The sequence below is a fragment of the Mastigoproctus giganteus genome, chromosome 11, assembly GCF_048544385.1.
Source record: "Mastigoproctus giganteus isolate SK-2022 chromosome 11, ASM4854438v1, whole genome shotgun sequence".
Taxonomy (NCBI): domain Eukaryota; kingdom Metazoa; phylum Arthropoda; class Arachnida; order Uropygi; family Thelyphonidae; genus Mastigoproctus; species Mastigoproctus giganteus.
Window position 1 is genome coordinate 31042562 of NC_143585.1, and position 59550 is coordinate 31102111.

At 35.5% G+C, this 59550-nt stretch overlaps 1 protein-coding gene and 9 non-coding genes across 10 annotated transcripts; all 10 read left to right on the top strand.

Annotated features, from left to right (window-relative positions):
* Positions 1–3133: 3133 nt before the first annotated feature.
* Positions 3134–57244, top strand: LOC150077851 (large ribosomal subunit protein uL10-like). Its single transcript, XM_090385562.1, has 9 exons — positions 3134–3209; positions 30623–30719; positions 34620–34795; positions 37054–37141; positions 41471–41617; positions 44525–44633; positions 48188–48264; positions 54148–54288; positions 57031–57244. The coding sequence occupies exons 2-9, from the start codon at positions 30666–30668 to the stop codon at positions 57187–57189; spliced, it is 951 nt and encodes a 316-aa protein (XP_090241688.1). The 5' UTR covers positions 3134–3209; positions 30623–30665; the 3' UTR covers positions 57190–57244.
* LOC150077852 (small nucleolar RNA SNORA73 family) lies at positions 12200–12422 on the top strand. Its single transcript, XR_016547661.1, has one exon. It is a non-coding gene; the product is annotated as a small nucleolar RNA SNORA73 family (small nucleolar RNA).
* On the top strand, positions 14155–14377 carry LOC150077853 (small nucleolar RNA SNORA73 family). The gene has a single exon (XR_016547662.1). It is a non-coding gene; the product is annotated as a small nucleolar RNA SNORA73 family (small nucleolar RNA).
* Positions 17085–17308, top strand: LOC150077854 (small nucleolar RNA SNORA73 family). The gene has a single exon (XR_016547666.1). It is a non-coding gene; the product is annotated as a small nucleolar RNA SNORA73 family (small nucleolar RNA).
* Positions 17661–17884, top strand: LOC150077855 (small nucleolar RNA SNORA73 family). The gene has a single exon (XR_016547664.1). It is a non-coding gene; the product is annotated as a small nucleolar RNA SNORA73 family (small nucleolar RNA).
* Positions 18400–18623, top strand: LOC150077856 (small nucleolar RNA SNORA73 family). The gene has a single exon (XR_016547668.1). It is a non-coding gene; the product is annotated as a small nucleolar RNA SNORA73 family (small nucleolar RNA).
* LOC150077857 (small nucleolar RNA SNORA73 family) lies at positions 18973–19196 on the top strand. The gene has a single exon (XR_016547667.1). It is a non-coding gene; the product is annotated as a small nucleolar RNA SNORA73 family (small nucleolar RNA).
* On the top strand, positions 19546–19769 carry LOC150077858 (small nucleolar RNA SNORA73 family). Its single transcript, XR_016547665.1, has one exon. It is a non-coding gene; the product is annotated as a small nucleolar RNA SNORA73 family (small nucleolar RNA).
* Positions 21330–21552, top strand: LOC150077859 (small nucleolar RNA SNORA73 family). The gene has a single exon (XR_016547663.1). It is a non-coding gene; the product is annotated as a small nucleolar RNA SNORA73 family (small nucleolar RNA).
* LOC150077860 (small nucleolar RNA SNORA73 family) lies at positions 21826–22041 on the top strand. The gene has a single exon (XR_016547669.1). It is a non-coding gene; the product is annotated as a small nucleolar RNA SNORA73 family (small nucleolar RNA).
* Positions 57245–59550: the final 2306 nt, after the last annotated feature.

Below are 59550 nucleotides of genomic sequence, written 5' to 3' on the forward strand. Positions count from 1 at the left end.
CTCAACTTGAAGATTTAAGAGTTTGTATAGTAATAAATAGGAACATTGACGTTGTAATTGTGTATGGCTTATGCAAAAAAAGATGTATGCAATGACCTTTTACTTGTTTTCGGTGTATACTGTTCAACTTCCGTTTCCTTTAATCATTTATTAAATTATTTGGACATGGTCTTTATGTACTGGGTCTCTCCAAGATAATAATAACTTCTGATATGAATGCTAAATCCAGTTTTAGTACAGCAACGCAACTGATTTCAGGTGGATTTTACTTGAAGAATTTATTGATACTCAAAATTTGTGTAGTTTCCCTAACTTTTATAGCAGTACAATGCAATATATTATAGATGTGACAATTATTACTGCAAGTCTTCGTAGCAGTGTGAGTGATTGAAAGGTCAATATTGAAAACCTTGATAAATATTAAAAACAACAATGGACCTAGCACTGAATCCTGGGGAACTGCTCTATAACATTAGTCCATGAAGAACAGCGTCCATTCATAAGTAATTTATCTTCTTCCACATAACCATCCTTTTATCCATAGTAGTAACTCGCCCTTAATGCCACATTCCTCTAGTTGTACAGCAGTCTTTTATATGCAACAGAATAAAAGCCGTCCTGAAATCCAAGTAATAGTAATAGAGGCATGTGATGCAAGAAAGCAAGCGTGTGACCTTATGTAGCATCAGCCAAAAAAAAAAAAAAAAAAAAGAAATTCGCACAACCATTCCCTCTAAACGTTTGTCCAGTTACTCCTTGAATTTATTTAAGCTGTCAACTTCCACAATGACAGATGAAAGTTGGTTCCAGCAATCAACTACCCGCTGGCTAAAGGCAAATTTCCGCACATCTATTCTACAACTGTCTTTCCTCAAGTTGAATTAATGCCCCCTTAGGTTCGTAATTTGAGCAAGTGGAAGAATCTCATCAAAATTCAGTGTGCTCAACCAATTCAAGGCCTTATACACCTCAATCAGATCACTTGGCATTTGCCTAGTCTCCAGCCGCTGCAATTTGCAGACTTAAGCCTCTCTTGGTATGAGGATCCCTTCATTCCCCTCACCAACCTTGATGGCCTTCTCTGTACACGCTCAAGCAAACCTGCAAACCTTCTTAAAACGAGGCCTCCAGACCTGTACGCAGTACTCAAGATTTTTTTTTACCTGCAGGTAAAAAGAAAAAAAAATTTTTTTCTTTTTTGGCTGGTGCAGCATAAGCTTTCTTGCACCATGCGGCCATTACTCATAATCTTAAAAAGACCAGGATATTATAATATTCCACCTTTAGAAGAACTAGCTGATTTGGTTGATGATGATGGCAACTGTTTTGTAGAAAACTTTATTATTGGTCGTGAGGGTTTTGGAAATGTCTTTTTTCCAGGAATTACCGATGTAACTGGCTTGAATGGGGATGAAGTAATTCATTTCCGAAGAAAAGATATAAATATTTATATATCGTGATGATGACAACAAGCCATCTGTAGGAGAGGGTCTAAATCGTAAAGCCCAAGTGACATTGGATTGTGTTTGGCCTAATGATAAAACCACTCATTCATCTATTAAGGATCCAGAAAGATTAAAATTAATGGGTTATCAAGAGAAAATTGAGCGTGCAACTGCTAAACTGGGAGAAAAATTTATAGACCACTGGACAGAAACAGGATCCTGGGTGTTCCAAGTTCAACATTTTTCTAAATATGGATTAGAGGACAGATGAAATTGAAATTTTATTGAAAATAAATTGAAATCATGACTCGGACCAGAGCAGCAAAGCAAAAGCCTCAAGCCAATGGGAGTGCTGTGGCTCAGGGGACAACTGAGGGGGGAAGTTGCTCTCTGAATCACAGCCTTTTAAAATGCACTGCTTGCTTGATGTTTGTGGACAATCGGGTACGGGACATGCTATTGCCATGGGGGATGTCTTTGTGTGTGTGCCTTTGTCGATGTAAGGAGTGTAAGGAAATCAGGCCACAATTCAGCGTTGTTATGGGCCTATATGAGAGCTTGAAGCACAGGGTAGATGCCCTCGAAGGATCGAAATTGAGGGACTCATCAAGCTCTCAGCTGCCCACATCAATGCTCTGGCATTAATGTGGGCAGCTGAGTTTTTCTTGATTATATAAACATTAGTCAGACTATTGATAAAGTGGTGAAGGGAGATATAAGTGCCTATGATTTGGAAAAATTGCAACCTGAAGTAGTGTCAGTCTGTTATAGTATCTCAAGTCTCAGCTGCCCAACAGCTAAGGATAGTTGTGCTAGTCAGAAATGGCAAAGAAGGTAGCAACTTTATTAAGAGCAGTTCTAACTCTCCAAAAAGCCTGCCAAGGTGGTGTATATGAAACTTCCTATCTTTTGGCAACTCATATCACTTCGCTTCCAATGCCTGAAGACTATTGCAGTCTTCAGGTATGCAATTCAAGAGTTGCAGACAATGATTAGTAGTTACATGTTGGCTCTTACATCTTAATGACAGCTTAAAAAGTTTTAATAGGAGGAAAAAGTTACTACTTTAAAGGGATCACCATCTATTCCAGTGCCTGACAGGCTGTGGTGATAACACATAGGTCTCAAACATAAGGTCATTATAACTGCAAAATGTTTCTTATAATTCCTTTGTCAGTGACATGAAACAAATCTTGATGAATTCACTAATGTGTACAAGGTTAAAAAATGATTTTGGGCAAAATATAACAAATTCACTTGTTTCACCACTTTTTACATCTGTTTTACTCAGATCTCAAATGACGTTAAGCATGATATTTTTATGGGTGCTTTGCCAGCTAGAGACCTTCTATAGAAGTTAGTTGGGGGGGGACTAATTTAATCAAAAAGAATTAAAATGAATATACCAAAAATTTTCTTTGCCCAGACTGGACCTTTATGTGCATAATGTGAAAACATTAATTTTTTATGATTAAACATGACACAATAATGTGAGCTATTTTGTATATTCTGTAAATTTTCAATATATTTCAATATTATAATATTTTATTTTTTTCTCTACCCCCCTGTAAACGTTATTCATATTAATTATACTTTTATATTTGAAAACTAGATAAAGTTATCTTTTCTGATTAAATGAACATTAGAGATTACTCATTAATAATATTATCCTTTTATCCTATAGGTGGCGGTATAATAGTGTAGAAGTCGGATCGAGATTATTCTTCAAAGTTCTCATATTTTCCAAGTGGTGACGTTTGTAAGGTATGGTGCGAATATTTTTTGTAAATCTTTGTAATCATTTCTTATTGTCATATAATGACTGCGTTTATAATATAAGCAATTTCTGGGATGCATGTAAAACTTATATTTATTTATTTATGTGTGTATATTTTGAAATTATAGATATTGGCATTGTGATAGGTAAACGTGAGTGCCTTTTATTCCAAAACTAGGCCTATCGCTGTGGTATCAGAAAACGTTAAAATTAAATTTACTGACGCTGTTTTCCTTTCTGTTTTAAGTTAATTTTATGAAATTAAATTTTTAGAATACTTTATTCATAAACATTCTTAAATAATTATTTGATCATCAAAATTTCCCAGAAAAGATTATTAAAAATGTTTCAGTATATTTATTTTATACTTTTTTTTTTGTTCTTTTTTTTCTTAATAGTAATTAAAAAAAAAATTAAATGCTTTACTTTTCTCCCTCTTTAGTTTTAATGATATAAAAAGTTTATTCATTTTTATTAATTAAGCTTAAAATTTTAAAACGTGATGTACTGTAAATTAGAAGCATGAAGCTATTAATCACTGCAAAATTAATCTACAAGCATTTATTGCATGAAATATTAGCATTATACTTACGTTATAAAGTATATACATATTATTATTAGCCATATGGTGCAAGAAAGCCTGAGGCTTATGCTGCACCAGCTAAAAAAATTTTTGAGTTACCCAGAGAGAGAGAGAGAGAGAGAGAGAGAGAGAGAGAAGTAGAAGGAAATCACCAAGAAAGAGAAGAATGGTGATATCCAGCTCAGGACCCTGAGTGTGCCAAGCCCATACTCACCAGATTTGAGCCCCTGGGGTTATCTGCATTAATATTTAATTAATTCACATATGTAAATATGACATTAATAAATATAAAATTAAATTAATGAGAGAAGTAAAATAAAAATAATGAATGTAAAAAATACATGGGAATGTAATATTAGAAAAAATAATATTTTTCTTTATGTATTGCCTTCAAGCATGGCATGGCATACATGAAAATTTGCATGGCTCAGACACAGGAATTTAGGCAATTAAGCGGTGAACTTTTGATGTAGTAATTCAAACATAAAAGCAAAAATATGTAACTTCATTTTGAGTTAAAAAGTGTTCTGTGTAGATTAAAGTGACCAGATCCTTAGCATTCCAATGTGTTACATCTAGGGGGTTATTTTTCAACCCTCCTATAAACATTGTTTTAAATTTTTTATATATAAAAAATATATTCTCTTTCTTGGAGATTGCTTTCTACTTTGTTAAGGGAAAGTCTTTTCTGACAAATTTGATTGGGTATTATGATGTGGTTACAAAGGAACTGGATGCAAAAAAATAATTTTGATATAATCTATTTGGATTTCAGGAAAGCTTTTGACACTGTTGCGCATTGAAGACTATTGTACAAATTGGAGCAGAATGGTATTAAGGGTAAGTTGCTACAATGGATAAAAGGATGGTTGAGTGGGAGAAGACAGAGGGTGGTAATCAATGGATGCTGCTCTTCGTGGACTAATGTTATTAGTGGAGTCCCACAGGGTTCAGTTTTGGGTCCACTGTTGTTTTGTATATTTATCAATGGTATTGATGAAGGTATATCAGGTCTAGTGTCAAAGTTTGCAGATGATACAAAGGTTGTTGTTAATGGCAGTGTGCTACTGCAACAGGATCTAGAAAATTTGGGCAGATGGGCTGAGAAGTGGCAACTGAAGTTTAACATTGACAAATGCAAAGTACTGCATATTGGTAGAAGTAACCCCAGAGAAACGTATCAATTGTGTGGTACTACACTTAGTGTTTTTTTTTTTTTTTTTTTTTTTTGTTGTTGGTGCATCGGCTTCTGTGGCCATAATGCACCTCCCAAGGTTTTTGCACTACTCTGATCCAAGCCCGAGGTGGAATTTGAACCCGCGACCTTTAGGTTGCCAGGCAGGCACTTTAGTCACCCGGCTAGCCCGGTTGGCACTTAAAGTGGTAGAAAATTAAGACCTGGGAGTAATTGTGCAGTCAGATATGAAGTTTTCTGAGCAATGCAGACAGGCTGCCAGGGCGGGTCATGGGGTTTTGTCAATGATATACAGGAATTTTGCTAGCAGGGAAAAGGAAGTGATTGTCCCTCTGTATAAGGCAGTGGTCAGGCCATGCCTTGAGTACTGTGCACAGGTCTGGAGGCCTCATTTTAGGAAGGATGTAGATTTGCTTGAGCATGTACAGAGAAGGGCAACAAGATTGGTTAGGGGAATGAAGGGATCCTCTTACCAAGAGAGGCCTAAGTTCTACAAATTGCAGCGGCTGGAGACTTAGACACCTGCGAGGTGATCTGATTAAGGTGTATAAGGTCTTGAATCGATTGAGCATGCTGAATTCTGATGGGATCCTTCCACTTGTTCAGATTACGAACCTAAGGGGGCATAAATTGAAATTGAGGAAAGACAGATGTAGAATAGGTGTGTGGAAGTTTGCCTTTAGCCAGTGGGTGATTGATTGCTGGAACAGACTTCCATCTGGTGTTGTGGAAGTTGATTGCTTAAATAAATTTTAGGCTGAGGGATGGGTGAAACGAGAAGGATTTTTTTTTTTTTTTTAGCTGATGCTGTATAAGCTTGCTTTCTTGCATTGTGTGTCTCAGCTAATGCTATAAGTCTCAGGCTTCTTTGCATCGTATGGCTAATAATAATAATAGTCACATACAAAATACATTGATTCCTTTTAACTAAACTTATAAAATAAAAAATCAAACTTCTTAAAAACAAAAAATAGTGCACACATATATATTCATTTTTTTTTTTTTTTTTTTTTCACAGAAAGGCTGAAATTCAGTATATGGTACCCCTCGTGTACATAACGAACAGAAGGTTGTATGTGATATGAACTGAGAAAAATAATTGTAATTAGAAGAGAAAAAAACTTATTAAAGGGGTCATGTTTTTAATCAATTTTCATTTTTGCTTGGTGCCTCTGTAGCCAGGTGGGCAGGAGCAGCAGTGCGTAGTACATGCTTCTTGATTAGACCGGGGTTCGAGCCCGTGAGCCATGAAATATGGAGGATGTGGAAAGGTCAGGGAATGACCACCGCATATCCCCAGAGCAATATGGCCTTAGTTGCTAATGCTCCTAAATAATAACAATCATTTTTGCTTAGTGAAAAAAGGTTATGATTTTTCTGTGAAATAATAATACTTCTTTTAACAATAAAAACAAGAGAAATTAAATGATATAATTAAATGTATTTTTCCATTGAGTGTATTTTGCTTAATAATTCTTCATTATTTGCTATTTCTTCATAAGAATTAGCAAAATTGCATTTAACAACTTGTAGTATTGCTTTCTGCGTTTCTACGGTAAGCTGTGTTTTTGTTGGCATCCAAGCTTTTTTACTATCGAAAAAACTCTCCGTTGTACCATTGGTTCCTGACAATCATAATGCTAATTATTTGCATTATGTTTGCCATTAAGTATGGAGGCTACATGTCCAATCCAGGACAGTTTGCAATGCAGGGCAAATAACTGAAATCCGAGACTGTTCCGTATAATCCTTGATGCCTGATCAAGGATTATGCAGGAACTTTTATCTTATTAAGCTTTATCTGCCGATCCACAATATGAATGTGTGCCATCACAGGACAATTCAGTTTATAGAAAATGAACAGCAAAAAAAAAACAAACTTAATTTAAAAAGCAGATCATATGTGAATAGTTACTATTTAGAAGGTACTAAAAGCAGCAATGGAAAATTGCCAACCAGTGACGCAGTCAGATTAAGTAAATTTTGTAAGGCTGTCAGGGCATACATTAACTGCTGGGTTAAAACTAAAATTAGGTGAGAAAAGTGTAGTACATTACTCCAGATCTTGTACAGTATTTTTCTAGTGTTTTTCACTGTGGGCAAAATGAAGCAAGGAAGCAGTGCTAATACAGCATCAGCAAGGAGAAAAACATCAGTCGCCTATTTCTTCAAGTAATTTTTTCAAAGTTATTCAGACTACTCTAACGTCAACACTAGGCAGAAGTTTATATAAACAAGCCCTCTGCTCGAATACAGATTTATCTACATTGTCTCCATCCTTTTCCAATTTGTGCATCTTTGAAATAATAAATGGTTAATTTTTAGTATACAGTACTATCTCCAACTGATCGTTCCAAAGCATGATGTGAATCACCAATTGACAAGCATAGTGTCTCCTATGGGTTGCTTTCCTTGCAGTGATTGGGAGTTTGACTAGCTTGCTTTTGGAAAATACTTATCCAATTTAAAACAGTAGCCAAGGGAGGAAAGTCTAGTAATCCAGCAGCAAAGGTGGGGGGGTTTGGAGGTGAATTTCTGTAGATTGTAATTTTTGGAAAATAAGTGTGAAAGGAGCTTATTTTAGAAAGAAGTCTAAGGAATAAATGAGGAAAAAAGGTTACTTTAGTGAGTTTGAAGTTGGAACATTAAAAAGATTCAGGGTCAAGATTCAGAAACAGTAACCCCTTCCAGACTGCTAGCGATACGGCCGTGCTTGACGGGTGCTGACTCTGCCCAGTGTCACGTGATCTCCTTAACAGACGGAAACAGCTGGCATAGGTGACACGCACTGTGTGCCAGCCGTGTCACCTGTGCCATATACCTACCGGCACTGGAAACACGAGGCACGCTGAGGTTCGGCCTCGGGTTTTTCTGGGTTACGAAGCCAAAAAAATTAAAAAAAAAAAAGGTTATTCGTATTTTTCTCGGCTGAATAATTTCAGTGGCTGGACCCCCCACAGAGACTGGGGGGGGGTAGCCCCCAGGAAAAAAAATCAAAAAAAATAATAAATTAATTTTTTTTAAAAATAAAGTAACTTAACTCTGTGACTGTATGATTACGATTGCATAATCACATTTTGGTCAGTTCTTGATTTGTGTGGGTGCCTGTTGCTTGCTGCTGTGAAATCTCCTTTGTCACAGGTATTTTTCACAGGAAACAGGGCAAACACTAACAAAATCAGGGAAACATGGAGTGCCATTAAACGGCAACTCTCATCAAGCAAAGTCAATGATCAGTTCGACTCCTACCTCGGAGAGTATATGTGGCGAAGGAAACATTCCAGCAGTAGCGATTTAACTAGGGAATTTTTTTAAAAAGCTGTGAGCTTAGTTTATGAACGAGGACACCCGTCCGATCAGGTTAGTGGTTTTTCTTTGTCTCAGTTCAATCTGGTTGTTTTTCATAGAAATAGCATAAAAAACGTACATTTCTGTTTTGTAAAATTTCCCCTAAAATTACCTTTTCTTTTTCTTCTTTCTCATGGTTGATGCTCGTAAAATAGCATAGAAAAATGTCCTTTTATGTTTTTCATAGAATAGCATAAAAAAACGTGCATTTTTGTATGTTTCGTAAAATTTCCCCTAAAATTACGTTTCATTTTCCTTCTCTTCATTCTCATTGTTAATGCTCGTAAAATAGCATAGAAAAACTTGCATTTCTGTTTTTTTTTTTTTTTCCTCCAAATGTTAATTTGCTGTTCCTTTTCGTTCATTCTATTCACCCTTAAATTCCCCCCCCCCCAGCTCCAATTGGGGGGGGGGCAACAGGGATTGGGGGGCAGTCCCACCAAAAATTTAGAAAAAGAAAACATTTCTGTGTTCACTCGCATCAGAAATTATCGTTATTGCTCGCGAAATGGTCTAGTTACGTATGGGCGAGAAGAATCAATGGTTGCATTTCATGTAAATTTTTGTTTCTTGGTTTTTTAAAAATTGCCTTTCCTTTTTCTTCATTTCAGCTACGCTTTTGTGATGTCTCATGACATACTGCGATCCACGAATATTTTTCCTTTTCAGCTTTTGTTTGTTTTATTTTTAAAAATTGTTGATATGCTGTTCCTTTTCTTTCGCGAAATTTCCTTTTAAATTACCTACTCCCCTGTGCCAAGTGCCATCTGTGTGTCACTTGACATCCACCTGGCGAGGAGAGGAGGGGGAACGCAGTGAGTGGGCGGAGTTTTAGAAATCAATTAAGTTATCTTTGCCCCACTGGGTGCTTCCGTAGCCAGGTGGAAAGGAGCAGCAGCGCATAGCACAGGCTTCTTGATTAGACCTGGGTTCGAGCCAGTCACCACTAAATACGGAGGATGTGGCAAGGTCAGGGAATGACCACTGCATATCCCGGAGCAATATGGCCTTAGTTGCTAATGCTCCTAAAAAACCAAATAACATTTGCTCCACTGGAGAATCAGCATTTAAGGAATTGATATTCAATAATTCGAAGCTGTTTGTGTAGGCCAAGGTTTCTCAAACTGGAAGTTGAAATCCAGTGCTGTCCAGCAAAATTGTGGATAGGTTTTTTTGGTTAATGAAGGTCATGAATATACAAGAGGGAAAAGAGTGGGAGAAAGAACTGAACTTTTGGGTACACCAGCATTAGTGAAGAAGTTAGAAGACAGTGCAATCTACCATTACCTGCAGTGGGTCAGCGAAAACTGACTATCCAATTACAAAAAACAGTTGGCAAACCATAAGATGGAAACTTAATTAGAAGACCTTTATGCCAAACATGATCAAAAGCCTTTGAAATCTCAAGAGTAACTGCTTGAGTTTCACCAAACTTTGCCATTGAATTTGTCCATAGTTGGGTAACATAACCCCAGGGGCTCACATCTGGCACACCCCAGGGTCTTGAGCTGGATATCATCATTCTTCTCTTTCTTGGTGATTCCCTTCTACTTCTCTCTCTCTCAGGATTATTTTTTTTTTGCTCCTCCAGCAAAAGCCTCGGGCTTCCTTGCACCATATAGCTAATGATAATAATAAGCCAGAATATCACCAGTGGATCAACGCTGACTGAATGCATACAGGTGATCATTGATCAGCCTTCTAGACAGGAAGGTTTCTAGATAGTTTGAGTTGGCAGTTAATTCTCTCTCTCTCTTTCTTGCTTGTGCACTATGGCCACACATACTGATACACCTAATAAATCCCCAAACAATCTCTCTCTCTTGCCTTAGAAAGAGTAGAAATGCAATGGGACAATAATTGGATGAGAGGGATTTGTCACCCTTTTTAGGAATTGGCTGGATATGAGCAAATTTCTGGGCAGAAGGGGAAACACTTGAATAAGAAAGTAAAAAAGGCAACACAGAATTCGAGTAAGCTCAGGAGCTGAGGTTTTGAGAAAAAGTGGAGAAATACCATCAGGCCTGCAGCTTTCTTAGTATCAGTATTGCTCAAAATCCTTCTGACATCCTTTTGAGGGAAGACCAAAGGAGGCATTGAATGCATGACACTGGGAATTGTAGGAGGTGGTTTACCAACATCATCAATACATGAGTTAGAAGAAAAGTCAGATGCTAGCAGGTCAGCTATATCTTTGGCTTAAGTGGTAATAGAACCATCTGGTTTTGATGGAGGCGGGAATATAGATGAGCAAAAGTTGAGGCCAATAGGCTTTGGCAAGAGACCAGAATGCTTGACCACCATTTGGACAAGAAACAAGTTTTCTACTCTTAGCCCGTTCTAAATCTAGTTTGGACTGATTAATAACTGCTTTACAATTGTTACGAGCTTTGGTGTAGGCAGAAAATGAAACTGGAAGTTTGGATACAAGCCAGTTGTGATATGCAACATTCTATCTTGAACAGTCTTGGCACATTTATTGGAAAATCAAGGGTGAGATTTTAAAGTGGAGTGTGGAATGAAGGATTTCATCCCTACAAGAATAATTTCACTGACACAAGCTGAGCAGATGTTGACATCAGATTTGAAACAGTAATTCGACCAAGGAAAAGAAGAATAGAAATGTAGCGGAACATCCCACTGTGCATTCTTGTAATGCCAAACAATACAAAGTTGGAAATGGCCAGTGGAGAAGAGACCATAGAGTTGTGGTCTGAGGTACCTAGAGGATCACTCACCTTGACCGTGTACTTAGAATGGTTGTTTATGATAAAATATCAAGCATGTTGACTGTGAGTTAGGATATTCTGGTAGGTAAATGAACAATCTGTGGTCATTAGTAATTGCAAAAGCCCCAGCATCTCAACCAGCAGGGTTTGTTTGTCTAGAAAATGGAAATTTGTTTGTCTAGAAAATGGAAATCACCAAGGAAAATTACCTCATTGTTATGTTGGACTAGAGAAAGGCAGAGTTCCAAGCCAACTATCATCACCTGTATTGTATGGCCAGAGAGAAAATTGGACAGCCAGTTACAAAAACCATAAGATGGAAGCTTATTAAGACCTTTATGCCAAACACAATTAAAAGCCTTTGAAATGTCAAGAGCAACTGCTTGAGTTTCACCAAACCTTTTCCATTGAAGGTAACATAAGCAAGTATATCACCATAGGATCAGCCTTGGAATCATTGGTAATCACTAATAAGATGCAAGGCTTGAGTAGCCAGTTAATGGATTTCTCCATTACTTTAGAAAGAGTAGAAGTGCAATGGGAACAGTATTGGATGGAAGGAAGTTCCTGAAAAGAGTGATCCTCCCTTTTTAGGAACTGGCTGGATTTATGCAAATTTCCATGCAGAAGGAAAAACAGCAGTGCAGTAAGAAGCCATAAAAAGGTGACATAGAACAGGATTCAGCTCAGCACAGCTTTTGAGAACAAGTGGAGAAATACCATGAGGACCTGGCACTTTCTTCTCATCAAGACTTCAAAATTTTTCTGACTTTTTTTTTATGAGAAACCAGGAATGGTAGGAAGTGGTTTACAATGATCAGTACCAGAGTTAGAAGAAAAGTAGGATGCTAACAAGTCTGCTTTATCTTTAGCTGATGTGGCAATAGAGCCATCAGGTTTTAACCAAGGTGGGTGTAGTGACTGGCAAAAGTTAAGAAGTGGTATGTTTTTTCAAGAATGAATTTTTTTTTTTTTTTTTTAGGGCAGAAATGGTTTTTCTCTGAGAAATAGTATGCAGTACTTAGAATATGTGATATTCATTTCTAATGCATTTATGATCTTCTGTTTTACTGACTTGTTAAATTTATAATTTGATTTATTTTAGCATGTTTCTAATTTTACCCAACATTGACATTTGCTGGGCTGAGATTGTTCTTGGCTTTCCAATGTCTGAGTGGTGCTGAAGCTGCTTGAGTTGTGTGCAGTTTATTTCTAGCCACAGTGTTGGACATCAAACATGTCTCCAGTCATTTGACTGATGCTGGCAGAAACTTTGTATATTCCATTAGCTTTTCAGAGCCACTTGTGGCAATGACTGAGAAGAAAAACCATACAGAGTACATAATTCTCTTCTCTTTGTACATTTGAATAATTTTTCAATATATATATATTTTTTTCCTTAATTTTGGGATAGTTTTGTTTTAACTACTTTTAGACAGTTTTTAAATTCTGTACAGTGGGACCAACTGATGTTTCCAACTGCAAATTCTAAGTGGGAAGCATTCAAGGAATTAATTGTGGAAGCTATTGGGCTTTTCGTACCAATTAGAAATATTGTTCATGGTTTAGGCCTAAATGGATGTCAGATGAACTAATGACTCGTGGCAGAGAAGAAAAATGCATGGGATGCATATAAATTATCAGGCGACATAGAAGCCTATAGCAGATATAAGCTAGTCTAATGAAGTCATAAAGAAGATTAGGCAAGCGAAGGTAGATTACGAGAAATCTTTGGCAAAGGCTGCAGAGAAAAACAGCAAGGACTTCTTTACTTATATAAACTCTAAAAGGAAGGGGATGAAGTTTATCAAACTGTAACAGGATGCTTAATGATTTTGTAATAACTGAGAGCTAAGTGGAGGAGAAATTATTGAAGTTAAACATAAGAAAGGCAGCAAAGGAATTAAGCAAACCTGTAGCCATAATTATGAGAGCATCCTTGGACTCAGGGGAAGTCCCCATGGACTGGAGATGTGCAAATGTATCCCCAATTCACAAAGTCGTATCTAAGCGTGGCACGAGTAATTAGTTATAACTTCTGTTCCGGGTAAAATATAATGGATTCGCTGATTAAAGATGCATTGCAGGATCATCTAGACAAGACTGCAGAAATAATTCAGGCACTGCATGGGTTTGTTTAGGGAAAGTCTTGTCTGACAAATTTGACTGGATACTATGATGTGGTTACAAAGGAACTAGATGAAAAAAATAATTTTGATATATACTTGGATTTCAGGAAACCTTTTGACACTGTTGTGCATGTAAGATTACTGTACAAATTGGAGCAGTATGGTATTAAGGGTAAGTTGCTACAATGAATAAAAGGGTGGTTGAGTGAGAGAAGACAGTGGTAATCAATGGATGCTGCTCTTCGTGGATTAATGTTATTAGTGGAGTCCCACAGGGTTCAGTGTTGGGTCCACTGTTTTGTATATTTATCAATGATATTGATGAGGGTACATCAGTCTTAGTGTCAAAGTTTGCAGATGATACAAAGGTTGGCAGGGTTGTTAATGGCAGTGTGATACTGCAACAGGATCTAGAAAATTTGGGCAGATGGGCTGAGAAGTGGCAATTGAAGTTTAACATTGACAAATGCAAAGTACTGCATATGGGTAGAAGTAACCCCAGAGGAACATACCAACTGCATATGGGTAGAAGTAACCCCAGAGGAAATTTGCCTTTAGCCAGTGGGTGATTGTTTGCTTGAGCAAAATTCCATCTTTCAATGTGGAATTCGACAGCTTGAAATGAATGGATGTGTAAAACGGGAAGGTTTTTGTTCCTTTTTTTTTTTTTTTTTTTTTTTGGCTGATGCTATATAACCTTGCTTTCTTGCATCATATGTCTCTACTTATGCTAAGTCTTGTGTTCCTAAATTTTAACAATAAACAATTAGAAAATTTACATGCTTTTATGTTAAGTCTTTTTTATTGCATAAGGTGAAAATTTATTTGTTTATTAGATTATAATTCTTGAAGGATGTTTAAGCTAATCCAAATTTACCTTGATTAATTTGACACTTAAACTGTTCTTAATTTTTTAGAAAGTGCAGAACATACCTGAAGGATTTTTGTCCAACACTGATATTGGTTTGGCTGAGATTGTTCTTGGCTTTCCAATGTCTGAGTGGTGCTGAAGCTGCTTGAGTTGTGTGCAGTTTATTTCTAGTCACAGTGTTGGATATCAAACATGTCTCCAGTTGTTAGACTGATGCTGGCAGAAACTTTGTATATTCCATTAGCTTTTCAGAGCCACTTGTGGCAATGACTGAGAAGAAAAACCATACAAAGTACATAATTCTTTTCTTTTTGTAAATTTGAATAATTTTTCAAATTTATTGTTTTTATTTTTTTCATTTCCTTTAAAATTTGGAATAGTTCTTTCTGTCTTGCTGCTTTTACACTGGTGTGCAAGGACCAACACTGTTTCTAAAGGTTACAACCACAAATTCAAACGTGGCTGTGGCTGTTCAGTAGAAAGCTGGTGCACATACAAAAATTTGAATCGTGTTGAGACGGCTCACATAAACAGATAAAAGCAGCAGTTTAGCAGTTATGTGCAAATTACCGAATGGTGAGCACGATCGTTACAGACGTTCGATTGGTTTCATAGAGTGCTACAGAAAACGTAATTGCCAGTGTACAACATCTGATGATTACCCATGGTCGAATAATTCTGAAGGTCGAAGAGTGTGGCTACAGAGTTCGATATTGCCATAGCATTGTCTCACGTGCTTGGTCGGCCTTCAGAACAACAGGTACAGCTGTTCAAAGGCCTAGTGGTTGTTGTCCATGAAAAACAACGTCCATTGTCGACTGCTACATACTGCTACAGGCCAAGAGGGACCAACACCATACAGCAGGATCCATTGCAAACCAGCTGCACAGGATATAACGGTTTACTGTGGCCAGGTGACTCCACAACGGTCGACTGTTTGTCCGACGGCCAGTATGCTGTGTCCCTTTAACACCTGCACCTCCGGAGCCAGGTGGGCAGGAGCAGCAGTGCGTAGCACACGCTTCTTGATTAGATGGGGTTCGAGCCCATGCCCACCAAATACGGAGGATGCGGAAAGGTCAGGGAATGATCACCGCATATCCCCGGAGCAATATGGCCTTAGTTGCTAATGCTCCTAAAAACCAAATAACAAACAAACAAACAAACCCTTTAACACCTACCCATTGGAGACACTACCCATCGAACACAAGGACTGGACAGCAGCACAATGGGGTATTTATTTATTTGTTATTTGGTTTTTTTTTTTAAGGAGCATTAGCAACTAGGGCCATATTGCTCCGGGGATATGCGGTGGTTATTCCCTGACCTTTCCGCTTCCTCCATATTTGGTGGTCACGGGCTCGAACCCTGGTCGGCAGTACTGTAACTGGTGCGCGCTACTGTACTGAAGTAATCATTCCCCGTGTGCATCTGTTGCGAGGTGCCATTGGCCCCGAGTTCGTGTTTATGGATGATAACACCACACCCCATCGCACTGCAGCTGTTGATATGCTTTTGGAAAGTGAGGACATTGTTCGTATGGATTGGCCTGCCTGTTCCACCAATCCCATTGAACTTATATGGGACGCTCTGGGGACATGCCTGGCGGCACATCCACACCCACCAGAAAATGTTCACCTGCTGAAGATGGCGCCGACAGAGGAATGGATGATGTTACTGTAAGAACTTATCAACAACATTGTTCTAAGTATGGACAGGCGGTGCAAAGCCTGCATTGACATTAGGAGGTGGCCATATCTCCTACTGAGGACCACCTCTTCTCTTTGTTCCATCTTTGGCAGTGATGCATCTGTATCATGGCAGCCAGTGCTGTGTTGCCATTTTTGAATAAAGTCCCTCTCTACCATTTTGTTTCTACTGCTGTGTCAGTGTTGTTTCCTTCGTTTCAGTACCTCACGAGGTTCCTTTGGTATGCTATTCCCATATCCAGGCCACTCCTATGAGAAGCTACAGTTGAATCCTGACTGCTCCTTAATTACTAAAATGGAGGATTACTACACTGGTTTTGCAAACCAGTGTAGTAATCCTCCATTTTAGTAATTTGAGATTAATTGTAATAATTTTAGTAATTACTAAATTTTAGGAGCAGCTTGCATTACTATATTTTATAAGTGGCCAAAAACCATAACTTAGTAAGTAAATGATCTGTCTTGTGTTCCTAAATTTTAAGAATAAATAGAAAACCTACATGCTTTTATGTTAAGAATTGTTTATTGCATAAGGTGAAAAGTTTTGTTTATTGTTAAGATTATAATCCTTGAAGGATTTTTAATCTAATCCAAATTTATCTTCATTAATTTGACATTTGAACTATTCATAATTTTTTTTTTTTTTTTTTTTTTTTTTGAGAAAGTGCAGAACATACCTGAAGGATTTTTGTCCAACATTGATATTGATTTGGCCGAGTATGTTCTTGGCTTGCCAATGTTCTGAGTGGTGCTGAAGCTGCTTGAGTTGTGTGCAGTTTATTTCTAGTCAGTGTTGGATATCAAACGTGTCTCCAGTTGCCAGACTGATGCTGGTAGAAACTTTGCATATTCCATTAGCTTTTCAGAGCCACTTGTAGCTATAACTGCAAAGAAAAACCATACAAAGTACATAATTATTTCCTTTTGTACATTTAAATTTTTCAAATTTATTTTTTTTTGTTTCCTTTAAAATTTGGAATAGTTCTTTGTCTTACTGCTTTTAGTAATCCAGCTTGCATTACTAAATTTTGTAAGTAGCCAAAAAACTAGCATACATTTTTAGTAGTTCTTTAGGAACACAAGATCTGTCTTGTGTTCCTAAATTTTAAGAATAAATAACTAGAAAACTACATAAATAATTAGAAAACCTGAATTTTTTATTACATAAGGTGAAAAGTTATTTTTTATTAGATTATAATCCTTGAAGGATGTTTAAGCTAATCCAAATTTACCTTGATTAATTTCTAACTATTCTTAATTTTTTTACAAAGTGCAGAACTTACCTGAAGGATTTTTGTCCAACATTTGATATTGGTTTGGCTGAGATTGTTCTTGGCTTTCCAATGTCTGATTGGCGCTGAAGCTGCTTGAGTTGTGTGCAGTTTATTTCTAGCCATGGTGTTGGACATCAAACATGTCTCCAGTCATTTGACTGATGCTGGCAGAAACTTTGTATATTCCATTAGCTTTTCAGAGCCACTTAAGTCAGTGACTGAGAAGAAAAACCATGCAAAGTACATAATTTTCTTTTTGTTTCCTTTAAAATTTGGAATAGTTCTTTGTCTTACTGCTTTTAGTAATCCAGCTTGCATTACTAAATTTTGTAAGTAGCCAAAAAACTAGCATACATTTTTAGTAGTTCTTTAGGAACACAAGATCTGTCTTGTGTTCCTAAATTTTAAGAATAAATAACTAGAAAACTACATAAATAATTAGAAAACCTGAATTTTTTATTACATAAGGTGAAAAGTTATTTTTTATTAGATTATAATCCTTGAAGGATGTTTAAGCTAATCCAAATTTACCTTGATTAATTTGACACTAACTATTCTTAATTTTTTACAAAGTGCAGAACTTACCTGAAGGATTTTTGTCCAACATTTGATATTGGTTTGGCTGAGATTGTTCTGGGCTTTCCAATGTCTGATTGGTGCTGAAGCTGCTTGAGTTGTGTGCAGTTTATTTCTAGCCATGGTGTTGGACATCAAACATGTCTCCAGTCATTTGACTGATGCTGGCAGAAACTTTGTATATTCCATTAGCTTTTCAGAGCCACTTATGGCAGTGACTGAGAAGAAAAACCATACAAAGTACATAATTATTTTCTTTTTGTTTCCTTTAAAATTTGGAATAGTTCTTTGTCTTGCTGCTTTTAGTAATCCAGCTTGCATTACTAAATTTTGTAAGTAGCCAAAAAACTAGCATAAATTTTTAGTAGGTCTTTCTTGTAGATCTGTCTTTAGGAACACCTAAATTTTAAGAATAAATAACTAGAAAACTACATAAATAATTAGAAAACCTGAATTTTTTATTACCTAAGGTGAAAAGTTATTTTTTTATTAGATTATAATGCTTGAAGGATGTTTAAGCTAATCCAAATTTACCTTGATTAATTTGACACTTGAGCTATTCTTAATTTTTTAGAAAGTGCAGGCTAGCCGGGTTTGGTAAAGTGCTTGCCTGGCAACCCAATGGTCGGGGGTTCGAATCCTGCCTCAGGCTTGGATCAGAGTAGTGCAAAAACCGTGGGAGGTGCATTATGGCCAAAGAAGCCGATGCACCAACAACTAACAAAAAAAAAAAAAGTGCAGAACATGCCTGAAGGATTTTTGTCCAACATTTGATATTGGTTTGGCTGAGATTGTTCTTGGCTTTCCAATGTTTGAGTGGTGCTGAAGCTGCTTGAGTTGTGTGCAGTTTATTTCTAGCCATGGTGTTGGACATCAAACATGTCTCCAGTCATTTGACTGATGCTGGCAGAAACTTTGTATATTCCATTAGCTTTTCAGAGCCACTTAAGTCAGTGACTGAGAAGAAAAACCATACAAAGTACATAATTTTCTTTTTGTTTCCTTTAAAATTTGGAATAGTTCTTTGTCTTACTGCTTTTAGTAATCCAGCTTGCATTACTAAATTTTGTAAGTAGCCAAAAAACTAGCATACATTTTTAGTAGTTCTTTAGGAACACAAGATCTGTCTTGTGTTCCTAAATTTTAAGAATAAATAACTAGAAAACTACATAAATAATTAGAAAACCTGAATTTTTTATTACATAAGGTGAAAAGTTATTTTTTATTAGATTATAATCCTTGAAGGATGTTTAAGCTAATCCAAATTTACCTTGATTAATTTCTAACTATTCTTAATTTTTTTACAAAGTGCAGAACTTACCTGAAGGATTTTTGTCCAACATTTGATATTGGTTTGGCTGAGATTGTTCTTGGCTTTCCAATGTCTGATTGGCGCTGAAGCTGCTTGAGTTGTGTGCAGTTTATTTCTAGCCATGGTGTTGGACATCAAACATGTCTCCAGTCATTTGACTGATGCTGGCAGAAACTTTGTATATTCCATTAGCTTTTCAGAGCCACTTAAGTCAGTGACTGAGAAGAAAAACCATGCAAAGTACATAATTTTCTTTTTGTTTCCTTTAAAATTTGGAATAGTTCTTTGTCTTACTGCTTTTAGTAATCCAGCTTGCATTACTAAATTTTGTAAGTAGCCAAAAAACTAGCATACATTTTTAGTAGTTCTTTAGGAACACAAGATCTGTCTTGTGTTCCTAAATTTTAAGAATAAATAACTAGAAAACTACATAAATAATTAGAAAACCTGAATTTTTTATTACATAAGGTGAAAAGTTATTTTTTATTAGATTATAATCCTTGAAGGATGTTTAAGCTAATCCAAATTTACCTTGATTAATTTCTAACTATTCTTAATTTTTTTACAAAGTGCAGAACTTACCTGAAGGATTTTTGTCCAACATTTGATATTGGTTTGGCTGAGATTGTTCTTGGCTTTCCAATGTCTGATTGGTGCTGAAGCTGCTTGAGTTGTGTGCAGTTTATTTCTAGCCACGGTGTTGGACATCAAACATGTCTCCAGTCATTTGACTGATGCTGGCAGAAACTTTGTATATTCCATTAGCTTTTCAGAGCCACTTATGGCAGTGACTGAGAAGAAAAACCATATAAAGTACATAATTCTTTTCTTTTTGTACATTTGAATAATCTTTCAAATTTATTTTTGTTTCCTTAATTTTGGAATACTTTTCTGTCTTACTGCTTTTAGTGATCCAACTTTGCGTCAATCCTACAGAAGGTCCTGAATCCTACCATAGAAGCAGTATCAAATAAGTCCAAATTGGTATATTTTAGTAATTTTGCAAGTAATTGCAATAATTTAGTGATTACTAAATTTTAGGAGCAGAGCAGCTTGCATTACTAAATTTTATAAGTAGCCAAAAAAAAAAAAGCATAACTTTTTAGTTGGTAAATGATTTTCCTACTAAAGTCTTCTGTTCCTAAATTTTAAGAATAAATAATTAGTTAATCTACATGCTTTCATGTTAAGAATTTATTGCATTAGGTGAAAAGTTATTTGTTTATTAGATTATAATCCTTGAAGGATGTTTAAACTAATCCAAATTTACCTTGATTAATTTGACAAGAATTACAGGCAGCTCCCGACTTTACGAGTTAACTAGTTCCTAGCGTGTGCCCGTAAAGCGGGAATATTTTCCCCATAGACGTAATGTTAAAACGGGTTACGTTCTTAACAATGAACTTTGATCATAGTAATGTTAAATAAAGGTTTATGCTTAAACACTGATTTATTTATTCAAAGAAATGAAAACATATCCTTTAAAATCAAGCAAATTATAATAATAAATCAATTATTTATGTAATACGAATGTTAAAGAATGTTTATTCTTCATCATCATTGACTAAATGCACACATGTTGATGGTTCTTCACTTATTGTTGGCTCGGCTCATTTGTTTGTTGCAAGGTGGAGTCTTCTTCGGAAATGCTTTGTGGATCGTTTGTTTCCAAGACGGTCTTCTCTTTTCTTTATAAATTTCACGATAGCATGCATAAGCATTTTTTAAATCTGTAGCAATTTTTCTAGTGTGCTCAAAATTTCAGTCTTGTGACCTGAAAATCTCAATTGCTTTGTCTGTGTTGAAAAGCTTCTTGAAGCCACTGAGTGAAGGAATGAACGGGAGTTTCAGCTGTTAAACCTTCCTCAGCTTCTTCACATTTTGCCATTTCAAGGTCTTCATTTGTTAGCTCTTCATTGTGCGTTTGTAGCAGATCAACGACATCAGTTGTAGAAACCTCAAGCTACAATTGGTTAGCAATATTAATGACCGCTGCTGTTTCATTTTGTATGATGTCTGCTGGTGTTCTTGAAATCCTTAAATTATCAATAAACTGAGGACACAGTTTATTCCAAATGCCCTTCATGGTCTCCTGTAATTTTGTCCCACAGTTGTTTTATTTTGATTGCATCTAAATGGAATTATTTAAGATTTGGACTTTACTCCTCTCTACCTGAACAAATAAATGCACTCACAGTAATGTATCTTATAGCTGTGCTTGTAGTTTGAAATGCCATATTTATGACTGTTTATTGCAATTAATGTTCATATTTTCAGTTCTGTCGATACTTAATCTTTGAAAAAAAAGGACCCTGTAAAGTAGGAACTGCCTGCATTCTTAATTTTTTAGAAAGTGCAGCACATACCTGAAGGATTTTTGTCCAACACTGATATTGGTTTGGCTGAGATTGTTCTTGGCTTTCCAATGTCTGAGTGGTGCTGAAGTTGCTTGAGTTGTGTGCAATTTATTTCTAGCCACAGTGTTGGATATCAAACATGTCTCCAGTTGTTAGACTGATGCTGGCAGAAACTTTGTATATTCCATTAGCTTTTCAGAGCCACTTGTGGCAGTGACTAAGAAGAAAAACCATACAAAGTACATAATTTGTTTTATAGATTAGGTAGTTTTTTAGATTTAATCTTGCAGTGGTATCATATTTTTGTCATACAGGCATTTATAGTTCACCTGCATATAAACCAAAGAAGAGTTCAGCTTTCAGAATGCAGAAAAACAGTTATTATTGATGATATTGTGAATTTAATGGTTCAGTTGTTTGACTGATATTAATAGTCCATGTGGCCTGGTTTCTTTTGGATACTCTTAATGCAGTTTTTTTATACAAACACAAAGATAGACCTTAAAGAGCACTGAGTTACCCAGCATTGACATTTGTTTGGCTGAGATTGTTCATGGCCTTCTAATGTCTGAGTGGTGCTGAAGCCGCCTGAGTTGTGTGCAGTTTTTCTTGCCACAGTGTTGGATATAAAGCATGTCTCCAGTCATTCGACTGCTGGCTGAAAATTTGTATATTCCGTTAGCTTTCCAGAGCCCTTGTGGCTATGACTGAGAAGTAAAACAGTACAAGTACATTACCAGAATTTATTCTAGTAATTTTTCAGATTTAACCTTAGAGTAGCATTATGTTTTAGTCATTCAGACCTCTACTTGCAACTTAACCTGGCAGTAGTATTGTATGGTCTGACTGACCCTGTGTGGTAACATATTGTTAACAGGAGAGACTGCTTCTACAGGGATGGGATACACTTAAATAGAAAGGGTGCAAGAATATTTGCTGATGCTATCGAGGCAGTGTTAGGTGGGTCGGAAAACTGCTAGCTTGGGGGGATACAAGGACTAATAGATTAACAGTAGCCACTGGCAGAGGTGAAAATGATTCTTGCACTGCTTCTATTAGAATGAGCAGAAGCCTGGAAAACAAGATGCAGGATATTTCAGAGACTGCTGGGAGTCATTGCAGTACAAGTACACCAATGCCTAGGTGTTTGGTAAATAAATTTGATGAATTTGAGGTATTGCTCAAAGCATCAAAGGCGGATATTGTTGGGACATCAGAGATGTGGTCACAGAGATAAGAAATGCAGAACTGGAATTTGGGGAGTACAATGTGTACAGATAGGAAGGGAGGAGGGGTTATGCTATTAGTTAAGAAACATAAAATCCAAGGAAGTGAAGCCAGTCGACATCGCTGGACAGTGCAGTGTTGAGTCAGTTTGGTGTGACATAAGTATTGGAAGATCAAAATTGAGAGTAGGAGTGTAGTGTAGGCCTAATGACTCTGATGAGTATAATAAGAAACTGTACAGGGAAATAGAGTGGGCCAGTAAATCAGTGAGTCTTATAATGGGGGAATTTTAATTTCCCAGATAGACTGGAATTTGTGGGTTGGTCACTCACACACTAGCAAGGCTTTTGTGGATTTATTGGATGATTGTTTTCTACATCAGCATGTTCGGGAGGCAACTAGAGGGAGTAATACTCTTGATTTGATTATCAGTAGTGATTCTTCATGCATTAAGAATCTGCAGATAAAGGAACTGCTAGGTGGCAGGGATCACAGTGTGCTGAAGTGGGATTTACTCAAAGAGGTAACTACTATCGGGTAAAGGGAAGGGTTTTTGCTTTTGTAAAGGCGACTACGATGGTCTGAGACTGTATTTAAATTCTATACAGTGGGACCAACTGATGATTCTTCATGCATTAAGAATCTGCAGATAAAGGAACCACTAGGTGGCAGGGATCACAGTGTGCTGAAGTGGGATTTACTCAAAGAGGTAACTACCATCAGGGGTAAAGGGAAGGGTTTTTGCTTTCGTAAAGATGACTACGATGGTCTGAGACTGTATTTAAATTCTATACAGTGGGACCAACTGATGATGTTACCAACAGCAAATTCAAAATGGGAAGCATTCAAAGAACTTATCTTGGAAGCTACTAGGCTTTACATACTGACTAAGGAATATTGTTCAAGGTTTAGGCCTAAATGGAGTCAGATGAACTAATCAGACATGGCAGAGAAGAAAAATGCATGGGATATATATGAATTAACATGTGACACACAAGCTGTACAAAGAAAAGGTGAATACAAGACACTAATTGCTTGCTCGCATTTTGGATACTGCTGCTTTCATAAAGGAATGCAAAGATGAGTTCAGAAGAACAACACGTCGTATTACTACAAGAGTTGCAAAGTGCATTGAAGTTGGTGGTGAGATTTCATGCTGTGACTGAGGTATTACTGTATGTACTCTTATGTAACTGGTCTTGCATTGTCTTTAAACAGTGACTCCATTATGTTCTGTGGAACAGAAGTTAAGGTAACAGGTCTGTAATTACTTGTCATCCTTTGATTCCCTTTGTGAAGGGGGATGCATTTGCACATCTCCAGTCCACTGGTACTGCCTGAATCCAAAGATGCTCTCATAAGGGTTTATTTGCTACCTCTCTTAATATAATTGGATAGGTCCCATCCACCCCAGGTGCCTTTCTTATGTTTTTCTTCCACTTTCCTCAGTTATTAAAAAATCATTTAGTTCTGTTGGATAAACTTCTGTCGTCCCTTTCCCTATAGAATTCCTCATACTTATTCGTTTTGTCAACAATCTAAGCAGAATCATCTACAGTTGAACCATTGATATCAAGTGGGGTAATTTAATTTTTCCCCTTCCTTCTAGTGTTTACACAAGTTAAAAAGTCTCGTTTTTATTTGCATCATTTGCCATAGATTTCTTATCTGCTTTTGCTTGCCAATCCTGCTTTGTGACTTGATTATGGACTAGTTTATGTCTACCGTAGGCTTCTGTATCATGTAATAATTTATGCACCTGATGCATTTTTTTTCTCTGCCATGAGGCTCATTAGCTCATCTGACATCTATTTAGGTCTCAGCTTTGAATTGTATTTCTTAGTAAGTATGAAAAGCCTAGTAGCTTTTATGATTAATTATTTTCTTGAATGCTTCCCATTTAGAAGTCGGTGATTGTAACATTGCAGTTAGTCCTACTGTAAAGTTTTAAAAGCTGTCTGTGAGCACTATACTCATCTTTATGAAAGCAAATGGTCTTGTATATGGTGATGTAAATTTATATTGCTTATTCATTTTTGTATAAACTGTCTGAGAAAGTGTGTGATATATCATATTGTTTACATTAACTTTGATCTGGCTAACCATGGCCATTTGATCTTGCAAAATGAACACTTTAATCACAGTGGTTTTATATTTCAGTTTTATGTTATGTTAGTCTGAATTATGTTAAAATGGGTTGTCTCATTATTAGTGAATGGAATATTATAATAGAAATATTGAAATTGCTAGTAATATTGTATTTTATCACAAATTAAAGTTTGCAGTAATGACACAAGTACTAACATGTCTTTAAGACATGTTAGTACAAAACTTTAAACTTTTTACTTTAAACTGTCATTACTGCAAGAATATATAATCTGCTGGCTGGAAATTAGCCTATGTGTTGGTATGCAGGGTGGGCCTTATGTCACTTTGCCAAGAAGTGATTTTCTCAAAGAAACAATTTAAATCTTGAAGTCACTTGGTCTGTAATGTTGTTTATGACATTTAATTATTCAAAGGTAATGTATTTCTTGGCAAATTGCATCTCCTCTTGGTCAATTTACAGTGTGCCATAAATTGACAAGTATGTGTGTATATTTTATTTTGTAATGAAGGTTTAACTTTTAGTTAAATAAGTTTATTTAAGTCACATTACTGATACTGGAAGAGATAATGCATTGGTGTTCTGGTTACAGGTAGTTTGTTCTGTGTTGCATATTGTAGTTTGATGCTAAAAGGTTAGATTAATTTAAATATTTCATTTCATAAACTAACTTGTGATAGAAGGTTAAGTTACTTTAAATTTGTTGAATGATGTAACTGTGTTTACTGTTAAATTCTGCCAGGTCCTGGAATATATATATATATATTTTTATTTTTTATTTTTTTTTATTTCTAAAAGTTGCCAAGCATGAATTATGAGTTGAATTTGCAGTGGAGTTGGTATGATTATGAAACAGATAGTAGAATGAACATGTAGGCTTAATTTATATATTTTTGGGGATGGTGTGGGGAAGGGGCATTTCTAGAAGAACCATATTCTGAGATACCCACAGCATTTATAGTTTCAAAATACACTTTACCTAGTTTTTAGTTGTACTTTTTATAAATTAGGAATGAGGATATCAGCAGTTAACAATGATGAAAGCATATGTAATGAATGATGTGCCATTACATGCCAATGCCAGCAATGGTAGAACCCCTGGCATGGGCATTGAATTCTGAATGAACTTGCCATGGAAGCTGTCTGAGTTAAAACTTGCTGATTTATTTCTAGGTTAGCATTTTCTTGATGGTGTTTATGAGTGGGAGGGGAAGATGTCAGCAATTAACAATGATGAAAGCATATGTAATGAATGATGTGCCATTACATGCCAGTGCCAGCAATGGTAGAACCCCCTGGCATGGGCACTGAATTCTGAATGAACTTGCCATGGAAGCTGTCTGAGTTACAGAACTTGCTGATTTATTTTTAGATTAGGATTTTGTTTGTGAGTTGGGGGAGATGGAGATGTCAACAATTAACAACGATGAAAGTATATTTAATGAATGATGTGCCATTACATGCCAGTACCAGCAATGGCAGAAACCCCATTTAATTATTCAAAGGTAATGTATTTCTTGGCAAATTGCATCTCCTCTTGGTCAATTTACAGTGTGCCATAAATTGACAAGTATGTGTGTATATTTTATTTTGTAATGAAGGTTTAACTTTTAGTTAAATAAGTTTATTTAAGTCACATTACTGATACTGGCAGAGATAATGCATTGGTGTTCTGGTTACAGGTAGTTTGTTCTGTGTTGCATATTGTAGTTTGATGCTAAAAGGTTAGATTGCATGGGCACTGAATTCTGAATGGAATTCAGTGCCCATGCCAGGGGGGGGTTCAAAGCCTAAGGACCAGGTCCAGGCCTGTGCTGTCTAATAAGAGGTCTGCACAGGCCTGGGCCTGGTCCTTAGGCTTTGGCCCGGGCCGGCCAACACACAAGATGTTTGGGCTCAGCTCGGGTACAAATGATCAAAATGAATTATTTCAAAGGTTTTTAAAAAGTTTTTTGTATTTAAATTCTTAAAGGTTTTTTAGAAAAAATTGTGTGATCTATTTGTTGACACTTTTAATTGACTAACAAGGCACACTTCACCAACATCTCCAAAATTTACCAAAATATTAACTCTTTTGTGGAAATAACCTGGTCTATATTTTTTCTGAGTAAAGTAGCCATTACCCTTAAGTGGGTTTAAGTTGTAATTTACCTTACACGAAAAGTATGATATGAGTCATTGTCCCTGACACTGGGTCCCTCTTTAGTTGTATGCGTACAGTAATTCTTAAGTCTGATACTGTTAATCTAATTCTACTACATCTGAGATTTTGGGTTGACTTACCTGCAATTCTAAGAACATTCACTTGTAATATTATCTAACTGCTTTGCTATATCCAATACTGACCAATTTACAGGTGAGTTTGAATGCTTACACTCAATCATACAGTGAGATTGCCAGTGAGTCAGTTCTATTTTTTAATTTACGCTAATTATGAATAGTACTAGGTGTAGCCTAGTATTAATATTGAATTTTGAACCTGAAAGTTTTTATTTTTTTTATTATGAAACTTCAGAAGCTAAGGCTATCAATTTTATATAAAATGTTTTAGTCCTGCTGGAATAAAAATTGCTTTGGGTCAGGTATTGATAATGAATTTGACAAACAAATTTGGCTCAGGTTGGCTAGGCCAGTAAAAATAAAAAAATATAGGCCCATGCAGACCTCTACTGGCTGAATTATAAAACTTGCTGGGTTGTTTTTAGGTTAGCATTTTCTTGATGGTGTTTGTTAGTGGGAAGGGAGGAGATGTCAGCAATTAACAATGATGAAGGCATATGTAATGAATGATGTGCCATTACATGCCAGTGCCAGCAATGGTAGAACCTCTGGCATGGGCACTGAATTCTGAATGAACTTGCCATGGAGGCTGTCTGAGTTATAAAACTTGCTGATTCATTTTTGGGTTAGCATTTTCTTGATGGTGTTTGTGAGTGGGAGGGGGATATCAGCTATAGGGAGGTGTCCACTTTGCTTAGGTCAGAAGAATACCACTGGGGCAGAAGAAAGTATCTGCTATAGGGAGGTGTCCACTTTGCTTAGGTCAGTGTATGTGTACCATAACAAACATTTCGTGGAGATCACACTTTGAGAAGCATTGCTTTAGAGTATTTCATTTTAATTGTGGATAATTAGATTGTAATCTAATGCATCGCATATTTTTTTAAATTTGAGGTTGTGTTATTGTTCATCCTTTTCATTCGGGTTCTTCTTTTTTTTTTTTTTTTTTTTTTTTTTTGATAAATTCACTTGCAATGTCCTTTACTTCATTATGTATGCCTTCCACCACTTATAGTTTACAGACATGTCAGCTGCATCTGCAAAGTCACTATCACTCTGACTAACACCCAAATCAAATCCTGCTTTGTTGAAGCAGTTTTTAATTGTAGATGGACTCACTGCATTTCATGCTGCACTAATCCAGATTATAGCTTTTAGTACATCTATATTTTTGCAAAGTTTTGAGCAACTTTTTTATTCATTAAGTTTTGAAATCGGGTGTTTAAGAATCATTTGTTGATATTTCACCTTAAAGTTTGCAATTATTCCTTGATCTAGTGGTTGAGAAGCAGGTATGACATTAGGAGCTGATTAATGGTGAAACACTCAGCATTATTCTGGTTAATGTGTGGGTGTGGAATTGCCAAGAAATAAAATGACTTTTCTATTCTGGCAAATCATTCTTTTATCCAAACTGGATCGGCCATTCTGTCATCCAAGCCTTATTGTTTTATTTCCGATGTACACTGAGTTTGCTTAAATTCAATCCTTTAAAATCTTGGTTTCATAGATTTGCATATAACAAAAGGGATTCCACATGTGCCCACCATATTTGTATGCAAAAGTAAAGTTAGAATTCCTTTTCCACTTTATCTGGAACTGTGCGGGGGGGGGGACATGTTTCATCAGCATTCAGAATGTTTTTTGGTGAGTATGCAAAGTATTGGTGGCTGCCTTTTATTTCACTCAGTAATGGTTTCTGAATTAACATCAGTAGACTCCTCACAAATTGCCTAACCAGTCATTAGCCATTTTAAAATCAATGGTGCCAATTTGTTTAACCAGTTTAAATCATAGGCTCAGAGATGGGAATGTTTTGACTGTGTATCTGGCTAAGCAACTGAAATGTAAATTTATCCACCAAAGCACCTTTGCCATGAGAAAATGTATGGTACTGTTTTCCCTTTTTCTGCCACCGTGTTTTTTTTTTTTTTTTTTTAAACAAATTACTTGATTTTTAATAATTGCTGCTGCTGAATTTTTTGTAGTTTTGTTGAAATTATAAACTAACAAACTCCACACTTTTTTAAATATTCTATCACGTCTGCTTTTTCTTTCAAAGTCAACTGTTTTTGAGACACACTAGTACAGTATGTAAATGTAAATTCATACCTGGGCCTGGAACTCTGCACACTACTTTACAATTGCTCAGAATCTTTCCACTTGGAAATTTACGAGAGTATGCAGTTGTTACAGTACTGTAACAACTGCATACTCTGACAAAACAAAACTGGTCCTTAAAGAATAGATAGGTGTTCAGCACCAGATATGCAAGTCAGTTTCATTACATCTTGAAGATCTAGACATACTGCGAGACTACAGCGAGGTTTCCAAGTCCAGTTAAGTTTGACTGACAGTTATCAATGTAGCATGCATTTGTAGAGGACTCTAATGCAGATGCATTAGTCTGCTTATTGGGTATTAATTTTTTTAAAGAAATTTATTGTGCAGTACAACAATACAACTGTATTCTCACATTCACACTAAAACTGTCAGTTTCAGCAAGTCTCTCAGATGTACCATTCTTGTTGCCTTGCTAAGTGATGCACACACCTGTAAACCTTTTTAGTCAAACAAAGTTTGTAAATTCTTATGTCAGCAGTGGTGAGCATATTAACATATTCTACTATATACTCCATAAGTAATTGGTGGCTATCAGAAGATTAATCAAAAGATCAAGTGCTGTGCATTAGATTTAGCAGTTGCTAATCCTTTTAACAGGAGAGTCACAGTAATAATCCTTGTGGCTTTTGTATTATCGATTAATAACCAATGTACTGTTTGCTTGAAAACCATTATCACCAGACATTAATAGAAATGAGGATACTAGGAACTACATGTAAAGTATATTGTCTGCTGCTAGAAGTAACATGTTGAGAAGTGGGACTATTTTGTGTGCGGTATCCACATGTAGGAGTTTACATTATCCTCTGATGAACCAGTTATGTTCTTGCTGAATTTTTGTTTTGAGAAATTTGGTTAAAGGTGGCATTTGCTGCTAAAAGCTGCCTAGTCCATTGTTTATGCATTGTGATTTTAGTGCTTTTTATTTTTTCATCTATTGCTTTTTTATATTTATTGGGTTTATACAAAAAGTCATATCTTGAAAAATTATGCAAGTCCGAAATGAAAAGTGTCATTTGCATTCACGGTTAACCATTCTTGTTTTAGGAGAAAGTGACACGTTGCTCTGCATTGGCAAGTACTGTATACTTTGTTGATTTTTAAGGTAAAAGCTTTATCTTTTAGCATTAATTAAAGAAAGCCTTTTTTTTTTACTTTGCATTTTTCTTAAATGTGTGATATGCAAGGTCAAAATGTGCAGAAATTGAGTAAATGCAGTTTACACTGCATTGAAATTTGGTGGAGAAAAATGCTCTTGTGAAAATATATTAGTTGCCAATGCAGCGTTGTCTCCTCTCCATATCTAATACTTTAAAAAATTGCTAGATTTCTGAAGTAAAATAAAAATACAAGAGATAAAGATTAGAACAAGTAGAATAATGGATCTTTATTTTGGAAAAGATGTTAGGGATTGTAACATATTGCTCATATTAGTTAGGCTCAACTTTTGTTCTCTTGTATGTATATCAGCATGATAATTTTAGAGATAATGGTATTTTGGTACCTTACATTGTCTGGAAGGCAGTAATTTTCTGCAGATAAAATATGCATTATGGTTTTTTTTTTCCCTCATTCCTAGGAAGTCCTTAAACTCAATATAAGAGAAATCCTTGAACCACAAGATGGGCAGGGAGGACCGTTCTACCTGGAAAAGCAAATATTTTATGAAGCTAATCGTAAGTAATATTTTTACTTGGAAGACATCTTATTGTAATGCTTTTAGTAATATACCTTAAAAGTATTGAACATTTAATTTTATTTTTCAATGTTTCATTTATGTTGCACACAAGCCGAGTAATCAAATATAAGGGTACAGTAATGTGCATGTTTGAGGTTACCATTGTTCTAGCCTCTCTGACTGCTAAATACAGTGCTGTTCTTGTATTCTCTATCTTGTACACCCCTCTGACTTTTGCCATCCAGAATATAATCAGAATATTTATTTAGCAGTTAACTAGTCATGCCAAATTTCTAATAAATCCACATGACCAATAAAGGAGTGGACCTTTAATTAGTAGAAGGAATGCTTCAAAGCAAAATAAATTTTACCCATTGTTATTGAACATCTTTCTAATAATTTTTGTATACCTCTAAAAAGACTTGCAGTCTCTTAGATCTTGTGCAGCTGGCTGAGGGTTAATGTCAACTCTGTATTTAACCTGCCAGCAGTGATAAGGAACCTGATGGATGCCTTTCCAAAATAATGGTCTAATAGCTTTAATAGCTAAACAAAGATTAAAAATATGAACATTTTTTCCTATCTTCTCAAATATAACCAAACTTTTATTGCAATAGTTGCTGAAGTTATTTTTTATGGTTTTCACAGAGTGATTGTGTGTGAACTTGTCAAGTTCCCCACTACCAGCTTTGCAATTTGTGCAAACAGTAGCAGGTGATGTGAAACACTGATACTGCTGTAAAGTTTCAAATTATTGTTGAAAATTGCTTGCTTTCCTCTTCCACTAGTTACAAGGGGTTGGAAAAAAACATGATTACCTATTTTAAAAGTGTCATTTTGTAGTGGTGCAGTGCAGTTTGTGTCCTGGAGTAGACTAAACTAAAGCATGCAGCAAAAGTGGAGTGGTGGTCAAACATTGTGCATTTGCTGTCCTCATTTTTAAATTAGATGAATGTTAAGTACGCAACATGAATTTAGATGCCACTTAAACATGAAGAAATGATAGTTTCAAGTCAAATGACAATAACATTTGACAATAGCATCTGTAATAGATGCAAAACTTCCAGGTCAGATATATGGCATGTACTCCAGACAACACTGAAAGAATCAGAGCAATGTTAAAATGCAGTCCTTGAATATTTTTTAGTCATCAAACAAGAGGATTGAACTTATCAGAACATGGTGGATTTAATTTAAAGCCCCATCCATATAAAATGCAAATAGCTCAAATTAACTGACTTAACATTCATGATGAAATGAAAGAATACCACCAGAAACATTACAGAGCATTGGATAATGTGAGTATGAGTATTGTGTTCACCATTTTTTTCACAGTAGTGGTGGTGGTGGTGGTGGTGGCTGTTTAAGCAACATCACTTTCAAATACTGAGTGTGTAACAAATGCTTTGATGATATTATTAAACTGTAATAATGTCTTTTCCAGTTTGCATAGTCATTTCATTTTTGAAATGGGTAGTTGTTTTTCCTGACCATGATAAACATCTGCAGTATTACAGGAGTTTTGTGTAAGTGCAACAAAGTTGAAATAAAATCTGAACCAAATATATGAATGCTACCACTGCTGGGTTAAGTAGGTATTTAATTTTTAAATATGAAATTTCTAAAAAAAAAACCTGGCAGTGTTTAACCATTGATATGACCAAAAAATAAATGGGGAAAAAAGTGCTGCATTATCTTTCCAAGGTGACACATCTGGGGTGACAGATGTTTTCCTGCAGTGTGCCATGCACCTACTGGAGCATATACCTATCTGTCTGCACATGGCAACACCAGTTTTTTCTGTTTGTAATAAAAAAAAATAAACTATTTTATGTACTTTCCAAAATTTTGATTCTGAAACAATACGTTATAAAAATAATTCGACACCCTACCCAAATTTTTGTAATTATTTGAAAACACCCATCCTTTTTTTTCCTCTCCTTATTTTTAAGTTGATGGTAAATAGAATGGTAGGCATCACCAAAAACATGTAAAAAAAAAAAAAAAAAAAAAAAAGTATGCAAGAGGGAAGATGTATGTTGCCAAGCATAGCTTAAGAAAGGATATTTTGAAGTTAAGTTGGTTATTTATTATTATTTATTTTTTTTTATTATTTTTTTTTTTTTCTGGACACTCTTTCAAAGAGAGAATGTATAGCTTGCCAATCTTCAAGTATGAAGCACATAAAGAAATAAATATAATTTTTTTGTATTAATCGGCAAATGAATTTTAATCAGTTATCAATATATGTGGTGAAAGGGAAATCAAGGTAAAAAAGTTATGATGCCAGAATTTGGTAAAACCTGTGGGACATGCAAAACCCAAAGGAAAGCTCTTCTGTGTGTAACTTCATTTCTGATTTTTCAAATTTTTTTTTATTTAACGTAATTGTTTTCACATAGGGAAGCATACTAGGTGGTAGATGACTTTCATCAACCGGTGAAATACCACCACTTTGCTTATTGGAGGCTTGAAGTGGTTAAACCCATGTTTAGTCTCTAGAGCAAAGTTTCCGGCATCCCCTCCCCCCATACTTCTCCTTCAACCCGTGCACGGTACTAAGTACTATAGGTTTTGATACCTTTCGTGTTTGGGGTTTTCATAAAAAAAAAAAAAAAAAAGACTAAGTAAAATATCTGTGTGAGCCACAAGTAGCATATGTTTTTAAATGTTTTATGATATAGGTAAGGGGTGGGTAGCCACTCCTGATCCATATCATAAAACAATTTTAAAAAAATAAATCTTGCCAAGAAAGGGAGGGGGGCAGAAAGTATTGTTAGCTTCAAACATTGGTAGCCTCTGGGATCTTCATAAAGACTGCTAAAATTTATCTTATGTAAATTAAAGTGTATGAATTGGCTAAAGCCTTATTTTTGTATGTAGTATTAGTCATATGGTGCAAGGAAGCCCAAGCTTTTTGCTGCAGTAAAAAGTATGAAAAATAAAATAAACTACATGTGATTCCCTCTTCATGTAGGTACCTGTCCAGCCGACCTTTAAATTTCTCCAGGCTGTCTGTCAGCCTCAACCACCCATGGAGACAACTTATTCCAGTAGTTAACTCACTGCCTAAAAGGAAACTAGATTCGTGCAAATCTTGTTCACAAAATATTGATTTATCAATTTCTGGTTGATCAGAAAAGCACACATAAAAAATTGGTAAGTTGATTGATTTGACAACTTAGTAAAAACTAGTAGCAGTAATGGCAAATGATGCAAGAAAGCAATCTTATACACAATCAGCTGGGGGGGAAAAAATCCTGCACAGTTCATCTATCTGTACCCTCCAAGAATGTCTAGTTCTTCCTTGAATTTGTTCAACCCATCCACTTTCACAACAGATTGGAAGCCTGTTCCAACTTGTAATATTCTATAAATTCTAAAGTGTAAAAACTATAAAAATAAAGTAAATGCTTACGAAAATTCCATATTACATTTTTTAAATGAACCACTCTTTCACCATGTGGATAATGCAAAATTAGTTTTAATTAATGCTAAATCATTAGTGCTTTGACCTAATTCCTAAGCTTATTACAAAGGTGATGTTTTAGGATCCTTGCTGGATCCCATCATCAAACCATACAGGAATGTTGACAGCTCCTCATGCTGGCTTGTCTAAGACTATTCTGGTTAGACAAGCCAGGATGAGGAGCTGTTCAGAGTCCTGTGTGGTCTGGGACTCATCAAGGATCCTGAAATGTCGTCATCATCATCATTATAATAAGTAAAAATTATATCAAAAGCATTTAAACTAATTTGTATTATCCATGTGCTAAAAGAGTGATTAATCTCAATTAAACCATGGATAATCACCATGCAGTATCATTTCATTATATTTGAGTGAATTTTTATTCAAAATATACTTAAAGGATGCTTATTTATAACTTCTTATTTTTAGCAACTTTTGGATGAGTATCCAAAATGCTTCATTGTTGGTGTGGACAATGTAGGATCCCGTCAGATGCAGCAGATACGGCTTTCCCTAAGGAAATATGCCATATTGCTTATGGGCAAAAACACCATGATACGTAAAGCTATTAGGGGACATCTGGAAAACAATCCAGCCCTAGAAAAGTAAGTAGATATAAAATGAAAAGTTTTCTTTGACTAAGGGCTAGCATATGTGCCACAGAGTAAATATTACCAGAGATTACCTCACATTTTGTGGAATTAACACAATCATTGGGACTGGATACTGAAGTGCCTGTCTTTGCATGTCTGGAAATATATGTAGAGGAGCATCAACTTATATTGCATGTATACATTGTTTTAACTAAGTTCTCGTTTTTTTTTTTTTTTTTTAATTATCTGTTTTCACTGATAAAATTAGTTGCACTTGTTTAAATGAAACTGATAAATGCTACCTCTACTCACTACAGCATAGTGTAAATGTCACTATAATCATTACATTATCTTATACTTTAGAATGTGACAAAATTATTTATACACGTTTTCACTCTGCACCTGCAGAGTGAAAACAGGTATGAATTTAATCTGTCTTATTTCACATAATTTTGTGTTACTTTGATAGAAGAAATGTTATTAAATGTTTGTGCAAGACAAGCCAAATAGTAATTCCTCTTATTTGCATAACTTTTGAATGAATAGTAGTAAAATAAAAAAGGGTCAAAAATGCTTCTATAGATAAAAAGCTCTTCAATTGATATTTTTTAAAATTGCTGCTAATAGTGTTGGTCAATCATTGTGCCAATATAGAGCAGTTAATTTGAATGTGCTTTTATAGCACTCATTTATTGACTTCATATGTGTGCCACAGCACATTACTTGGAGACCATTTGATGTGTATGCATATTAGTGGTAGTGAATGTGCTAAGCTTTGGGAACTAAAGTTTGCTTGGATCTAAATCTGAACTACATGGAGAATGTAAAAGAACTACAGATCCCAGCAACAAATGTTTGTCGGTATTTCATGGTTTAACCAATTCCACTTAATGATAAATAATTATGTAAAATAGTTATACTGACATTAGGCAGAAGGTATATGCTGTATCCTATTTTAATTATGTTGCATTTTACTTTCATATTAATCTGATAGCACAAGTTTTTAGCACAGACCACTGTATGCTTTTGAATCTAAACAAATGTCAACTATTCAGTACAAATGTTGATGTTGGTTTATTAGGTGGGTTTGTGTGTGTGTTCATTCATGCAGTTTGAATTGGAACTAGGAAATGCTAAATTATTATTGAATTAGAATTAGGAAATCGTAAATTATATGCACTACATTATTTTTATTCTCTGAGATGTAATCTTGGTGTATTATATAATGTCTCCAATCTTCTTTTATGCTCTACAATATGCATAATCTTGTTTATTTGTCTTTATCTTATAGTGACTGTTCATTCATTTTATGCATTTAAACATTTTGTCATGTACCATGTAGAAGATTAGCAGGTTATCATATTTAAATAAATATTTTATTTATATAGTGAGATAGCATAGTATTTTGTGATATCATTAAATTTCAACATGTGATTTAATTCTGTGCTTTTATCTAACCACTTTGTTACAGTGTTTCCACCATTTATTTGAAGAAGCAGGGTTTGTTTATAAACCTAATTACAGTTTTTTTATATATAAGGTTTTTTATTAAATTGCATCTGGGGCCTACCTATTTTTAGGTGTAGGCCATTTATCATATTTGGGCAGAAATTTTTGGAATTGCCAAAATTGGACTAAGTGTACATATAGCTTGATTTCCAAATTAATTTGCCTAATCTCTATTTTTCCTTTCCCAGTGGGAAAGTTGTTGCCTTGATTTTGATTGCATCGATATACTTTTTTAAAAGGAATGTAAATTGATTTTTATCCAAAGAACAAAATAAAAATAATACAATGCTTATGGCATGAGTAGTTGCAGCATAACTGCAGTTATACAGCTAGTGCAGCTAATCATGCATACTGAACAAACATTACAACTGTTTGATATTTTTTCCTTTCCAGATAAAATTGGTTTGTTTCAGAAGTATGTTGAGGACCTCTGACTAAACCCATAATGGGAAACAACTTTCTCACTGAGAAAAAAAGCAGATGATTAGAGAACATTTGAATTTGGTTATCATAAAATCTAACAGCATCACTAAAAAAATTTAACATTAAGTTCAAAAATGTCAGCTCAAATACAGCAGAAAATGCTCAGACAACAAATGGCTTAAACCTGAAAATAAGCAAGATAGATCCTAGTGCTATTTAATTGAAACACCCTGTATAAGCAATAAAAGTGGAAACATGGAGAAGTTTTTATATTTTTTGCATGAATAAATGGGTATGTTCTTTTTTTTATGTTGAATACTTTTTTTTTTTTTTTTAAGGCTATTACCCCACATTAGAGGGAATGTAGGATTTGTCTTCACAAAAGAAGATCTTGTAGAGATCAGAGATAAAATTATGGATAACAAGGCAAGTATTTTGTGTGATCACATCTATTTTGAAATCTTGCTTTGAATTACTTGAAATAATTGTTGATTTAGCTTTTTCTTCGGGTTCTTGTCCTGCATTATGTATTTATTTATTATGTGCTTATTTATCTTATAGCATCTTAATATTTCTGCCTTAAGTTTTCAGTCTATTTAATCTTCAGCCAAATTTTCAAATACAGATGCATTTTCAGAGTGCTATACATTATACTTGAGTGATGTGCTCTGTTATTTTTTACTGCAGTAATATCCCTTATATCTATTTATCACATAATTCAATTTCTAAATCTGAAGTCCAAAGAATTCTTACATTTTTATACCCAAATCTGACGCTGCCCAACAGGAACAATCTCCTCTGATTTTCAAAGCTATTTTTTTGTTACCACCTTATAATACTGTATCAAAACAAAAATAAGAGATAGCAGTATGTTTGTAAATTTTAAAGGATTAAAAGATAGGTGTTTTATTTGAATCATACATGAAATGACCATGGGAAAGGTAAATTTATATGGGTACTTCCCACACCCCATGCACAAAACAAATTTCTAAACATACTACTAAAAGAGTTAAACTCTGTAAAATTTTTATTATTCCTATCATACCCAAGCAAAATTGTGAATACTACATTCCATTTTGCATTTTTTTTAATCGTGCTCTAAAAACCACCAAATCATCAGTTACCATTATTGGTTTCTCCACAAGAATAATATACTCTTTAGAGCTCTGAAAAACTGTTATTGCAGAATTTTAGCTGTTTCCACTACAATAGTTGCCAATAAAACTACATTCTTTTTAACCTGTGTAGTCTGCAAACGACAGGATATTCTCACTACAGCAGGCCCCCCGTTATAGCGTGGTTTGCTTTACGCTGATTCGCTATAACGCTGTTCTTATATTATAACCCGTATCTGACTATAACGCTCTTTTACAGATTGCATTTTTGGCATATTTAATGAAATCGTTTCATTTGATGGAGTCGATAGCTTGAAAATGAATAGCAAAACAGCATTAAAACGTTTCCCAAGCCGACTTGAGAAATTTTCCCACACTCAGTGAAATTTTCTCGCACACTAATTTAATTGCAGTACAGTGACTTGTTATGTAGTTCCGAGATCAGCATTTTAAAAAATGATCAAGTATATATTGCTTGTAATATTTGTGTTATATGCATTTATCCGAAGTCTAGTCATCACTCAGTACAGTATTAGACATCGTGCGTAATGGACAGTTTACTTGAACATTGTATTGTAATTAATGCAACCAACGCAGTTACATTTTCAAAGAGTTAATAATGGCGGATAAGAATGAAAAAGCAACGACGTCTGGGCGCAGTACGAAGACTATAAATATAAGAAAAAGACTGAATTTTAAAATTGAAGTGAATCGATTCCAGTCAACGACAAGCGGATGTGTGCCATAATTTATTACCACATAATTATATACGTATGTAATGCAGAATATTTTATAAGTACAAATATTTGAATATTAGATATTTGACCGACATTTGTGCATCTTTTCACTGCCGTTTATTATTGATTAGGAAATATCCTATGGCACCGACCGCAGCTTACAAATACATATGTTACCTTATAGGAATGTGGTGCTCACTTACCGCTCCTTTTTTTTTTTTCCGGAACGAATTATCAGCGTTAAGCGGAGGTCACCTGTATTTGAATCACCTGGTAAGTTACTGTATATTTGATCCTTGCTTGCTCACTGTAGAGCATCGACACACTTCAGTGGTTCAATCCCATCCAGTAATGGACTAAGTTTTAATTTAGGCTGGGACATAGAGGAGAGTTATTGGTTTAAATAGGATTATCTACAAGGGTAACCTTGAAAGGCATGTTGCAGACTATACAAGCATTTGAACTTGCAGTTCAAGGAGAACTTTCTTCCATCATTGATATTTGGGGCATGTGACTCAGTGTGTTGTAGTTTATGGCTTGTTATATTAATTGTTATTAATCTAAAAATTACAAACTCAATACAGGTAACCCTCGTATAACACGGTAGTTAGGTTCCTATAAAATGTTGTGTTGTGCGAAACCGTGTTATACGGGACCAAGAAAAAGTACAAAAGGGGGGGGGTTACATTCCAAAAGCTAACAAAATACACTATTTTGTTAACAAAATGTTGACAGAACTAACAAAAATACACCATTTTAGGTTTCGTGTATCTTCTGCTCTCTCTTTAAAAAATAATCAGTAATCTGAGTTTGTTTGCTTTTGCTTGATAAATATCTCACTCTCTCTGTCTCTTTGTGTGGTATGGAACTAAGCATTTTTGAAGCACCCTTTTGAACTTTGGCTTCCTTTCATTCAAGAATCTGCATTCGAAAATAAGATTCTAATCGCTCGGCTAACTTTATGCCTTCCCCATGCTTTTTAGTGTAAAATTTGGAAATTTAGAATTTTCATCTGTGCTATCATCCTATGAATTGATTTTACCTCCGGTGCCATTTCCACCAAATCTGCTTCACCAGCCTCTTTCTACCAGTAATTCTTGAACGTCTTCAGTATTCATATCTTTTTATATTTTTTTAGGAGCATCGGCGACTAAGGCTGTGCATATTGTCAATAAATTGCATGTGTCCTGCGGTTGTTTTGCTGGATGAAAAACCCGAGTTTCCGGCAAGGAAAAATCATGCTACCCTTGCCTAACTCAGCCAAGTTGTGACAGAGATCCATAAAAATTTATCCTGTCATTGACGGGATTCAAACTCTGGTCTTTTCCACCTAGTGTGGGGGAGGAGGCTGATTCTATCAACTGTGCTACCCATGGGGGCTTCAGTAGTGATATCATCAAAACCTTCCCCTGCTACCGACGTAGAAAGTTCTACTATCGCACAGATTCATTTTCTGCTGGTTGGACCACTTTTCTGAATGAACCGACTCTGGCCATACATTTTTTCAACATGCATCTGTTGGCAGTTTTTACTTCTTTCAGAGATAAAACTGATTCTGATACAGTCCACAATTTAGAAATGTTTTCATGCCTCCATTACTACAATAGATTTGGAATCAATATTTCCAAAATCCACTGTAACGATTTTCTGACGTAATGAGTTTCAAATGTGGATATAATGCCTTGATCTAATGGCTGATTGAAAGAAGTTGCATTAACCTGGTACAACTGTGGTGGTAGGAACATAACTTCAACGTTTGGATGACTTGGATCATTTGGATGGCCTGGTGCACACTATCCAATAGTAATCGAACTTTGAAATCTAGATCTTTCCACAAGTTCAATAGCTCAGAACATAACACTGGGAGTTCCTAACAAAATAAAATACAGGGATTTCCCAATTTTTTACTGGCGAGTCAACAGAGAGGATTCAAAAAGAGTGGAAATGTTGAAAAATTACATCCAACATAATAGCAGGGTTCCCCCTGCACAAAACTCTAAATTACCTTGTTATGTGCGGTTTACCGAAATTCTCTAACCGTGTTGTTGAAGTACTGTGTTATACAGAGGTTGCCTGTATATTCAGTACAACACTAATTTCAGTACAGTAATGTACTTTGAAAAATATACTGAACTACAATTTGTAAATATAGAATTGTCCATTTAATTTTCATCAGTAGATTTTTTTTCCTGCAGATTGATTTGCAGTAGGTGAAATCTTTGTACATGTTGTGTAATGAAACATGGCTGTAGATATGAGGAGTCACTCACTCTTTTGCATTCCTGGTGTCTGCTATCTTATAAATTGTAATAGGTATTTTCTAGGCTCTTGGAATGCATATCTCATTTTCAGTATAAAGGTTTGATTTAAAATATATGCTCCATCCCTCTCCCCCAAATTTTATCTTGAGTAATGCCCCCTGTGCTCTGTGGTTGTCCATTTCCTGGATATTTTCCACCTATTGGGATAATTCCTGCTACATCCATGCTAACTGTGGGGTATTCTTCAGGCTTCGCCACCCTTTCTTTGATGATCCTGCCAGTAATTATTACTGCTGGGACAACTCTTGCCTTAATTAGAACATGTACCATGTCCTCCAACATTGAGAGTTGGCATCCTGAAGTGACAATAAAGCAAGTAGAGAAACTAAATTGCCATTTTTATTGCTTAATTTGTCTGCCCTCGGTGCAGGTCATTTTGGTAATTTTAATTTAGCTGTGCTATGGTTGGAGAAAAGCTAAACTTACAGCTTAGCTACCGAGACTCAATTTTAAGGGTAAGTTTTTAATTATTTTTTAGTAAGTTTCTGATCCCTTAAATTCTGGAGAAGTGATATATTTTCTCTTAATTTTAGTTTAAGTAAGCCAAAGAAATTGAACTTTCATTTTTATTTCAAATATTAGGTGAAAGCTCCTGCAAGAGCTGGTGCCATTGCCCCGTGTGATGTGATTCTGCAGCCACAGAATACTGGACTAGGCCCAGAGAAAACCTCTTTCTTTCAAGCTTTGCAAATTCCAACAAAGATTTCTAAGGGGACAATTGAAATTTTGGTTAGTAGTTTTAGGTAAAGTTTGATATATACATCCTTTGAGTTGATTAAATGTATACAGTAAAAGCTGATTAATCTGAAGTTCAAGGGCCCAAAATACACCTGTTCCAATTTAAATGGGTTTGAAGTATGAATAAGGGTTCAAAACAGGTCTGTATCTATATATATAAAACACATAGGTATGTTGCCCAAATTTTCTAACTGCTAATCGTTGCCGGCACACGGCTCACCTTAATAACATGACCACCCCATACCAGGCATCCTTTATTAATTTTTGTACAGACATTTTTCGACTGAAGAAACAACCTATTCCTGAAAGCTATCGATGTATGTTTATTTTATGTCTTTAATTTAAACTGTTCTAAGTTTTAAGAAGTGTAAAAATGGCTGAACAGTGAAAATGTAGAAGAAATGCCAACGCAGCATTAGAGAAGAGATCTAAGAGACCAAAACAAGACTGACTATGAAGATGGACAGAAAACATTGAAGAAAGAGAAGCAAGATTGGAAATGAGAAGACTGGCGAAATGGCGTAGGACTAATTAATGTGGAAGAGCATGACATAGGGTATGTGTTATAACTGTGAGTATTGCAATGCATGATATTGGGGACATGAATTAAACACAGAATAAATACACTAATTGCTGTCATGATGGAAAGGTTTCACTTGACATAAGTGAAACCTTTCCATAAAGTGATTAAAACACAAAAAATTACTTCAACTGAAGGATGCAAAAACAAAACATGAGACCAACACGTTTACAAATGCTGCGAGGAGGACCACATGGTGCGGTTGGAGACAGTTGTAAGCCTATCCCATTGTAAAGTGAAATAAGTAGGTGCCAGTTAACATCATCACTAGTTAGTGGAATTGGCTGCTTTAATTTTAAATCATTAAAATGCACTACACTTTCATTTTTATCATATGCTCAATTATAGGAATTAATTTTGAATGCCTTTGTGATATTTTTCTAAAGCACATTTCTGTGGAGGTCACTACCATAAAACAAAAACAATTTGCAGTTTCCGGTTTATTGGGCTTTTCTGTTAGCACAATCTGTTAAAAACAGGTAGTAGACTCGATCTTATTGCATTTACAATTATACCGATAGCTGGAATTCTGTGGGTTTTTGTGTTATTATGGCAAAATGTGTTTTCCCCTTCCTCTTCAATCATATAAAAAACAAATTTACAGAATCTTCTCTTCATTCCTATTAAGAAAACTTTGTAAACTTGTTACTCTGTATCTCATTGCACGTATCAACCTTCCCCCAAAATGTCAGTGAACAGTTATATAAACTAGTTAGTGTGTACATATTAAGCTATGTACATAAGCTTAAATTTATTTTTATTTTGCTAACTTGTGGAAAATTTCTTCAGATTTTCACTTATCATTTAATTTTGCTAATGTAATAAAGTGTAAATTTGTGATCTTTACTTAATATTCCTCCTATTTTCGCTTATTAGAATCGCCATTTAATAGAGTTGAAATTCAGTTCGCAAATGTTATCAGATTTTACCACATATAATATATATATAGTGAATGGTATTTTATTCTGGAGAGTCCATTATATTATGAAAATGCCATCCATAAAAAGGATGGCATAAGTGAGAACAGCTCCTATTGCACAAGCTAGTGACCAGTTTGACTTCACTTTAGGACAGTTAGTTGTGGTTTGCAGAAAGTGAGCACAGCTGAACAAAGTATTTGCTTACAGTATTGAAATTTTATCTTGGTTGTGAAACTTTGTGTGCAGGTGTGCACATACATACACACCACTGTTTATAGAAAATATTAAGCAAGTAAGGTGAGAAAATATCACACAACTATATACAAATATTAGTAATACATGGCAAATAAAAAAAAAAAAGTGCCATCCTGCTGGCACTTTTTTAGTAGTGCAAGTCTTCCTCTAACTGAAGGAAGCCAGCAAAAGATTGGTTCTGTTCAGTTGAAATGTGGAGGTTTTTTTATATCAGATGTATATTTTTAAAGTCCTACCCACACAGTAGATATTTTCTCTTAGCTTCTCTATAGAGTAATGGCAAACTGGTCAGCAATTCACACCATTGCACTGTAACCAGCTCACCTAACTAATTCCCTGCAATAAATGTTTGTTGCAGAGAATCTGTCATGTGTGGCCTCAGTGTGGAAAAGACTAGTTTGTTCCTCTTGCTCAGCAGTGCTCCCAAACCATAAGGCTCTAATTGTTCAGGAGTTTTGGCTAACCAAAAAAAAGTGTTCTGTCACACCTACCAGATTCACAAAAAGAAATCACCCATTGTGGCTTATTCACTTAAAGGATGTTATTTTGATGACTTTGACACCATTCAAACAGCTGTGATAAGAACATTGAACAGTATACCAGTCGCATGCTTCCACTAGTCATTTGGGGATCGTTGCATGCAGGAGGAAATGACTTTGAATAAACAGAGGTTAATTTACTCATTTTAAACCATTTCTTCCTCCAAAAACTTGAACTAAAGGAGTGGTTCCTTTAGTTCAACTTTTTTGGAGGAACAAATAGTTTAAAATGAGAACTTTAAATGAGTAAATTAACATCTGTTTAATCTGCTGTTGTGATTTTTTTTTTTTTTTTTTGCATGCTCACTAGATTACTAATGATAAATTAACAGTTAAAACACCTATAAGACCCTCATTACTAGAAAATACAATTTGTGTGATAATGGTTTTTGGATAGTTGATAGTAATGATAGTGGTTTTTGGTAATCATATCAGGTAGGAAAATAAAATTGTTCTCAGGTTCACAGTCAGAAGAAATGATGTATATCATGTGTAATGTTTTTGCCCTAATTTTAGTATGAAGCACTAGCTATTTGCATGCAGTTTAGATATAAAAAGAGATCCTGGTAACTGCTCTCCCATTTAATATTAAATTCTCTTTCAGAATGAGATCCACTTGATCAAGAAGGATGACAAAGTTGGAGCATCCGAAGCAACTCTATTGAATATGTTGAATGTATCGCCATTTACCTATGGCCTTAAAATACAACAAGGTATAGTCTAAATATGTCCATGATGTTTATGCTGCTAGCAAGAAATACTGCATATCAATTAATGTTAACCCACCAACTTTTCCCTGAAAGATGAATGGAAAGATATATTTATTTTTCTTTAAAATTTTGGTCACATTTATTGGTTTTCAAATTAAGTCCAACTGAATTTATTATTATGGACATTTGCTGTCATTTGGTGGCACTGCCCATAAAGTACTGCAGTATTAACTTGTGGTCAGGTTGCAGGTTTGCATAGTTGCCAATTTTGTGTTTAAAATCCAATGCAATTGGTATCTAATTATATAAATGTAATGTTATAAGGCAGTATTTATACTTACACAAGTAAACATGCTGACAGTGCATGCATTGTAATTTCGTGGTCTCATATTGGTGTAGCCAGCTGGCAGACCAGGTGGTGGTGATCTATATTCAGCATTTTCCAAGCATATGCAGGAGTCTGTGTTATCATCAGATCCATACAGTTCAGTTGTATTGTACAAATGTTTGCAACTTAGTAGTGCTGAGAATGTTTTGTTAGACATGCATTCACACGAACAAGACAAGTATTGTTTGTGTGGATTGTAGGTTCCAAAAAGCAGCACGCAAGTTGCAACTAACTAGCTTTTCCCTGAATTGCAGTATACATGCACAAATGCTTCTACAATATGTAATTTTATAATGTATATACACAATATTGGAAGCATCATTAAAGTTAAAAATATTTTTTTACTGATTTTGCTAAATTTAGTGTGCATTAGTAATTACTTCTCTAGTAAGTTAACATGTGGTCATTGTATCATTTCACAAACATTTCCTACAATACTATTCATGCTATATATGTTATTGCACTGGGGTATACATGATAAAGTGAATGTCAGCAACAATTTTTATTAAGTAATAACTAACAAATTAGTACTCAGACCAGATAATACATTACTATTTGTATTAAAATAGTTGGGGAGGAAGGAACTGCAAATATGAATGTTAATAAAATTGATTTTAGCTCTGTCTGGAAATAGTGTGAACAGGTCAAATTCAACTAAATGTATCCACTGTAAGCTTGAACATGATTTGGTATCACTTGAACTGGTAGAAAGACAAATTTTCTTGCTGAAGCTATTGTGTATAGAAAAAGATTGAGTATGGCACATAGTAGATTGCACCTGACACATACCAGTCCTGTGATCTACTTGTGAATTTTGAGGTGTCAGCAGCATCTGATTTGTATCCTTACATACCTCTACATGGACACAGTTGAATTTAGTTTGCTTTTGCATTACTTCATATTCAGTAATGTTGAGTGTCAAAAGAAGAAATATTTTCAAGGGTGGATTTGGTTCATTTTGCATAAAATGTGCAAACAAAATAATGTGTGTTTTGAAACACAGAAATTTGAATTGTGCAAACACATTGTTCTTCAAAGTTTTCCTCATCAAGACAGAAATTTCAATGTTTATTTATTTATTTTTTTTTTTTTTTATAAATAGTATTAATTGATCATATTTGACATCAAATAACTGCAGGAATTTTTCTTTAGAGAAAAATTGGGGGAAGCAAGTTGTAGAATTAAGAAATTTTCAGTAGCCAGTACTTTGATATTTTATTTATATATATATATAAATAAATATAAAATATCAAAAAGTATACAGTAGAGCTACACCGAGTGATCACTGAATTGAGACCTGTTGAACATGCAAGGTACGAGAGTGCGCAGTTAGTCGACCTACATAGTATAGATAAGGTGTCAGTGGTTCAGTAGGTGGTAAAATTTTGAGCATGATGGGTGAAAGGATTTATCGGACTTTGATAAAGGACAGATTGTGGGGGCCCGACGAGCTGGTATCTCGATTTCCCAAACGGCTGAACTGGTGGGGTGTTCAAGAGCTGCTGTTAAATTGTGCCAGGATTGGTGTCAAAATGGTCAAACAACGACCCGATGGAAAACGCAGGTCAGCGAAAGGTTGATGTTAGAGGTTAGCGCCACGTCTGACGCCTCGTACAGGCAAACAGGTGCAGAACTGTTGGAGAGTTGACTACCCAATACAATATCTGGCATGACCATGCGTGCGTGTATGGGCTATACCAGCAGACGACCCCTACGACATCCTCTCCTAACCAAGGTTCATCGGCATTAAAGACTCGGTCCTGGTGCAGAGAGCATGCAAATTGGATGTTAAAAGACTGGAACAAGGTGTGCTGGTCGGATGAGCCATGTTATTTACTCCGCGCCGTGGATGGTCATGTACGGATTTGGCATCAACAGCATGAGGCTCTTGATCCATCATGTATGGTATCAAAAGTGGAGGTGGTTGTATGGTGTGAGCCATGTTTCACTGGCAGGAACTTGGACCCCTGGTGCATGTGGAACAGTATATCAGTGGTCTCTGCTATTGTCAACTGCTTGCTGACTGTGTACACCCTGCTATGTTACACTTTACCGAATGGCGATGATGTCTTCCAAGATGACAATGTGCCGAGTCATCAGACCCTTCCAGCATATCGATTAGCCTCTGAACTCCCCCAATATCAATCCCCTAGAGCACTTGTGGGACACTATGGAAAGGCATATCAGGCATCTGGATACACCAGTCACTTGCATTGCTAGCTGCATTACACACAGCTTGGTTGGCCACACCTCCCGAACCCTTCCGACATCTTGTTGAATCAATGTCGTGTCGGATAGCTGCTGTACTTGAGGGCAAAAGGGGAGGACCTACGAAGTATTAGGTAGGTGGTCATAATTCAGTGATCACTGCGTACAATATATTAATATTCAGAATGCTACAGAAAAACACTGCTGCCACCTGCCTGTTTCCATTTTACATGGACATCGGAGTGATCCTTCTCTGCAGTTTGTCACCGTGCCTCCATCTATTGGCCCCATGGCCTAGCAGAAAATGTGATTAAAAAAGGAAATTTAAGGTGTCATTAGCGATGGATGGCTATAAGCATGGATAACTTGACCCATCCCATAAGTAGTGGGGTTGTTGGATTGTAGCCTTGGGAACTGCTGGTCATCCCCTGTTTACAGTCATTGGTCATCTGTTCCACTGTTTTCCATCTATTGACTCACATCAGGTGGAACAACCTACATAATTCACCATGATCAGTGACAAGATATGGGTGCTTGCTATTCACCTGATGATTGCTACTATGTTCATTATCTTAACTACAGCTCTGCAAATGGCTCACAAAATATGCAATTGCAGCAATACTTAACTTCTGTTCAGCCTTCAACCAGTACCTAATAATCATTCTTGTTTCCAACTCCATTAGGTCTTATTCCTTGCCTTTGTTGATCAAGTACTTTGTATTGACTACATGCCACTGACCTGCAGTATCACATTTATCAGTGCTCATCACAACACATTTGCAACCAGGTGGGGAGAAATAGCCAATTGCTAAATCACTGGGATGGTCTTAATGTTTTGATTAAACTGTGTACAAGAGAGATTTATTTATTTTTTATTTTATTTTTTTCTATTAATAGCAAAATAAAGATCAGACTTCTTGATTTGTACTAACAAGTTTTATTTTTACCTCATCCCATATAGTTTATGATTCTGGAACAGTATTTTCTCCAGAAATTTTGGACATAACAAGTGAAGACCTTAGAGCCAAATTTGTGGAGGTATGTTTTCTTTTTTCTGAACTTTCTTATCTACACAAGTCTTATTTCCTTATGAAAGTGTATAATACATAATATATTATAAAAATATAAATCTAATATTCTAATATTGCTATTAGAAAGCATTTTGCAGTGATTAACTTCATGATATGGAAACAGCACTGCATTGTTTTATTAATAGCTTCATTTAGAATTTTAAAAAATTTAACTACATCACAACTTCTTTAGTCTCTTCCTCAATAACTTTAGGGATAGAAAATTAAGTTAACGTATTAGCATTGGTAGTGGCAAATAATGCAAGAAAGTAAGCTTATACATCATGAGCCAAAAAAACTACAACACTTTCCATTCCACCTATGCATTTGCTCCAATAGTTTTTCTTCCTTGAATTTATTTAAGCTCTCAACTTCCACAACAGCAAATGGAAACTTGTTCCAGCAAACAACCACCTGCTGGCTAAAGGCAAACTTCCACACATCTATTTTGCTGTCCTTCCTCAATTTGAATTTATACCCCCTCATGTGTAGTCGGAGCATCAGGAAGAATCCCATTTCCATTGAGCTTGCTCAATCCATTCAAAGCCTTAAAACCTGTCAGATCATCTTACAAGTGCTTTGTGTTCAGATGCTGCAATTTGCAGAACTGAAGCCTTTCTTGTAAGAGCATCCCTTTGTACCCCTCACCAACGTTGTTGCCCTTCTCTGTACTCAGTCAGCAGCCTCTAAATCCTAAAATGTGGTCTTGCAACTTGTATGCAGTACTCAAGGTGTGGCCGACCATTGCCTTATACAGTGGGATAATCATCTCCCTGATAGCAAAATTCCTGTATATCATTGACAAAAACCCCATGAGCCATCCTGACATTCTGTATACATTGTTCAGAGAACTGCACAAATAGCCCCAAGTCTTTAATTCTCCACCATGCTTAGTGTAGTATCACACAGTTTGTACATTACTCTGGGAATACTGCTACCCGCATACTGCACTTTTAAATTTGTCAGTGTTGAAAACTTCAATTGCCATTTCTCAGCTCATCTGCCTAACTTTTCTAGATCCTGTTATGCTAGCATACCATCATTCCTGTCAAGCGCGCCTCCGTAGCCAGGTGGGAAGGAGCAGCAGTGCGTAGCACACGCTTCTTGATTAGACCGGGGTTCGAGCCCGTCACCACCAAATACGGAGGATGCGGAAAGGTCACGAAATGACCACCGCATATCCCGGAGCAATATGGCTTTAGTTGCTAATGCCCCTAAAAAAAAAAAAATCAAATAACAAATGACATTCCTGTCATTGACCACCCTGCCAACCTTTGTATCGTCTGCAAACTTGGACATTAAGCCTGATATGCCTTCATCAGTATTATTGATAAATATAGAAAATGTTCCCAACACCAATCCTGGGGCACTCCACTAATAACATTAGTTCACGAAGTACAGTGTACATTGATTACCACTCTATTCTCGCCCAAAACCATTCTTTATTCATACCAGCAACTTGCCCTTAATGCCACGCTGCTTCAGTTTCTACAGTAGTCTTTTAAAAGTATCAAAAGCTTTTCTGAAATCCAAATAGATATCAAAATTATTTTTTGCATCCAGTTGCTTTTTGTATGACCTAGTCAAATCCAATCAAATTGGTCAGACAAGATTTCCCCTTCACAAACCTGTGCTGTTTCCTGGTACAATTGCAGCCTTGTTTAGATGATCCTGCATTACTTCTTTCACCAGTGACTTCATTATTTTCCCTGGAACAGAAGTTAAATTTACAGGCCTTAAATTACTTTGTCTCCCTCTGATCTCCCGTAGTGAATTGGAAATACATTCACAACTCCAGTCCACGGGGACCTCCCCTGAATCCATGGATGATCACATAATTATGGCTAAGGGTTTGCTTACTTCCTTCACAGCCTTCCTTAATATAACTGGATAGACCCCATCCACCCGAGTTACCTTTCTTATGTGTAACTTCAAGAATTGTCTTCCACTTTCCTCTCAGTTATTAAAAATATTTAGTTCTCTGAGATTTTGATAAACATCCCCTTCCCTAAAAATTCCTCTTGTGTGAATGTATATGCAAAATACTTGTTAATTTTGTTAGCAACCTAAGCAGGATTATCTACAGTTGAACCATCGACATCAAGTGGGCTATTATAATTCATCCCCTTCCCTTCCTTATAGTGTTTCTTCAAGTAAAGAAATCTTTGCTGTTTTTCTTTGCATCCCTTGTCAAAGATTTCTTGTAATCTGCCTTCTCTTCCATAACCTCCTTTGTGACTTGATTACGGACTAGTTTATATCTGCCATAAGCTTCTGTGTTGTGAGATAATTTATATGCATCCCATGCATTTTTCTTCTCTGCTGCATGTCTCATTAGTTCATCTGACCTCCATTTAGGTCTCGTGCTTGAACAGTACTTTATTGGTATGAAAAGCTTAGTAGTGCCTATGATTAATTCCTTGAATGCTTCCCATTTAGAATTTGCTTATGGTAACATCATCAGTTGGTCCCACTGTAGGCACCTTTACAAAACCAAAAAACCTTCCCTTTATGCTTGATGGTAGTTGCATCTTTTAAGTAAATTCCAAATCAGTACACTGTGATCACTACCACTTAGTGGTTCTTTTATCAGCAGATTCTTAATGCAGGAATAATCACTGCTGATAATCAGTTCTAGACTATTACTCCCTCCTTGCATCTCTTTAACGTGTTGCTATAGAAAACAGTCCCCATCAATCCACAGAAGTCTTGTTAGCATGTGAATGACCAAAGCACGTGGTCTTGGCGCATTATAGCCTTAGTTGCTAATGCGCCAATAAAATCTAAACCAAAGCACAAATTCCAGTCAATATTTGGAAAGTTAAAATCCCCTATCATAAGACATTCTGCTTTACTGGCCACACTTTTTCCATACAGTTATTCATTGTAATCATGAGTCAATATGCCTATAACACCCTCCTACTCTCAACTTTGCTTTCCCAGTGCTTATATCACACTGAACTGGCTTAATACTGCACTGTCCTCCTTACCCATGTCAACTGGTTGCACTGCCTTAATTTTTGTGTTTTTTTTTACTAACAGCATTCCCCCATCCTATCCTTGTCTGTTCTTTCTGTACACATTGTATTCCCGATATTCAAATTTTGCATCCCTTATATCTGGGTGACATGTTTCTGATATCCCAACAGTATTAAACATCTTAATTTAAACTTAAAAAAAAAAATAGTATTAAAGCAGTTAGAAGTCCATCGGTGTAAGCTGATAATTGCTTTGGCCTTCAGTATGTTGTAATTGAATAAACTCACTGCTGAGCAGTTCCAGTCTGAATGTGTTAAAAAAATTAAACCAAACTTTGCATTAGTTTTAGCAAAATGATGCCTGGAGGCAAAGCTTATTCAGCATCAGACAAACAAATAAAACACGCTTCATTTTCCCATTCATTCTAAGAACATACAGCAAGATTAGTCAGTAGTGTGAAAGAGTGCTCTTACCAAGAAAGACTTGTTCTTTAAATTTCAGAATCTGGTAACTGCATTTGGGGGAGATCTGCATGAAGAGTTACATAAATTAAATGATGGTGGCTTCCTTGTTCTTTATTGGATGATGCAAGTGGATTAATTAATTTTAATTAAATTGAAAATGAATGGTTATGGGATATGTGCAGAAATTTGTCTTCAGGTAGAGTGATTACAACAAAACCGCCTCATATTTTGGAAGTAGGTAGTTTTGACAACTTTTAGAAAAGGTAGCAAATGAATTTGAATAGTTTATTTTTATTTATTTATTTTTTTAATGGCTGCTCTAAGCTTGTATCATTTAGATGCTACTAATGCTAATAACACTTAGCCAACATGGAAAACATTTTTATACTGTTCACTAAAATAATGAGTAGATTAGTTAGTAGATTCTACTGCAGTTTACAACTTTCTCCAGACCCCCACGTCTAAATGGAGGCAAACTGCTAGAAACGCAACTCACTGCCTATTTGTGCTGTTCCCCCCCTCTCCCCTTTCTCATTCAAGCAATTAGAAATAATACAAAGCTAGACTATTCTGACCAGAGATTGGCAGTTTTAATACCTTTTTAATAATAATTATCTGCTCAGCCCAGGTTTATATTTTGACTACAGGGACTATATTTGATGTGGTCAAATATAGTCCCTGTAGTATTGTGGGAGATCTGCATGAAGAGTTGCATAAATTAAATGATGGTGGCTTCCTTGCTCTTTATTGGATGATGCAAGTGGATTAATTAATTTTTAATTAAATTGAAAATGAATGGTTATGGGATATTCTAAGATGCAACTCACTACTTAGTTGCACTGGGGTTTTTTTTTTTTTTTTTTTTTTTTTCAGTAGCAAGATTTCATCCACATTCCAACATGCCCATAATCAAATTTTAACATGTAATTTGCAAAAAATTCCCTCATTGTGAAGCAGATTCACAGTCAGAATAAAGCAAACAGTGACCAATGCCCAAAAGTTGTAGTTAAAGTACTGAAAAGGAGGGAAAATTTTTCATTAATTACAACTTCAATTTTTAAACTGTCTGAAAATGGGTAATTTGGATATATTTAAAGGATTGGATAAATTACACTGGCCAACATGATTTTCACCACTAATACTAGCTGTTTGCAGTAAATTTTTATGTGTAGATTTCAAAAATAATTCTCCAAATATGATCACTGCATAATTTATACATATAGGATTTTGTGTTTACACATATGTACATCTTACTACAATTTAGGGAAGTAGATGATGACATTGATTTGTTGTAGTACCTGCAACTAAGGGTCAACATGTATAATCTCTCTGCCTCCTATCTCTCTTTCTGTAATGCAAAGATGTAGGGGTACAGTTTATCTATTGCATATTGTTTGTTTTTCCCATGTTTTGCTTGTTCAAATGTTTAAGCAGAAGCAAAGTGGTGTCTGAATCAGTCTGTCAATTTCTGCTACATGCGTGGGCAGTTTACAACAACTCAAAGGAAGAAAATATAGTTTTACTAAGTGTGCATATTCCTTGCACTTTGGTTTAACAACTGGTGATCAGGATGAAAATTGAGGAAATTAAAAGTATGGTATGGCAGAACCATGAAACCACATTAACAATTCCTATTTCTTCATGAGAAAAAGAGATGAGGGATGTCCAGAAACACCAAGCACAGCAAACATTCTAACATATCATCTGCAATAAGGCCTGTGAATACCAGATTTCCTAAACTCATGGGATAGAGGAAGCAGTGTTACAATTAGGATTCTCATGTTGCAGGCATTACAAGACTGTTTACTCAATACTGTTGTTTTCCATGGTTGTAGGATAGTCGTGCAACAGAAAAACATTAAACTGTGTACAGCAGTGTGAAAAGAGGGAGGAATTGTTACCAGAGAGTAGTATAAAATGTTCCACTGATTGAAGGTTATCTTCCACCTCTGCATATAAAGCTTGGATTAATGAAGAATTTTGTTAAAGCTCTGGATAAAGAAGGAAGTGAATTCTGCTACATAGTGTTTTCAAATTGAACAAATGCAAAACTGAAAGGATTTTTTATTTCATTTCCTCAAAGATCATATTTTTGAAACAAAGTTGTTACTCTACTAGTAGCTTGGTGATATAGTCTAAATCAGGAGTTGCACATGATTTGTTGGAAGAAGGAAAGAAGATAATTATGAATTTCTGGTTATCTACTCATTGGCCATGTAGAGGACTGATGTTAACATTATTAAGCACATTTGGTGTATGTAGACTAGTTAACACATTGCATTAAGGTTTTCAGAGTTGTATACTATCTTGTATATGAAAATAAATTTTAATGATAAAATTAAGGAATGAAGTTGTAATTCTTTTATTCAGATGATTTTTTTTTTTTTTTTTTTTTTTTCTCCTAATAGGGAGTAAGAAATATTGCATGCGTCTCTCTAGCAATCGGATATCCAACACTGGCATCTGTTCCACATTCTATTGTGAATGGCTTGAAGAATTTAATAGCTATAGCCGTTGAGACAGATATTACTTTCAAAGAGGCTGAAATGGTAAGTTGTATTCCTGTCTATTTTCTAGGATTGCAGATAGCAAAAGTAGCATATTTGGATGTTGCTAGTTGTGAATTTGTTTTTAGGAAGAAAGATATTTTGAAGGTTTATTTTATCAAGAATAGTGCCTGCTATGCTAAACTACTGTGCTTTTTTAACAAAAAAAAAAAAAAACAGTAGTTTAGCATGTCAGAATGTGAATTGGTAACTCTGAAACTAATGATCTGTTCTGGTGTGTGAGAAATTGTTATTCATGAAGGAATTTCTCAACTTGCATTTAGATTTTATTAGGCTTATAATTAAGAAATCCAATTTGAATCAGCTTGCAAACATTTCATATGCTGGTTTCATTGAGTTATTGTTACTAATTTTTATTTCCACTATTGTTTATTGTCTTAACTTTAAAGATTTTGTACAGCAATATTGCACTTTAAGTGGAACATAGTCCCAACTTTATTAAAAATATATATAACAGAAAATATCCATATGAAAGTACATTAAATGTAACAGAGCTACACAAAACCTTTTTTAAAGTTAGCCATGTAAATAATAAAACAATGGTTTATTATGAAATGGTTAAACACTTTGGTGTTTTTTTTTTTTTTGTTTGTTTTTTTTTATAATTTTATCTCACAACTGTATTCTTCCTGTTGTGAGATGAAAATCCACTAAGTGAAAAATGAGGAAAAAAAACATGTAGTATATAAATGGTCAAGTGATGAGAATGTGATAATTTCTGTAAATCAAAAATTGCTTCTAATTTTAAAAGTTAAAAATTATCACTCTGTTTAATAGGTGCTATGCAAAATGTCTGTTTACTTTTTTAATTGACTGACAGTGCATGATCAAGGGATGGGGTGTGTAAATTGGTGGACAAATATACAGTAGACTGTCGAAATAATGTCACAGTGAGATCAGATGTATGCATACAGTGCAGATGTCTTGCAGTGCCGGAAAAAGAAAACATCAGGTCACGTGATTACTGTATTTGTTTACGTTCACCATTTTGAAAGTGAATTCTGTACTGATATCGTTGTTTTACATTTATTTTAAGCATTTAACCACACTTAAGTCACCCAGAAAGTTAATTCATATACCCATGTATTGTCTGTAAATTGCATGTGTTCTCTGGTCGTTTTGCTGGATGCAAAACTCCAGTTTCTGGGGTTTTGTATACATGTATCATTATCCTTATATCGTTTTATCCTTTTGATATGAGATAGCTCTTTTATAAAAGTATATAACCATTTCATTTTTACACCTGTTTTTATGCTAGAGTTAATAAACCATGTTTTGTTTAATCATCCTTGTCTCTTAGCCATTCTCTTGCTACACATTACCCACAGCACGAGTTTTATAGAAAAAGAGCCCTTTCCACCCAATGTGTGCAGGGCGGTGACTACCACTGTGCTACCCATGCAGACTAAAACTTTGGTATAATAAAAAAAAGTAGAAGTGTATTAATGGCAGAATATAACATTGGATCATCAACATGTTTGTTTTTTTATGTGCAGTTAATAAAATTGCATTGTTAATCTCTTTCTTATTTGGCCTCATTATTTCTGCATTAAATTCATTTAAAATAAAACTTTCTAGATAACGGAAAAATCAAAATAACGTCACCTTGATTCCTCGAAGGTGCCAATATTTCAGAAGTCTACTGTTATGGAAAAATTCATTTAGCATTACTTTGTTCTGCTTTATTATATGAATATAAAATTAGTACATTACCAAACTTAAATATTCATCTAAAATTAACCATCAAGCAGGTATCACTTTAGTTTTTTTTGGAAGGTGAGAAAGAACTATATAAAGGAGATCGTTATTGCTTTGGGTCCCCTTCCCCCCAGTGTTAACACTGGTATGCTTCTAGGATAACTTATTGGGCATTTTCAATATATTAAAAAAAAAATTAAGTTGTCATTCCAAAAAGAAGTTGAGTGAGTGGATATCGATCTGTTTTATTTTTGCAGTCATAGTTTAACACAATTAATGCGGGTCGAAATGATAATGAAACTACTAAAATTGACATGCACATTACTGCCTTGGCAGATAATATTAATGAAAATATAAAGGTTTCCCTTTTTGAAGAACAACTTCTGACTTGCTTTTACCTTGAAGCAGATAAAAGAGAATCATTTGCACATCAATGAGGTGTGACTAGAAAGTTCCAGGCATTACTTTATATGTAAGTTAAAACTGAAAACCCAAACCCCTTCATGTCTGCTGCAGTTAGGAGCATTTCTAGGACTCTTTTACTGAATACAGTGCTGGACTGCTGCAACAATGCAATATATAGCAGTAGATCAATATGTCCATTTTGGTGAAGTTTAGATTCTTAAGTCAAATCAGGGGAACATGAAGGATGTTCCATTTGAAGGAACCTTTTCCTATTGGAAATTGCCTCACTGTAAGTCTGAGGCAATTGCATTGTAAGTCAGTGCATTCTGGTGATCTTTTATCTCTCTAGCTCTTTAGTAAGGTTAAATGATTCATTGGCAAGTTTATCTTGGAATTAAATTTTTATATTTTTTGAAGTAATTTTTAAATGCTGAACTTACTATTATAGCATTAGATGAGCTGTGATGTACCATGAACAGCACTACCAGTGATATCACTGGAACTAGCCATAACTCACAAAAAAACAAATAACATGTTAGATTATTTGGGATAATTTCATGGTTTAAATACTGATAACTTTATTTTATTATTTATTTATTTTATTTATATTTTTTTTTTCAGGCTAAGGAATTCTTAAAAGATCCTTCAAAGTTTGCTGCTGCAGCAGCAGCAGCTGCTCCTGCTGCAAGTGAAGCTCCCAAAGAAGAAGCGAAGGAAGAAGCTAAGAAAGAGGAATCAGAAGAATCTGATGATGATATGGGCTTTGGTCTCTTTGACTGATTCATGCTTTTAATTCTGTGAATTGAAAGATCAAATAAAATAAAATAAAAAGTAACTTGTTGCTTATATTTCAATTTTTAATTGTTTAAGCAGACCACCTACTAAACCAGACAAAACTGGCAGGCTGTGTGTATTCTAATTATGTAGTTGCATGTGGTGCTATACAAATTGTTTAATCCTAGCAGAAAAGATTATTGTTAACAGGAGAGACTGCTGCTACAGGAATGGGATACACTTAAATAGAAAGGGTGCAAGAATATTTGCTAGTGCTATCGAGGCAGAGTTAGGTGGGTTGGAAAACTGCTAGCTTGGGGAGATGCACGAACTAATAGATTAACAGTAGCTGCTGGCAGAGGTGAAAGTGATTCTTGCACTGCTTCTATTAAAATGACAGCAGCCTAGAAAACAAGGTGCATGGGGATTCCAGAGACTGTTGGGAGTCATTGCGGAACAAGTAAATGCATGGGCTGTGTTAGGTTGTCTAAGAATAGAAACAGGTGCGTGTATGCTTGTGTACACCAATTCCAGGAGTTAGGTGAATTAATTTTTTTGAGGTGTTGGTAAAAACCTCAAAAGCAGATATTGTTGGGATAACAGATGTGGTGTTAGATATAAGGAATGCAGAACTGCAATTTGGAGTGTATAGGAAGGGAGGAGGGGTTATGCTGAAGTAGAGTGGGTCAGAGTGTCTTTTAATGGGGGATTTTAATTTCCCAGATATTGACTGGAATTTGTAGGTTGGTCACTCACACTAGCAAGGCATTTGTGGATTTATTGGAATTGTTTTCTACAGCAACATGTTTGGGAGGCAAGTAGGGGGATTAATACTCTTGATCTGATTACACTAGTTCACAAATTTAAGTTTGTTCACTGGGGATTGAATTTCAAAATGTGCTACTGCTGAAATATGTTGCTGTGATTTCAAATATAACTTGGATTTTTTTATGTCCTGATTGAGTCTCCCCTTGTTCATTAGCTCATCTGTGCAAGATTTTCGGGGAAAAATCAAGGTGGGATGCAAAAGGTGAATTTTGATGCTCATTGCAAAATTTTCGAGCATATTTTGAGCAATTTTCTCAATCCTGTGATTTATGATTTCGTAGAAAGTTTTCCATTACACTTTTAAAAACAATCCAGGCTTCTCTTTCAGTCGTAGTTTCAAACTGACCATCTAAAACAAATTTTCTGATTTGGGGACCAATGAAGATACCCTCAAGTTTTGTGTCAGATAAACTGGGAAATTTAAATTTACTGCAAAGGTACTTAAAGCAGTTGCTATCCTTATTCAATGCTTTAACAAATTGCTTCATTATGTCTAACTTGATATGTAGTGGAGGTAAAAGTATTTTATCTGCCTTCAAACTTTCATGCACATTTTTTGACCCTGGTGTAAGATTGTGCCTCTGAGATTGCTTTTGTTCAATGCAGTACTTTAGCTCTGCTGTCCCACTCACAAATAAAGCATGGAATTTTAGTGTACCCACCCTGTTGCCCCAACAACATACATCACGCTTAAGTCTCTAGATAGTTGCCATTCGTGATCTAAAGCTGCAGTCTAGTTTAGCGCTTTTATCTTATCATATATTTTAAATGTTTTATATATTTATTTTAATTCGTTTTATATTTATTGTAAATAGATTGTACCATATTTTATTTTAGAATATTAAAATTAATATTCTCCAGAAGCAACTTTAGATTGTCATAAGTTTTTTGTAAGTAGACTGAATGAGCAACTGGCACAGATGTGTACAAAGCGTGTTAAGTGTCTAACGGCACCAGGGGTTTCCCCCATCTCTGCGTTGCTTTCATTCACTGGGAAGGCCAGAGATTTAAGTGTGTGGGTCATGTGAATGTGTTATGTACCGTTTTGTTCCTCTGGCCATTTAGCCGCTGAGGCCCAACATCTGCACTTCACCCCGTGGCGGCAGACCAGGTAACCACTAGTTTAAATTTTCGCTCGACAGGCCCTGCCACCGCGTTTCCTGAGATTTCAGTGGCAAGGACCTAAAAAAAAAAACGTGTATGGTAAACCCTCGCTGTTCGCGGTCGCTGATTTAATATAAAATGAAACCTAAAAAAAAAAAAAAATGAATTTTAAAGTGCCGTGAACATTTTCTGCCTTAAAAAAAACATGGGTGTGGCTAAAATTATCTTTCCCGGTCAAAACCGCTCAGTGGGTGGGGGAGAGGGGTGATAATCCCGGCATGGATGTTTCTCGTTAATCTTTATGCTTACAAAAGTGATAAATCTACCGTTTTGCAGTGTAAAACAGACTTTTTCGAGTGTGTTAACGGAAGAAAATGACTATTGTGGACAAGTTCTTTCTAACCCGTACAAAAATATGGCTACGAATAACAAGGG

Bases quoted from the DNA above. Each gene is read 5' to 3' on its own strand.
- LOC150077851 (XM_090385562.1), top strand. From the start codon at position 30,666: ATGGGCAGGGAGGACCGTTCTACCTGGAAAAGCAAATATTTTATGAAG. The intron at 44,634-48,187 runs GTATAGTCTAAA...CATCCCATATAG, and splicing joins TGGCCTTAAAATACAACAAG to TTTATGATTCTGGAACAGTA. The intron at 48,265-54,147 runs GTATGTTTTCTT...TTCTCCTAATAG, and splicing joins TTAGAGCCAAATTTGTGGAG to GGAGTAAGAAATATTGCATG.